At 34.7% G+C, this 72,089-nt stretch overlaps 4 protein-coding genes, 1 long non-coding RNA gene and 1 pseudogene across 5 annotated transcripts; 2 read left to right on the top strand and 4 right to left on the bottom strand.

The window, feature by feature from the left end:
* The first annotated feature begins 6,806 nt into the window (after positions 1-6,806).
* Positions 6,807-9,359, top strand: LOC145587918 (protein FAR1-RELATED SEQUENCE 5-like; annotated as a pseudogene).
* Positions 9,360-19,661: 10,302 nt separating this feature from the next.
* On the bottom strand, positions 19,662-21,440 carry LOC145587780 (uncharacterized). Its single transcript, XM_081644455.1, has 3 exons — positions 21,168-21,440; positions 20,517-20,558; positions 19,662-20,431 (listed from the first exon to the last, which is right to left on the bottom strand). Exons 1-3 carry the CDS (start codon positions 21,336-21,338, stop codon positions 19,886-19,888), a joined length of 759 nt encoding a protein of 252 aa, XP_081500581.1. The 5' UTR covers positions 21,339-21,440; the 3' UTR covers positions 19,662-19,885.
* Positions 21,441-23,406: 1,966 nt separating this feature from the next.
* On the bottom strand, positions 23,407-28,466 carry LOC145589565 (ketol-acid reductoisomerase, chloroplastic). The gene is made up of 10 exons (XM_081646185.1): positions 27,956-28,466; positions 27,769-27,861; positions 26,713-26,778; positions 26,458-26,598; positions 26,049-26,276; positions 25,822-25,939; positions 25,599-25,738; positions 25,350-25,517; positions 24,953-25,108; positions 23,407-24,049 (listed from the first exon to the last, which is right to left on the bottom strand). Exons 1-10 carry the CDS (start codon positions 28,430-28,432, stop codon positions 23,687-23,689), a joined length of 1,950 nt encoding a protein of 649 aa, XP_081502311.1. The 5' UTR covers positions 28,433-28,466; the 3' UTR covers positions 23,407-23,686.
* A 4,818-nt stretch (positions 28,467-33,284) lies between these two features.
* On the top strand, positions 33,285-39,363 carry LOC145587779 (uncharacterized). Its single transcript, XM_081644454.1, has 3 exons — positions 33,285-33,484; positions 35,156-35,398; positions 38,818-39,363. The coding sequence occupies exons 2-3, from the start codon at positions 35,216-35,218 to the stop codon at positions 39,076-39,078; spliced, it is 444 nt and encodes a 147-aa protein (XP_081500580.1). The 5' UTR covers positions 33,285-33,484; positions 35,156-35,215; the 3' UTR covers positions 39,079-39,363.
* Positions 39,364-40,222: 859 nt separating this feature from the next.
* On the bottom strand, positions 40,223-44,335 carry LOC145589563 (G-type lectin S-receptor-like serine/threonine-protein kinase At1g11330). The gene is made up of 7 exons (XM_081646184.1): positions 42,991-44,335; positions 42,803-42,913; positions 42,567-42,721; positions 42,276-42,486; positions 41,858-42,095; positions 41,629-41,776; positions 40,223-41,512 (listed from the first exon to the last, which is right to left on the bottom strand). The coding sequence occupies exons 1-7, from the start codon at positions 44,264-44,266 to the stop codon at positions 41,207-41,209; spliced, it is 2,445 nt and encodes an 814-aa protein (XP_081502310.1). The 5' UTR covers positions 44,267-44,335; the 3' UTR covers positions 40,223-41,206.
* A 2,090-nt stretch (positions 44,336-46,425) lies between these two features.
* Positions 46,426-47,540, bottom strand: LOC145589564 (uncharacterized). The gene is made up of 2 exons (XR_014101754.1): positions 47,128-47,540; positions 46,426-46,813 (listed from the first exon to the last, which is right to left on the bottom strand). It is a non-coding gene; the product is annotated as an uncharacterized LOC145589564 (long non-coding RNA).
* Positions 47,541-72,089: the final 24,549 nt, after the last annotated feature.

Genomic DNA, 72,089 nt, shown 5'->3' with positions numbered 1-72,089 from the left:
TAAGTAAACCCTATAGTGCAATAAGTAACCCTATTACACTGTGAAGGTAACCCCTATAACGCAATAAGTAACCCTATTAGACTGTGAAGGTAACCCCTATAATGCAATAAGTAACCCTATTACACTGTGAAGGTGTAGGGAATATTTCAAGCATTACCCCAAACTTGAACCCCACTGTGATCATACACTTAAGCATGGTGGCGTCCAAATGGGAAGGAAGCTAGAGCAAAAGAGTCGCCAACAAGTTTTAGGAACTTGTAAACCGTTCACGAGGTGAAGGTTACAACCCTTAACGATCCATGAGATCGTCAACTCCAATAGGTCTGGAATCATGACTGGTGTTCGGGGATGAAGGTACAAATCCAACCTAAAAGAGATTGAACCTGCCCTAAAAATAGGCCTCTACTTTATTCTTCTCGTATTCATGTGCGCATTCTGACTAACATGCAATCAATAGATTAACCCTAAACCTGTTTATCTACGTTGGTTGAATTAAATGCACAAACAAAACTATTATTGGCGATCACTTGAATTATAATCATATTAACAAGATTATTAATTATCTTATTAAGCGTGATTACAAATAGAAATTCCCTTTAGGCATGCATAAAAGGCGTGATCAAGCAATAACAATAACAATATATATCAAGCAACATAATAACAATCATCATAATTATAATCATAATAATAATCATAATTAAAATAATCATGTTAAAGCAGAATAATAGCGAGATCCTAGGCATGATACTAACAAGATTAATAACAAACCCTAGTGTAAACTCCCAAATGTGTCTCCCCAAAACCAAACCCAGTGATGAAAACCTTTTACATCGAATGATTATCGAACGAGGTGAAAGTGTGAAAGGTCAAGTGTTGCGGTTGGTTTTTATTAAAATTCTTTCTTTCTGTTTTCGAAAACAATTTTATTTTATGAAAACAGCCAAGCCAGTTTAGTTTGGTCCACGAAAAGGGTCCAATAATAGTGTAGTTGGATGGGGCTTGCAAAGAGTTTTCCAACGATATATTATAAGCCCAATTTTGATGAATAATGAGGAAGTTATGGCCAAAATACTAAACTGGGCCCGGTTTGGTCTTTACATGCGGCCCGATGATCTAGGGGAGGGCCCAATGTTAATTATTATTCCTAAAGTTATTAGGATTGATTATAGTCTTCTAGAATTCTCTAGAAGGTTCTCTTTAATCCTAATAAGATTAGAATTAATAATTATATTTTTTGATAAGTTTTATTTGGAATAAAATATTATTTTATGAAAAATACGATTTCAGTTTTCATACGGACTTTACAAATCGATTTTGGTTCATATGTGGACTCCGTGTTGAAAGCGTGTAGAAATCCAGGTTGTCGCCACGCGACAGAGTGGAGTTTTATTCCTTATCAAATTCTACCTATTTCCGGACTGTTTTCTTATAAATAGGGTCCTAAACCTCCGTTTTTAATCATCTACAATCAACAATCAACAATCTGGAATCAACAATCATCTTTCTCTCTCTAAAGCTAGAAGCTTTCTCTCTCTCTTTTTCTAACCTTCCCTCTTACAAAATTCCGCATTCACGAGATCTAGAAACACCTAGCCAAGTTCGAAGTTGCCTTCGCCCTAGACGTGAAAGGTTATAATTTCTGAGGGTTTGGTCCCTAATCTTTCTTTCAATTATTTAATTTGATTGTTTGATTTTATATTTTCCTTGAAGTTACTAACGCGTGTATTTTGTTATTAGAAAGAGATACGAGGCATCAAAGTATGTAATCTTATTGCTCTATTCTTGTGGAAAGCATGTTCAAATTTGTTTAATTCCTAGTATCATGTTAGGATGTCTTTATTGCTTTCTAGTATCATGTTTAGGGTGCTTCCTATGCTTTCTAATATCATGTTAGTATCATGTTAGGGCTAAAGTTTTGATCTTTATTGTTTAGTGACATGCTAGGATTTGTTATTATCTTGTTAGTATCATGCCTAGGATCTTGCTAATATTATGCTTTAAAATGATTATGATAATTATGATGATTATAATTATGATGATTGTTATTATGTTGCTTGATGATTATTATTGTTATTGCTTATCACGCCTTTTATGCATGCCTAAAGGGAATTTGTACTTGTAATCACGCTTAATAAGATAATTAATAATCTTGTTTAGGGTTAATATGATTATAATTCAAGTGATCGCCAATAATAGTTTTATTTGTGCATTAAGTTCAACCAACATAGATAAGCAGGTTTAGGGTTAATCTGTTGATTGCATGTTAGTCAGAAAGCGCACATGAATACGAGAAGAATGAAGTAGAGGCCTATTTAGGGCAGGTTCAATCTCTTTTAGGTTGGATTTGTACCCTCATCCCCGAACCCTATTTGGTTCAAGACCTTTTGGAGTTGACGATCTCCTGGATCGTTAAGGGGTGTGCAGACACCCAAATGTGTCTCCCCAAAACCAAACCCAGTGATGAATACCTTTTGCGTCGAATGATTATCGAATAAGGTGAAAGTGTGAAAAGTCCAGTGTTGCGGTTGGTTTTTATTAAATTCTTTCTTTCTGTTTTCGAAAACAACTCTATTTTATGAAAACAGCCAATCCAGTTTAGTTTGGTCCACGACAAGGGTCCAATAATAATGTAGTTGGATGGGGCTTGCAAAGAGTTTTCCAACGATATATTATAAGCCCAATTCCGATGAATAATGAGGAAGTTATGGCCAAAATACTAAACTGGGCCCGGTTTGATCTTTACATGCGGCCCAATGATCTAGGGGAGGGCCTAATGTTAATTATTATTCCTAAAGTTATTAGAATTGATTATAGTCTTCTAGAATTCTTTAGAAGGTTCTCTTTAATCCTAATGGAATTAGAATTAATAATTATATTTTGATAAAGTTTTATTTGGAATAAAATATTATTTTATGAAAGATACGATTTCAGTTTCATACGGACTTTACAAATCGATTTTGATCCATGTGTGGACTTCGTGTTGAAAGCGCGTAGAAATCCAGGCTGTCGCCACGCGACAGACCCTGTCGCCTAGCGACAAAGTCGGTTTTGCAGCGACAGAGTGGAGTTTTATTCCTTATCAAATTCTACCTATTTCCGGACTGTTTTCTTATAAATAGGGTCCTGAACCTCCGTTTTTATTCACCAATTCTCATCATCTACAATCATCAACTCTCATCAATCATCTATTCTCTGTAAACTCTCTCTAGCTCTTACAAAATTCCGCATTCACGAGATCTAGAAACACCTAGCCAAGTTCGAAGTTGCCTTCGCCCTAGACGTGAAAGGTTATAATTTCTGAGGGTTTGGTCCCTAATCTCTATTTCAATTATTTAATTTGATTGTTTGATTTTATATTTTCCTTGAAGTTACTAACGTGTGTATTTTGTTATTAGAAAGAGGCACGAGGTATCAAAGTATGTAATCTTATTGCTCTATTCTTGTGGAAAGCATGTTTAAATTTGTTTAATTCCTAATATCATGTTAGGATGTTATTATTGCTTTCTATTATCATGTTTAGGGTGCCTTTTACTCTTTTCTAATATCATGTTAGTATCATGTTAGGGCTAAAGCTTTGATCTTTATTGCTTAGTGACATGCTAGGGTTTGTTATTAATCTTGTTAGTATCATGCCTAGGATCTTGCTATTATAGCTTTATTATTAACATGATTATAATTGTTATGATTATGATGGTTATTATGTTGCTTGATATATATTATTGTTGCTTGATCACGCCCTCTCTTGCAGGTTTAAAGGGAATTTGTACTTGTAATCACGCTTAATAAGATAATTAATAATCTTGTTTAGTCTAATTTGATTATAATTCAAGTGATCGCCAATAATAGTTTTGCTTGTGCTTTAATATTCAACCAACATAGATAAACGGGTTTAGGGTTAATCTGTTGATTGCATGTTAGTCAGAAAGCGCACATGAATACGAGAAGAATAAAGTAGAGGCCTATTATTAGGGCAGGTTCAATCTCTTTTAGGTTGGATTTGTACCTTCATCCCCGAACCCTATTTGGTTCAAGACCTTTTGGAGTTGACGATCTCCTGGATCGTTAAGGGGTGTAATCTTCACCTTGTGAACGGTTTACAAGTTCCTAAAACTTGTTGGCGACTCTTTTGCTCTAGCTTCCTTCCCTTTGGACGACACCATGCTTAAGTGTACGATCACAGTGGGGTTCAAGCTTGGGGTTAATGGCTTGAAATATTCCCTACAGGGTGTAATCTTCACCTTGTGAACGGTTTACAAGTTCCTAAAACTTGTTGGCGACTCTTTTGCTCTAGCTTCATTCCCTTTGGACGCCACCATGCTTAAGTGTATGATCACAGTGGGGTTCAAGTTTGGGATAAGGCTTGAAATATTCCCTACACCTAACATGTCACTAAACAATAAAAATCAAAGCTTTAGCCCTAGCATGATACTAACATGATATTGATATGATATTAGAAAGCATCAGAAGCATCCTAGAAATCATAATTGATATAAGCAAATCACCCTAAATATCATACTAAGGAAAGCATCCTAACATGATACTAGGAACCAAAATAACAATCTTAACATGATTTATATATCATAAGATCAATTAAACAATTAAAGTACTTACTTGGATGCCTCATATCTCTTTCTAATAACAAAATACACACGTTAGTAACTTCAAGGAAAATAATAAATCAAACAATTAAATTAAATAATTGAAATAGGAATTTGGGACCAAACCCTCAGAAATTATAACCTTTCACGTTTAGGGCGAAGGCAACTTCGAACTTGGCTAGGTGTGTCTAGTGCTAATGAATGTGGAATTTTGTTTGTGAAAAGTTGGTTTAGAAAGAGAGAGAGTATCAAGAAATTCTTGATGAGAGTTGGTTGTAGATGATAATTATTGATTCAAAAAGGGAGGTTTAAGGACGTTATTTATAATGAAAAAGTCCGGATATGATAAAAAAGGAATCGGAGTTCGAAAAGGAATAAATCACGACGCTGTCGCTGCAATAACCTCTGTCACCGCGCGACAGAGTGCAACGCCGGGCGACAGAGTGCAGCGCCGCGCGACAAGCCTGTCGTCCGGCGTTGCAAGACAGTTTTTGCGGATTTTGTTTTTATCATATTTTTTTATCCAGAAGTCTAAATAAGTCATATAATATGTCGTTGGAAAGATCTTGAAGTCTACTTTCCAACCAAATTAGAATCACATTAAAATCTTTTGTAGATAAAAATATACGGCCGAAATAGTGGAACGGTGTCAGTTTTGGATAGAGTTTCGTATTCCATTCATATCTTTTTCGTTATAGCTCGGATTTAATATTATAATATATCATTGGAAAGATAATTTCAAGATCTATCCAACCATATAATATTTAGATAAAAATTATGGGGCACGAAAATAATATCTGACTGTTTTTAAACATCTTTAAATTCGAATAGAATTAGGACTTAAAAAAGGAAAGTTTTACTCAATTTCAAACTCTTTGATTTTATCTTTTCAAAAAGGATAATTAAAATCTTTTAGAATCTTATAGAAGCTTCTAATAAATCCTAATTAGTTTAAGAATGGGATTAAACCTTTGGACCCTCCACATGATCATTGGGTCGTAGGTAAAATCCGGTTTGGGCTCAGTTTAGTATTTTGGCCATAACTTCCTCATTATTCATCGGAATTGGGCTTATAATATATCGTTGGAAAGGTCTTTTCAAGGCCCATCCAAGTACACTATTATTAGACCCATATCATGGACCAAACTTAAATGGAATGCACGTTTCATAAAATAGGGTAAGAAAAGAAATATTTTCAAAAACAGAAAGAAAAGATATTTTAATAAAAACTTCCTCATCACTAGACTTTTCACACTTTCACTTCGTTCGATAATAAAATGACGTGAAAGGTACTCATCACTGGGTTTGGTTTTTGGGGAGACACAATTGGGTGTCTACAGAAGGTAACCCCTATAATGCAATAAGTAACCTACAGTGGAAAAGTAATCACTATAATGCAATAAGTAAACCTAGTTAAACAATAAGTAAACCCTATAGTACAATAAGTAATCCCTATTATGCAATAAGTGACCCTATTACACTGCGAAGGAAATTACTATAATGCAATAAGGAAACCCAGTTAAACAATAAGTAATCCCTATTAAGCAATAAGTAACCCTATTACATTGTAAAGGTAATCACTATAATGCAATAAGTAACCCTATTACAGTGGAAAAGTAATCAGTATAGTGCAATAAGTAATCCCTATTAACTCCAATAATGCTAGACATTTAACTCTTAAAAAACTCTGTATAATCTGAGTCACTAATTCAAAATTAAAATATTTTTACAGATTTAAGTGGTAGCACCTTAACAGATGATGCCAGATATGGAGAACAGCATGAAGTAGATTATACAGGAGCCTTATTGGGTTTACTGCTGCAACTTTAGAAGAAATATTTGAAGAATATAAAAAACATGCTTTTGTGATTGGATTTGGTGTAAGACAATCAAAAACAACATACACTCAAACAGAACCTAAACAAGTAAGAGGAAAAGATTTTATTTGTTCAAAAGAAGGTTTTAAAGTAAAACCAAAAAACTCCTCCTCCTCCTATTCCTGGACAAAAACAGAAGAAGAAAAAACAAGTTTTAATCACCAGAATAGAATGCAAAGCATTCATTAGAGCAAAAAAGAATAAAGAAGGTATGTTTGAAATAGAAGAACATGTAATGCAACATAATCATGAAATGACAAGAAGAGAATTGCAGCATTTACAAAGATTAGAGAGAAAAATAACAGAAGATAAAGCAAAAGTAATAGACATAATGGCTGAAAGTGGACTAAGACCAGCAGAATCTTATCGTCTAATGTCTTATGAAGCTGGTGGTGAAAATGTATTAGCACACACAATGAAAGACCATTTCAATTACATAATAAGAAAGAAAATGAAGGAGATTGAAGGAGGAGATGCACAAACTGGCATAGACATGTTGACTCAAAGACAATCAGAGGAACCAGATTTCTTCTTCAGATTCAAGTTAGGAGAAAAAACAAATAAACTTACTGCCATTTTCTGGAGGGACTCGGAAATGAAAGAAGATTTTGATATCTATGGAGATGTTACTATTTTTGACACCACATACAGGACAAACAAATATAATCTTATTTGTGCGTCAATTGTGGGTGTCAACAATCATTGGCAGAATGTAATGTTTGGTTGTGCTTTTATTGCTGATGAAAAAATAGAAACTTTTGAGTGGGTACTATCCACTTTTAAGAAATCAGTTGGTGGAAGTGAGCCAGCTTCAATTTTTACCGACCAAGACTTGGCCATGTCAGTTGCAATTCAAAAGGTAAATTTACATTTTCCCTCTTTTTTAATGCTATGATTTTACCACTATTATGCCACACAAACAACTTCTATTATAAAATATCTGCTCTGCAAAATAAGTAAACCATATCACACAATTAAGTAATGCTTCTAATTCTATAAAGTAACCCTTTTCACATTATTAAGTAATCGCTATTAGGCATTAAGTAATTGCTATTATAATGCTATTAATTAAAACCTGTTATACTATTAAGTAATTAATAATATACCATTAAGTAATCCATATAATACTACTAAGTAACCCCCCTCAAACTATTAATTAGTTGATAATATACCATTAAGTAATTGATAATATATCTGTTTTGCAAAATAAGTAACTCTATTAAAGTACAAAAGTAACCCCTTTTATACAACATAAGTAACACCTATTTCAGAATAATTAACACCAAAGTATTTAGAATTAAAATCTTATTAAATTACCCCTATAACTCTATACACTTTAATTTGTAACCCTTATAAGTAACCCCTATAATCATAGTAATTTATACCTATAACCCTCAATAAGTAACCCCTGTAAACCTTAAGATATAACAAGTATATACCTTAAAAATAACCCCCAAAATGTACAAAAGACTATAAGTAACACTACTACAAAATATAAGTAACCACATATTGTGCTATCTAGTAACCACATAAATTCACACAAAAATAAATAAATAAATAAATAAATAAATAAATTCAATGCAGGTTTTCCCACACTCAAGACACAGACTTTGCATATGGCATCTAATTAAGAATGCAGTGTCAATATTTTGAGCATTAAAAAGAGACACAACTTTCAAAGATGCTTTTAATAAGTGTCTAACAGGTTGTGTAAAGAAGAAGAGTTTGAGAATTGTTGGACAAACATGATAAAAACTTACTTGCTAGAAAATAACAGATGGTTCAAAAGACTATACAGCTTGAAGGAAAAATGGTGCATAGCTCTCAGTAAAGACTTTTTTTCAGCAGGAATACTCTCTTCTCAAAGAAGTGAAAGTGCAAATAATGCTGTAGGTTTCAAGGCAAACAAGAACACAAGCTTGACTGATTTTTTCAAGATATTCAAACAAACAGTGGCTAGGTGGAGGAACAATGAATCTGATGCAGATTTCAAATGTTCCAATTCTAAACCAACTTCAAATTTACCATTCTATGGAATGCTAAAGCATGCAGCAGAGGTCTATACACAGACCATATTCAGAGACTTTGAAACAGAATTTGAATTTTCAATTGGATGCATAACTAATCTTCATTATCAAACTCAAAGTTACTTCTTTTATGAAGTAAAATTAGAGAATGATGAAGCTTCAAAGCAAAAAGTTACATTCAACATGGCAGACAAAAGTATAGCATGTTCATGCAAAAATTTTGAAGTAGGGTGGTTATGCTATCACTGTATCCGGGTGTTACAACAGCATTCAGTCACCAAAATACCAGACAGATATATCATAATGAGGTGGACAAAATATGCAAAGGCACATGTATGGAGAAAAAGGGATGAAGAATCAGCAAATAAAAGAATTCCAATAAAGTACATTCCGTGGAGACAAATTATGGCAAGGAAATGCTATAATCTGATTTTGAAATGCCAACAGCACATAGAGACCAAAAACTTAATAGAGTCAGAGTTTAAAAAACATGATATACTAGCAGATGAAATAAGAAACAGATTGGAAAAGGTAAGCCAAAACTGTTAATTAAACATACCAATGTATCCAACATAACTTTAACCTTTTATTTAATGCAGGAAGAAGAAGATGCAACAAGTCAAGAAGCAGAATCAATGCAGCAAAACAAGACTACTGCAACAACAGAAACAGAAGAACAAATTCCTACTGTTATGGATCCAGAAAGAGCAAACACCAAGGGAAGAAGCAAGAGAATAAAAGGACATTTTGAGAAAGGAAAGCAAGGAAACAAGAAAAAAACAAAAGTAATGACAGCAAAGGGAGATACAAGAGAATTTGGAACAATCACACCAATACAAAATCCAAAGTTATTTTAAGTTCTTTATGATAGGATATTTATGTCTTATAAACAATGTTTCTACATTTAAATTTCAGACCTTATTTTATTATGATATGATATTAAGTAACCCATGTTATTAAGTATACACTCAAATGCTTTTAAGTAAACCATATCAGAATATAAAGTAATGCTTCTAATGCTAAAAAGTAAACCTTATCATACTATTAAGTAATTGCTATTATAATGCTATTAATTAAAAACTATCATACTATTAAGTAGTTGATAATATACCATTAAGTAATCCATTGAACACTATTAAGTAATCCCTCTCCAACAATTAAGTAACTGGTATTTTGATATTAAGTAACACATATAAAACTTAATAAGTAACACCTACAACACTTATAAGTAATCTTTATAACACTTAAGAAGTAACACCAACAACCTTTAAGAAGTAACCCCTCTCAAACTATAAAGTAATTGGTATTTTGATATTAAGTAACACCTATAAACCTTAATAAGTACCAACTATAACACTTATAAATAATATGTATGACATTTAAGAAATAGCACCTACAACCTTTAATAAGTAATCCCTATAAACTTTATAAGTTATCCCTAAAACTTATAATAAGCAATACTTATAACCCTTAATCCAATAAAAATAGAATAAGTAACCAATATGTTTACATGAGTAACCCCTATAATATGATTAAGTAATGTTAAATAAGTAACCCCTATTATTTTTAACAATATGACTCAAAAATAACAAAAGAAAACAATCTACTATATATATCAATGTAATTACAACTTTAATATAAACCTTAATAATTAACACCTACAACACTTATAAGTAACACCTATAACACTAATAAGTAATCTGTATAACACTTAAGAGTAACACCTACATCGTTTAATAAGTAACCCCTTTAAACTTTATAAGTAACCCCTTTAAACTTTAATAGGTAACCCCTTTAAACTTTATAAGTAATCCCTTAAACTTTATAAGTAATCCCTATAACCCTTAATACGTAAAAAATAGAACAAGTAACCAATAGGCTTACATGAGTAACCACTATCATATGAATAAGTAATCATTGTAATGCTAAATAAGTAACCCCTATTATTTTTTAACAATATGACTCAAAAATTATAAAAAGAAAACAATCTACTATATATATTAAATAAAATAATATATATATATATACATATAATTACAACTGTAAGATAAAAAAAAAACATAAACTTTGTTCAAACAAGCATATAAAAACTTTTTTCTTAAATAAAAAAACATAAACTATGTTCAATCTAGCAATATTGACATAATATAAAACTCATTCTTACTTTCTGCTAGTGCCAACTTTTTTAGAAGCTTGGGACTTGTTTTGCTTCTTCTGTTCACCCTCTTTTAATTCTTCTTCTTCTGCCTTCAGTTCTGCACTTTTCTTAGCTTCTTTTTCTGCAATAGCAACTTGTTCTTGACGATCAATCTCATCGTTTATCATAACTTCTTCATAAAATTCCTTGTTATTATCAGCAAACTTCTGAACCTTGTTAACAATCTCATCCCGTACTTGGTTCAAGTTGCACAAAACCAGGAAGCACATATTTCAGCACGATATCGACGTCGTTCAACTGCCTACAAATACAAAACAAATCAAAGTCATAAATTAGTTATAAATAAAAATATAAATAAACAAAAAAATAGGATAATAAAACATTACCTTAGTTAAGTTTTTACAATAAAAATCTTGACCTTCATATGACAAACAATGATACAGACAGAAAACCCCACAATCTATATTCTTTGGACAATCTTGAGAATCAAGTTGTAGCATTCAAATATCAAATTCACTAACTTGTTGACCTTGATCATGGTTCTTCCTAACCATGTATTTTGACATTAGAAGTATCTGTGAATTATAGAAAAAATTAAAATCAGAACAACAAAATAAAAGTATAGATTAAATTTAACTAACTATTCAATAACAATACATACCAAGTACCAAGTGAATGTATAATAATATGTATGATGAGCATCAAAAGTCTTAGTGCAATTCCTTCCAACACCCATATAATACCTTCTGTTGTCCAAATAATCAACAGTGTTGGTATAAAAATTTATCACAACAACAGAATAGTGATTGCCATAGTAAATTGGAATGAAAATATGTATAAAAAAAAATCAATTTCCATAGCTATTAAAAATTGTATTGAAAATCTACATAAACTAAAATCAAGCCAATGATAACTACCAGCATAGCATCTAGAAACTCCATTGTTTGAACAGATTCAAGCCAATGATCCCAAGCTCCAAAAACTTCTAATTCATCAGAACTTCCTTCTCCAGTATATATAAAACGCAATAAAGGATACTACACAAAATAAAACAATTCAAATGAGAAAAACAAATATAAAAAAAAAAAAAAAAAAAAAAAAAAAAAAAAAAACAGAGATCATAAGTCAATTACCAAAAATTCTCCACCAAAATAAACCTTGATACCATCATCATTTCTTTGCACCTCCAAGTAATTCAGCAAAATAAAAAAACAGTCCATAACACGGCTTGAAATAAACTCTTCACCAACCAATGTCATCAGTTCTTCACGAGGCAGATTATAAATTTCAGAAAAAAAAAAACTAAAGTTTCCCTGTTTCACAAAATAAAGTAATCAAATGAATAAGTATAAACAAATGAATTAATATAAACTAATTACTTACAATGGTAATAGGGGTGACTTATAAATAACTTATAAGTAACCCCTATTTCCATTGTAAGTAATCCTTGTAACACTAGTAAGTAAACTTTAAAAAATTAATTAGTAACCTTTATTGTTTAAGCAATCTATATGACATTTAAGAAATAACAACTACAACCTTTAATAAGTAATCCCTATAAACTTTATAAGTAATTCCTTAAACTTATAATAAGTAACCCCTATAACCCTAAATCTAAAAATAAAAAAAAAAAAAAAAAAAAAAATTAATCAATTTGCTTACATCAGTAACCCCTATCATATGATTAAGTAATAACTGTTATGCTAAATAAGTAACAACTACTATTTAATTAAGTAATCAATGTTATTCTAAATAAGTAATCCCTATAGCCCTTAACAAATAACTCCTATAAACTTTAATAAGTAATCCCTATTATTCTTATAAGTAACCAATTTTCTTACATCAGTAACTCGTATCATATGATTAAGTAATAACTGTTATGCTAAATAAGTAACCCTTATTATTTGATTAAGTAATCACTGTTATTCTAAATAAGTAATCCCTATAACCCTTAACAAATAACTCCTATAAACTTTAATAAGTAATCCCTATTATTCTTATAAGTAATCTGTATAACCCTTAAGAAGTAACAGTTTAAACTTTAATAAATAACCAATATAATCTGTATAAGTAATCCTAAAACTAATTATAAGTAAACCATATAAACTTTAATAAGTAACACCTATAACTCTTATTAGTAACTTATAATACATAAAAAGTAAAAGTAAACCAAAAAAATAAAATAAAATAAAATAAAAGAGCAATAAAGCACTTACATATTGTCAATACCATCGTAGTTTTCAGCAAAACAATAATCAGCAACTGCAAGTCTAATACTCTTCATCTTCTTAAATTTTGGGTTCTTAACCCTTAAAAACCTTGATAATAACTGTAATTTATAACCACCAGCAGCACCAGAGTAAATATTACATATTAAATGCTCTGCAGAACTACTAGAAGATCCACTATTATCAAAAGACTACTCACCATCATCACCAGCATGAATCTTTTTCAATATCTCTAAATGATTCCTCTGGAGTGTGACCAGCAATACTAGCAGTAATCACTTCCTTCCTTGGTTTTCTTGGCTTCTTCCTAGCACCTTCCTCAAGAGCCTTGGTTGTCAGTTCCTTCTGAGTAGGACCTTTCCTCAGCCTCCCCTTCTGTTTTCCAGAAGAACTTACTTCTTGGTTTTCAGGTTTATCTTTATTATGAAGTTTCTTTGAAGCAACAGCTACAGGCACAGCAGAAGCAGGTGCCGAGGAAGGCAGAGAAACAGTACGTGCAACTACAGGAACACCAGCAGCAGAAACAGAAGGTACAGGTGCCAAGGAAGGCTGAGAAACACCAGGTGCAATTAGAGGAACATCAGCACCAGATACAGAGGAAGGCATACTAACAGCAGGAGCACGTGCCGAGGAAGGCAGAGAAACACTAGGTGCAACAAAAGGACCACTAGCAGCAGAAACAACAGGTACAGGTTTAGAAACATTGTCATGTTGATTTTCAACTTGAATAACTTCATTAACATTATCATCATTGTCTTGTTGATTTCAACACTTCTCGAAAAATAAAATCAGGATCAACACCCAAACCCTCATTAATATTAGGTATATCTTGAGGAGAAAGTTCAGTAAAAATTTCCTTATTTACACGCAATGGTGATATAGGTGTTTCCAAATCAAGATTTGTGTAAGAAAAAAGATCTAATGAAGGCATTTCTTCTTGCAATTTCTTCATTGCAAGTGCATGTTCAGTGATCCTATCAATTTGATTCCAAAACTTCGAATCATTGAAGATTGGATCCAACTGTGACAACACAGGAGATCGTTCTTTTTTTGGAAGTTTTGAATCCAACTTCACAGCTTCTGATTGATTCTTTATGAAATTCACATATTTCTCAAATTGATGTGTTAGAAGCTTCATGTCTCTATTCATCAATAGATAATTCTCCTCAACATCCTGGAAAAAAAAAAAAAAAAAAAAAAAAAAAAAAAAAAAAAAAAAAAAAACTGAAAAAACTAAGGAAAAACCTATATAAAAACAAGTATTTTCATTTTATGCTATAAAGTAATTCCAACCTATAACAACAAGTAACCAGAAATAAACTACAAAGTAACTTACAATAAAGATATAAAGTAACTCCAGGAAAATAGACAAGTAACACCACTTTTTAATATTATGTAATCCCTACATAAAACAACAAGTAACACCAACATAAAACAACAAGTAATCATAGGAAAAACTGACAAGTAATCCAACTTTTTAATATAAAGTAATCCCTACATAAAACAACAAGTAACCCCAAAATATAACAACAAGGTAATAAAAAAAACAATATCAAACTATTAAGTAATGCTTTTAAGTAAACCATATCACACTATTAAGTAAACCTTATCAGACTATTAAGTAATTCTTTTAATGCTATAAAGTAAACCATATCAAACTATTAAGTAATTACTATTATACCATTAAGAAATTACTATTATAATACTATTATTTAAAAACTATCATACTATTAAGTAATTGATAATATACCATTAAGTAATTCATTGAATACTATTAAGTAAACCCTCTCACACTATTAAGTAATTGGTATTTTAATATCAAGTAACACCTATAGACTTAATAAGTAACACCTGTAACACTAATAAGTAATCTGTATAACACTTAAGAAGTAACACCTACAACCTTTAATAAGTAACCCCTCTCAGACTATAAAGTAATTTCTATAAAGTAAACAGAACATAAAGAAAATTGTACTCACATTCTTAGATGTATGATGAATTTCTTCATTTGACTTAAGTCCTTCAGGAAGTTCAAAAGTCACAACCCGAGGAAAACCAGTTATAGAAATATTTACAGCTGCAGCAGAAGTGGAAGTTGCTTGAACAATAGAGGGCTGGACATCAGAAGTAGAAGGCTGGACACCAGAAGTAGAAGGGTGCACAGCAATTAATTTTTCAGAAACATCCTTTTCTTTTTCTTCCAAACTAGAACCCTACTTCAACAACTTAGTAACAGGATATGTTACTTTGTCAACATGTGCATTACCATACACTCCAGCTTCCTGAGTCAACCTATTCTTGACATCTTCGTCTGACCAATGCATAATCAAAGGCAAAGTAGAAGGCATAATGTTTCCCCTAAATTGCAACCAATAAAAGTAACATATTTGTAGAAACAACACACACCCAGCTACATATTTCTGTGTTGGGGAATAACCAGCCAATTTATCAGCCAAATCATCCAAAACAAATTGGCACCAGTTATACTGTCGAATCTTACTAACATCATTCAAAGCCAAAACCAACTTCAAATCAACAGTCCTATTGGTCGTTGGCGTAAAAAGAGTCACCATTGCATACATGACAAAACATTTCTTGAATTCATCATTCCCCTCTAGCATACCCTCATCACTTTTCATAACAGCATGCAACAAAGGAACAGTAACTTCACGCTTTTGACCACCATACAAACCCTTCCAAGAATTCTTCAACTCATTATCACAATTTTTCTTTGAAACTGGAACACGTAATGGTCTAATTGGAATCTCAAACACAGCATGTACATCACAGGCAGTTAACTGAAACATCTCACCCGACGGCATAACAAACATACGACTGCTAGGAACAAAACACCTACACAGCCACCTAATCATATCTTTTGGAAATTTCACTCATCCGAATCTGTGATAAACTTCCAAAACCAATATCCTCAACAGCTTGCAATTGCTTAGTTGTCAACTCACTCATTAAATCAACAAGACCCTTAGGTAAACACCTAACATGTACTTCAAGTTCATCCTACAAAACACAATAAAAATATAAATATTCCAGTAAAAAAAAGAAAAAGAAAAAAAGAAACAGAAATAAAACATATAAAAGAAATAACAAATACAGAAATAAAAATGAAAAGTACCAACATCATCTTAGAAAACAAGAAATATTACTCAACAACTGTAAAAGTAACCAATATGTAACATATAAGTAACCTCTAAATGACTTATAAAGTAAACAATCAAGATAAACTTAAAAAGTAACCACGGGTTATAGTATAAAGTAACCACAATATATAACAACAAGTAACCACAAGATATGGAAACAAGTAATACACATTATATTAAAAGTAACACCTATAACACTAATAAGTAATCTATATAACACTTAAGAGTAATGCCTACATCGTTTAATAAGTAACCCCTCTCAAAATAATAAGTAACCCCTTTAAACTTTAATAGGTAACCCCTTTAAACTTTATAAGAAATCCCTTAAACTTTACAAGTAATCCCTTTAAACTTTGTAAGTAATCCCTTAAACTCTTATAAGTGACCCCTATAACCCTTAATACATAAAAAATAGAACAAGTAACCAATAGGCTTACATGAGTAACCACTAACATATGAATAAGTAATCATTGTAATGCTAAATAAGTAACCCCTATTATTTTTTAACAATATGACTCAAAAATTATAAAAAGAAAATAATCTACTATATATATTAAAAAAAAATATATATTTGTGTGTGTGTGTGTGTGTGTGTGTGTGTGTGTGTGTGTATATATATATATATATATATATATATATATACATACATATACCCTAAACTTTAATAAGTAATCACTATAACCTTTATAAGAAATAACCAATATCAAAAGTAAAAACCTCATCTTTAAAAACAAATAATATTACTCAGTAACTATAAAAGTAAGCAATATATATCATATAAGTAACCCCTAGATAACTTATAAAGTAAACACTCTTAATAACAATTTCAAGTACATAAATGATACAAAAAAAATGGAAAAGAAACTTATAACACATAATGATTATTAAAATTATAAGAAATATCAGTTTAGAAAATAAGAAAAAGTACCCATCATCTTCAACATTCACAACTTCAACAGGTTCAGAACGAGCTTTTGAAGATCTTACAGGCCTTCTTGAAGGAACCGGCTTGACATCCCCTTCATCATCATGCATAACCATCTTCCTTCTCTTTTTAGTTGGTTTCACATCTTCTTCATCATCAGACTGAACTACAGAAGGCCCACCTCCAACAGTATTCAATTGAACTAACTCATGTTTACTGGGATGAATTTTAGAAGCTTCTGGAAAAACAGAAGATATAGGGTCTGTCCAAACATCTTTGTTTTGCCCTTGGTCTCCATTATTAGTACTATTTTTATCACCTTCATCATGAATGTCTTTATTTGAGGCTTCCTTTTCTGAATGACCACCAACAGAAGGATCTTCTGTAACAGGAACAAAAGGATCTTTTACAGCAGGAGTAGAAGGAAGCTCTGAAGCATGTGTTCCTTCTACAAGAGCAAAAGAACTATCCATAAGGGTCCTTTCCTCAGATTGATCAACTCCTTCACTTGCATTACCTATTAAATATATAGACATTACTTATAAGTAATATTATAAATGAAACACAAAAATTTAATAACTACAAACTAATATAAAACAATAGAAACCCTATTAAACATATAAGTAACCTCTATGAAACTTATAAGTAACCACTATGAAACATATAAGTAATCCCTATGAAACTTATAAGTAACCCCTATGAAACATATAAGTAACCTTTTAATTTTCAACTACAAAACAAAAGAAACACAGTAACGTTACTCAGCAACTAAAAAAGTAATCCCCATGAAATTTATAAGTAACTATTATGTGATTAATAAGTAACCACAAAATAATAAACTATAAAACACATGAAAAAGACCGATACATGTAAAAATTCTCAACAACTTAAAAGGTAACCCATATAAAACACAACAGTAACACCTAGGAAACTAATAAATAACCACTTTAAATTTAAAGAAGTTTAAACATATAAGTAACCCCTATGAAACATATAAGTAATCCCTATGAAACTTATAAGTAACCTTTTAATTTTCAACTATAAAACAAAAAGAAACACAGTAACATTACTCAGCAACTCAAAAAGTAATCCCTATGTAAATTATAAGTAACTATTATATAATTAATAAGTAACCACAAAATAATAAACTATAAAACATATGAATTAGACTGATAAATGGAAAATTTCTCAACAACTTAAAAGGTAACCAATATGTAACACGACGGTAACACCTAGAAAATTAATAAATAACCACTTTAAATTTCAAGTATAAGACAACTAGAATAAAGAAAAAGGTAAGTATTCATAAGGAAAAAAGCAGAATAACACATGCAAAGAAAAAAACAGAATTATAAAAAAAAAGACAACAATAATAACATAAAAAATGAAGAAAAAAAAATCATCATGAAGAACTTAATTCAGCAAGAAAAAGGGAAAAAAGTAAGGGTTAAAAAAATCAAAAAGATGATGAAATTAAACACTAATAACACATGCAATGTTCAAAGTACACAATTATAGTACAAATTACAACAATAAGAACATAAAAATGACAATAAACAGCAATGAACATCATCAAGCACATAATTAAATAAGTAGAAGAGGAAAAATAAAAGTTAGGGTTTGATCATCAAATTGAACAATAAAATTACTCAACGAAAAGTAAAAATTAGGGTTAATAATCAAATTAAAGTATAAAACTACTTAAACAAACATAATCGCAACAAATTTGAAACAAATATAACAAAAAAAATGGAAAACAAGAAAATATTAACAACAAAAAGAAGCTGAAAAAATAGAATTACAAAAATAAAGGAACGATCAAGACCTTCGCAAGTAGTCGATCCTTTTTTGCCACCACGATGTACGAGCTTAATCTTCACCATAATGCAACAATGGAGAAGAGAGAAATTGCAGAGCAAATTTGAAGACAGAGAAAGAGAGTAATAAATTGCAGAGCAAATTTGAATTGCAGATGAAATTTGATGAGAGAAAAAAGAGAGTAATGAAAGAAGGAGCAAAGGAGGGAAGTTAAGGCGGTTTCCGCTTTTTTTTTTTTTAAAACAATAACGGGATTATTAGAAAACGGGATTAAAATAACGGCCTCCGTTATAATAAGTAAACTGGGCCGCGCAAATTGGGCTTATAGTGGCTGGCCATATATAAGACTTTGCGATTAATCTTATGGATGAGAATTAGTTAATTTTCTTTTATATCTTAGCAAAATTAGAAGTTTGATTTTGAGAAATTTTGTCTCTCTTGCTTAGAATCCGTGACTAACTAACTATTGTACTCAAGTACTCCGTATTAGGTATCCATTCCATCCTATTTTATTTAGTTCATATTTCATTGTTTGACGTGACGTCTCATCGAATTTGCTCCACACCATAAATGATACAAGAGACTACTACTTTGCTATCACGTGCTTCGCCGTTCTCTTTTTAATCTATATGCTAATGTATGATCGTATAATGGATGGGATACATAACAATCCTCGTATGGGGCAATTTCAATAGAGCGGAGCGAGTAATGACAAATAAGTTGCATGGTTATTATCTTACAAATCAGTGCTAATCCATATGCATGATCGTATGAATCATACACATTGCATTAAAAACAAGTTTCGTGTTTCAATGTTTCATATGAAATTAATTGACAAAATTAGGCATGATTTCAACAAGTAGACCTTACGCCTTCCAATCTCTTCATTTAGCATAGAAAAATCCAAAAATTACAGTGTCTGATAAAGTATTTCCAGTGGAACTAAACAAAATCAAATGCGCATACTCCACCATTGAGAAACAAATTGTAGTTAACAGCACCAAAACCGCCACGAAAACGTGATTAGGAATATTAAAATTTTAAAACAGCCAAATTAATCCTGGTGAGGCTCAGTTTGAACTATCTTTCAGTACTGCTAATTAGCCCCTAGGCAGACTATTGCATGGAGCATTTTCTTCCCACCACCTCTCTTCCCTCCTCCTGCTGAAAGTGAAGACGACGAACAACCACCAGAAGCACTGCCACTGTCAATGCTAGGACCACTGCAGGAGCTCTCTGTCAGTGATGCTAACTTCTGCCTCTTTACAGTTTTCCGCATTTTGGTAGCTGTTGCAGAAGGAAATACAGGAACCAAACTTTGACTAGTATCAGAACCACCACTGTCATTCAGAACACTGCCTGAGCTAATCATCGACGATGCTAACTTAGGCTTCTTTTTCGCCTTCAGAGATCCTGATTTGGTGGTTGTTGCAGTTGAAGGAGAGACGAGGACAAGTTTGTCGTTCTCTGGTTTGATTGATTTGAAGGAAGTGATTGAGCACTCTTGCCAATTGAGAGCTTTGAGATCCTTGATTGCTTCGTTGAAGTCCATATTTGCTTTGATTGATGATGAAATGTCTTCGGTCAGAGTTGATCGCGCTGCATCGATTGGCTCGAGTTGCTTCAGTGCTTCTTCAGCTTTCTGCAATCATTTTGTCAGTCAAATGAGAGAGTAGGAGATGAAGAGAAAATTGAAAGAGAGAAGATGAAGATGAAGAGTCCAGAACCTTCCGTTGACTGGCCTTCTTGAAACCATGGATTGAAATTATCTGCAAATTGTGGAGAAAAACAATCAAAATCTCAACTATTTCACATGAATTTTATTTGAAAATTTCATTCGTAGCCTCTCAGATGAACCAGTAAATCAATGGAGAGAAATGATTTCACAAAAATATGAGATAACATTGAAATTTCTCGTCGAAATTTAACGAAAACAAATTTGAAATCAAAATTCTCAGTGACATTCAGTTCAACTAGTAATTAGGGGAAAAAATTCATTTAGATACACAGACTAAAATCAAATTTACAACTGACATGAAAAATTGAGAGAAATTATAGTTCAACCACTAATTAACAGAGCGAATTCATTCACAAAAAAATGAAATAAAATCGAAATTCTCATCGGAACTTTCAACTTAAAAGAAATTTCTGAGAAATTCCTTCGTAAATTAGGTTTAATTCACACATATTTCCAGTTTAACTAGCAATAAAACCAAACACATTCGATTCAAATTGTTGTAAACCTCAAAAAACACTTAAAAACAGAGAGAAAATATGTTTTAATAAAGAATTCAAACAAATTAGCAAAAATTCAACAAAATCGCAACATGAAAACCTAGAAATCAAACGAAATTTGAAGAAAAAATTATAGAAATTACCATATTGAGTTGATCGGCGGTGAAGTTGGCAGAATCGGCAGATTGGAGGAAGGAAAGGTAGTTTTCGAGAGAGAGCTGCTTCCTTTCCTTGAGCTTGAAATTGATCATTTGCTCTGCCATGTGCATATGATGATTGTGGTTATGGAGCTGCTCTGCAACTGGACTCACCATCGCCACTCTTTCTCTCTCTAACTCTTTCTCTCTCTAGAATTTTTTCTCTCTAACTGCTGCTGAGAGTTGGCTATGAGTTTTGAGATGAAAGCGTTTTAAGTTGGGTATTTATAAGAAGAGTTGATTAGAATTTAGTGATGATCACATTTTAGCGGGTATTCTTACTCTTAAAATTTTTGAAAATGGTTTATTTTTGTGCTATTTTTTGAGAGGTGGAAAATGCAAAGAATTTAGACGATACTTGAATAAATTATTAACCACTTTATTAGGGCTTGTTTGGCATTATTTTTTGTTTTCGGTTTCCTATTTTAAAAACCAAAAACAGGAAACAAGAAAAAGGTGTTTCCACTATTCTGTTGTCAGTTTTCAAAATTATTAAGATTTTAATAAGTTTAAATAATTTTTGATCCATTATGAAATATAGATTACTTTTAAAAACCAAAAAAAAAAAAAAAAAAAAAAAAACACATCAATGCCAAACGAACCCTTAACTATTTATTTTTATTATTAATGTCAAGATAATTAAGGTTGTACTCTCTTCACCAGAAAAACAAAAATAATAGAGTATATTGTGAAAATGACAAAGTTAAATAATAAGTATTTCCTTCGTCCCCAGTTGTTTGCCCCATAGAAATATTTCATTTTATTAAGTTTTACGAGTACGGAATTGATGAGAAAGAAAAGTGATGGGAGCTAAAGTGCTTTTGTGAGAGCAAAATAGTGATCCCTATGTAAATTAATACTGTAATATGGAGCAATTTTTAAGAGATGAATTTGAAGAAAATTGGAGCAAACAAAAAAAAAAGACTGAAGAAGTATGATATTGAATCAACAAAAGTAAGTTTTAAGAAGCTTAATAAACCTCATGCGAAAATAATATGGTCTAACATATTAAAGATTAAAGAGTAATATCTAATAAATTGATATTAAAAAAATTAAAAAAAAAAAAAAAAAAAAAAGTAATAGGACAACATTAAATAGTTAACGTTACAAGTATTTCGGATAGAAAATAGAATTAAGGTAAGTCTTCTTTATTGGGAAAAACTTGTATGGACCTAGAATCTATACACGACAACTGATATTATGTTGAATATAGTGACCCTAAATTTATCATAGTGACCTTATTTAAAACTTTGCGAGCCTGATTTGAAGTCCACATGTGTACTTAACGTTAATTTGAGTATAATAACTTTAATTTTAACATAATGACCTTTAATATTCATATTGACCATATTAAAATTTTCATTATAATATACATTAATCTCTTATGACTTTTATTATAACACAATAACTTTCATTCAACATAACAACCTTTGTTTTAACATAGTAACCTTTTTATTAGTAATATAATAACCTATAGTTTTTTTTTTTTTTTTTTGGTGCGCACTATAAAAACCTTTAAATTTAAATAAAGCATTTAAATATGGTGATCTAATATTAGTGGTCCACAATAAATTAGTGTGAACCATGTCTATTTAAGAAGATCTCCCTCTCGCTTCTAGCCTATTGTCTTCCTGCTTCCTTCGGGGCAGGATTAGATTAGTAATGAAATAGATTCTTATTAGCACACGTAACAAAAAGCTTATTCTAAGATTGTTGAGAGGGTTGCTCCATGTCATTGCTGAACGAGAAAATTCTACTCCTGATACCATTGCTGAATATCAAGATTTAGTTCGTAGTATCTTTAGTGCTAATTGGTAAGCACTCCTTTTTCCGAGTTTACAGATTAAGTTTTTGTTTGCATTTATTAACAATATTGGTGAAAAAAAAAAAAAAAAAAAAAAAAACCCTTCACAAGAGGAATCTTGTACAGTATACCAGCAACAAAGATGACATTGACTGGGAAGGGGGGTTCGATGGTCTGTTGAGTTGAGTTCGAGGAACAGGCAGAGACCGCGTAGCCATGCGAGTGACTGGCAAGCTTATAAAGGTTGTGACCATGATTAAAAGTAGGGGCAGGAAGGCATGTAGAAACAATAATACCTCTCAACAAGTAACTTTTTGCTTTAATAAAGCAAGCATTTATCTTTTAGGACCAAGACAATGAAGTTTATGACAAACATGCAAATGTAGAACGATGTACGGAAAGATCTTTATTTCCTACAGCATCACACGAACCAAGCATAAATGATAAGATAGCCCCGGGGACATTGCAGCCACATACTACAACATTATTGCAGCCACATACTACAACATTACAACACAAGTTAGACAGGCACTCTCTAAAGTCCCAAATTAAACATAAAACTCTAGCCAAAACTCGGAGAATATAGAGGGTCTTGTTTCACGAGACAGAAAAGATTAAAGTACAATACGCTCGGACCTTACAACTCAATACCTAATAATACTTATGCCTGGCGCAACTCAGGGCGCACAAAATCAGCATCAGCAGTCACAGAGATATCAACGGATGGTCTGAGCTCTGCGCAAACTCCAATAGCTTCATGAACAGGATCCGACAAGAAGTTGCTGATCAAATCTTGGTTGATTGGAGCACCTTTGTCAACAGCTACAAAGGCTTGTTGGTTTAAAATGTAATCAAAACGAGGGGCCCATTTTCTTGATCCAAGTCTTGCTGTGGTTGAGCAGTTGTCAACCATAAATGAGACACCCCGGGCATGCATGAAGGGGTTCAAGGAATCCACTGCTTCAATCACACTCTCATTGATGATCTCAGAGTAAGAGTGACCCTTCTTCCTCAAGATCTCAATCTGGTAACATTATATCAAGGTGTTAGAGAATGCAGTCTCCAACATATATACTAAAAAACAGCACGAAGTATTATAAAACACTCCATATGAGATTAAACTGATTGCAGGCAATTGAAATAATATATCTAGGACTAAAGTGTGAAGAGTTATACTAGGTCAGCTGATGACTGATTTCCTACACAAATCCTCGCTAAGCTATTTATTTAAGTAGGTTCAATCAGTTCATATCACTTTACTTCACATATTAGTACATAAAAAAACACTTTGCTGCTACCCAAGTAAGTTCAATTGAACCCGAAAAGTAGCGTTAGCTCTTCACCACCAACACATCCCCCCCCCCCCCCCCCCCAACCCCAAAAAAAAAGCCCATAACTAACTAGATATTCATTTACTTGCACAAGAAACAATTTCATTTAATTTTTCCCAGTAATATGAAAGCAAATCTTAAAAATCACACGCACATATGCCATGATTGCCATCTAAGAAAATTAGCAAGGCATCAACAACAGCTAGGGAATTAAATCTATCACAAATTTATAATTCAGGACATCCAAATAAAGAAAATTTTAACTGTTGCATGCAAGAAGTGATATTTAATTAATCTTAACCATCAAATGTGACAAGATCTACATAAAAAAAGAAGCAAAAGCTACAATTAAACAAGGGAAAAAAGACAGGTTGCATAGGTAGAAAAACATCCACCTAGGCACCCTTGAGGAGGCAAGGCACGCTTACAACCCAAAGTCTCTTCTCATGCATGTTTAGGGGATTACATAGAACATCATGTGATTTTAGTATGCAGAAATTATAGTTAGTAGTATCTCACTATCTTGAGCTCTTTTTAGACTTTGGAAGCAGTCATATAAACTTATGAACCATGAGCAAAGTAGCAAATAGTCTTACCTGGGCCATCATAAGAGCGACATAGACACCTGCAGTAAAAGGATATAATGGGCCCAAGTCACCTGCAGGTCTGGTTTCTCTGACCTTCTGACCAACCTTCCACATTCTGGTTTGATCAATATTACCCATTGGAAAAGCTGGGAGGCCTTCCTTTTCCTGGAATGAAAAACACAGAGGGTTAAGATAAACTTCAAATGGACTAAAATATAACAGCTCCAGCAAAACCTTGACACCTAGAAAAAAAAAAACATTTTTACTATAACATGATTCAACACTGATTCCTTATACCAAACATGAATTGGTGTCGTTTGAATTTTAAAGTAAAATATCTCAATCTTAAGGGACACTCCAAACAGAGGTGATGACAATTTTTTTTTTAACGATAAGAATGACATACATAGAATCGTCGTCCAGCTAAAACAACACTTCGGATCTCACTACCACTAGCAACATCTTCATAGCACTCATACAGAATGTCCATGGACGGGTAGTACGAGGCACTGTAAGCTGTTTGGAAATCCTTTTTGCCTTCTTCTGACAAAGAATTGTACAAGGCCAGCATTCCCTGACAGAATCAATGCATATCAGCAGCCATCCACAAACAACTTCTAGCAAAAACTAAAAATTAATTACTAAAAAATTCAACCTTAGTTGAGATGGTCTTTGATATGACCCCGGTAATGCACTCAACAGTGTTCTTGTATGCTAGATCTTCACTCATTCCATTTTCTGTGTACCTTCTGAACAAGCACTCAACAATTCCATGAACAGCACCAAGCAAGATACCTACAAAGGAAAGAAGCAAAGTGATTCATTGCCTCAAAAATCCATAAGGAGGTAACACAAGAGATAAAGGAGGTTATATCTACCTCGCTCCCCAAAGATGTCACTCTTGTACTCCTGCTCAAGAGTAGTGGCAAATGTGAAAGGGGATCCAAGAGCAACTGACCAGCCAAGTGCTACATCTGTAGCCCTACCATCAACATCCTACAAGCAAAAAAATGGTAAATTCTAATTATATCGAGTGCAAATTCAAGCGTAAGAAAAGGCACACCGCCAACAATGCATTAGCAAGAATCAATGAAAAGAGCCAAACCTGGTGAACGGCAAAGCTAGAGTTGATTCCAGCACCATTGACCTCTTTACCCTGGACATACAACCTCCTTACAGAAGGCCCCATTCCCTTTGGGCATACAGCAATCACACTGAAATTCTTGGGAAAGTCCTTTCCCAAAGACTGCAGATGCCCCAAAAGAAATCCATGAGACAACCCAAGAATGCTGTTTGGTTTCATGTGGGAGAAAATCTTTTCATAATTGTCAGCCTGAAATGTAGACAAAGGAAAGGGTAAAGTTAATTTAACCATCATAAAACATTCAGCTGAAACCAGGGATAAGATTTCACTACAAGTTCATAACTAACAGAACTAATTTAAATATGCAATTGAGAAATGTGAAAAATAAAGCTTCCACGCTAGAGGAGCAAGATTGCAGAGAGATAAAAACCTGAGCAGAGTCAGAAATCAGCAGCATCACAAGATCACTTTCGGAAATGGTCTCCCACATCTCACCTAAAGTGTCATTCTCTTCACTGAACCCAGCAGCACGTGCCTCAGCAAAAGAGCTAGATCCTTTGCGGAGTCCAATCTGCATCACAGAGGCAAAAAAGCCGTGAAAAGATATAACTTGAAATCACACATTTTCGTCACGTAGTGACAGAAGCTTGATGAAGGGATGATAGAAATTTAGTATTCAATTAACCTTGACAACAATATCAGACTTTGCCTCTGTCAGAGAATCCCTCAAGTTCTGAGCTTGAGCAGGGCCCTACAAAAAAACCAAGCATGATTAATATGGACTCCAAAAGGAAAATTTAAGCTACTAAAACTCATTACTTTCAACAAAACCACTTCAACATAAATTTCTACACATTGTTAACAATATCGTTGACTTGTATTAACACTAAACAGGAGAGGAAGACTGTTCATTAGTAACACTAACGATATCTTATTTACTTTGTCATTTATCTCTCCTTCTATTAGTGTTCCTCTCCGCTCGTCATGAAAAAATAAGAAAGAACTCGATCAAATTAATCTCATATATAACACTTGTTAATTTTAAGTAGCTTTTATAACATTTCTTATTAAGAATTACTGCTACAATAAAATTTAAATATGACTAAAACTGACCTTCCATGATTACCGTTCCGGAAACTAATGGCGAAAAAGTGATCACTAATACCCTTATTTGTCACTCTATAGCAGCATATTGATGCATTAAGAGTCAAGGTAATTCATTTGTCAGCTTAAAAGTGGTTCTTTATAAGACAAAACAAAACAAAAAAAAAAAAACCATTAATTCATCAAACCCCCATTAGCTTAAAAAGGGCATCCGGTAACATATCAATTCTATACAAAGAATAAAATGCAGTATTTTTGGTAATTTCGCTGAATATTTAAGGGCATGTTGGGAAATTCATTTAAATTCATCAAGGGAAAATAGAACAATTAAGAGTAGATGTATTGAAAGTTTGAAACCATATGATATACACTTATGAAACCAAATGATGTACTTTTACACATAAAAATTGAACAAAAGATTCACACTAATTCACAAACATGCCATTGATATACACAAATATGAGTACATATCAATTTTACTTTATGAATTTCCCAGCTTAAAAAATTCACTGATTTAATCAATCAATTTATCCTATTACAAAAATAACCATCAAATAAACAACAATTAAAAACCCTAAAAATGAACATCAATCCGTACAATTCATTAAATCAAAATTTCACAAACAAAATACAATACCTGAGAACCCCATCCAATAACACCAATTTTCTTCACACCCTTAAATGCTTCCGGCAACAACGGAAACAAATTCCTTCCTCCCCTCACAATGTACTGCAAATTTACCATTTCACAACAAAAAAAATAGTCGATCATTTCACAAGAGGAAAAAAAAAAAAAAAAAAAAAGGAGAAAAAAGATGAGAAACCTCGTCATGACCGGAAAGAGTGACCTTCTCCTTCTTAAACACAGAGCTCTCAAAGTCAAAGGTGGTGGCAGGCGGCGAGTTAATCGAAGGCGCAGAAACCATTTGAGCAGAAAGCGCAGAAGATCCAGCACCGTTAGGAAGAGCGCGAGCTGATGATTTGAGAGACCGACACGCTTTGGTAGAAGAAGAAGAGCCGATAAACCCTAGGTTGAAAGCCGAGGGTTTAGGGGTTTGCTTCAAGGCTCTAGCTGAGGATGATGTTGAAGATGTAGAAGAGGAGAGAGAAAAGGTGGTTGCAGGGGTAGCCGCCATTGAAGGATGGATGGTAGGTGGAGGAGACAAAGGAAGAGAGTGTGTGTGAAGAGATGAAAGAGATGATGGAAAAGTGGCGGAGGGTTTACTGAGTGAGTTTTTATAGCGAGTCAGGGATGAAATGAAGAGATGAAGATATGCCCTTTGTTGAGTACCAAAACGCATACTTGTTGATTTATTATTTGTTGTTTATTGTACTACGGAGTATTATTTGTTTATGAAATTATGAATCATATTAATTGAGCTGGTATTCATTTAGGCTATGTTCACGAATTGATCTGAACTGATTGGAGCTGAATTGAACTGAGCTGAAATGAATATTTTATGAGAGAGGGAAATTAGGAGCTGCACAGAACTGAACTGAACTAAAATTAAGTAAATGTGAACAGACCCTTAATGAGGATTTTTTGTGTATCAATTTTTGAAATTTTTTATTACTCCATATTATGAATTCTTAAATTAAATTTAAAAAAAAAAAGAAAGAAAAAGAAAAAAAAAGCCTAGTGTACTTCGTATTTAGGTATTGTTTAGTTCATCTTTAAATATAAGTTCGGATTACATTTAGAGTTTAATTTTTTCACAACAAATTGTTTATTACCCTTTTCTTTTCACAATAAAAATAATTTTTTATTTTTGAGATAATTATGAAGTATGTTATGGGATTACGGCTTTGAGTGATCACAAACTATTGGGTCAGTCTTGGTGGTGCGATTGCAGGTGTGGAGTTCGCAATTTACGAGATTCGGCAAATTTCCATTTGAATCCACCAACGTTAACCCTAATTGAGGTCGCAAGGGAGTTTGCTGGTTCAATAACTGCTTCAATTGCTGGAGTTTGTTGCTTCAATTACTGGAGTTCGCTGCTTCAATTGCTAGAGTTCTCTTGTTGCTGCGATCTCCATCCTTTGTTGTGTTCATTCTCTTTCGCAAACTTATCTTGTTCTCCTCCCGTCCACGTGGCAACTGCGGTGGAGGTGAGATGAGGTTTGATTTAATGGTAGAGATGAGATTTAATTTGCAGCCAAGTGATATCTTTTCATGTATGGAGGTAAAAATGCAAATGGTACTATGATTAATTGGATATATGATATGGTTAATTGTATAGATGATATCATTTATTTCTTGGCTGATATCATTTATAAGTTAGATGACATCATATATTGGCTGGATGGTATCCTCTATTGGCTATATGATATCATGGCTGGATGATATCCTCTATTGGATATATGATATCATTGTGTCTATGATATCCTCTATTAGCTATATGATATCATTTATGATTGTGTCTGTAATATCCTTTATTGGCTGGATGATATCCTCTATTGGCTATATGATATCATCCAGCCAATAAAGGATATCATCCATCCAGTAAAGGATATCATCCAAACATTTCGTTAGTTCGAACTGACGCAATACCTTCTCTTGATTGATTGATTGAATTACGAAGTATGTTAAAAATTTGATTCCTGATCCACTCGTACCATCCATGGATAACATATGGGTGAAATGCGAGTATGCTTGAATGGGTGACGTGGAGTGGATAGAAATATGGGTGAATGTCGGTGAAGCTCTACCAAATCCAAATATGATCCATTAACTTCCCTATTTTCACATCACATACCGCTTTATCGTTTATAGTATTTTCTTTAATAATATGAAAAATAATCAATAAGAAAGAATCCTCATGAGGAGAATTCATAATGTATTACCGTAAGGAAATACTAAACATACTAGAGTTATTACAAACAATCAATATACATACAATTAAAAACTAAATGACCAGCATTAGCAATCCACCCTACTAAGTGATTTATTTGTTTCTCATTAGATGTTATGTATATCCAATTGTGAAACTAAGTGAGGAGAGAACGACTCTATTTTCAATAATATGCTCAACCTACCAAGGAACTGTCTAAGGGCCTGTTCTCTTCAGCTTATTTTCAGTTCAGTTCAGTTCCTAATTTCCTTCTCTCATAAAATATTCAGTTCAGTTCAATTCAGTTCAGTTCAGCAAATGAGAACATGCCCTAAATGTCTTTTATTGTGTTATTGAGTATTGACTAATACTCCCTCCTTTGTTAAATACTTGCTCCACTTTTTATTTCTGGCCGTTTTAAATACTTGTTTAATTTCCTTATTTGGAAAATTTTTACAATATTTAATTCATTTCTCTCAACTAATGGGGCCTAATAGAGTTATATTTTATTACTTTAGATTCTCTCTCCTTCAATTTATCTTCCACCAACCCCACTACCTTTCAATTTTTATTAAAACCCCGCACATGGAGAAATGGAACACGTATTTAAATGGAGGGAGTATATTATCACCTTTAATTTGAATGGTCTAAATGTCGCATTGGTCGGACTCCTTTATGAAGAACTATACCTTTTGCTATAAATGTTTTGTGTTTAAAGCCTACTCCAACTTTGTTTCAAGACTCTCAATCCCTACCTTATAAAAAGTTCAAAAGAACTCTTATGAATAGTGTGATGCCTTTTTTACCCCTAAAAATGTTTATTTACTAATATACCCATTTATGTCATATTAACTTATTAAGTGTGTTTATGGCCTTTATGATTCCCATACTTGTATCTCCTCTTTAGTCTTCCTTCCCTTCCAACTTCCAACCTTTTCCTCTCTTTTAAACCCCCTTTTTCTCTCTCCTTCCTCCTTTACTTCCCTACTCTCGTTCTCTCCTCCATTGAAGCGAATGAGTCCTCCATTAAAGCGCCTGCTGATGGATAAAATCCACTTTGTTACTATTTTCTTAAATTAAAAAAAAAAAACAAAAAACATTCACGCACACGAACCCATCGAAATCACTCCCTCTGTAATTTACTTACCTCATCACCTAATTAGACATTTTTCTTTTGAAACTTTCTCCATTAACTTTTAGTTACATAATTTTGATCTTCCGTATCTCTGATTATAGACGTGTAAAAAATCTAAAGATTAAATATTTAAAATATATATGTAGAGATGAATCTAATAAGATCCCACATGACTATTTTGCCCAACAAAAAAAAGCCAATAAAAATAAAGATTAGTCATAAAAATGTGAATAGTGTATAGATATTTTCAAGTGTTGCAACTAAAAGTGACGGAGGATATATATTATATCTCGCAACAAAACCCATATTACAACACAAAAAAGCTTACAACTAAAATATGAATAGTGTATATATATTTTTAAGTGTTACATTTCCGTATCTATGTAAGGCTATGATTGTCAACGATTTATTTCTTAGTATATGCGTTCATAAGCCTAGCCAATAAGTTTTGGGTGTCATGACAAGCTATTACAACTCGATCATTTAAACTAATTATGTCGCGCGCAACGCGCACATAGGCTCCCCTATTATAGTTAAGTTAAAGAATTTCAATAGAAGGTTTCTAAAAAAGTAAGGAGATAAAGGTTCCTTTCATACAGACCTCTTTAACAATTTAAGCCATGAAGTGGAAGGGCCATTAATCTTTAACAAATAAGAGACTCTAACAAATAAGAGACTCTGGTTACACACTCACTAATCCCTATCTAGTGTTGAGATAAACCAAAACCTTTAAAACATACCCTTAAAAAATCTCATTCTATCATATACTTCCTCCGTTTTTTTTATAGTTACAATAGTTTGACTTTTACACTATTCACTTGTTTCACTTTGACTAGATTTAATGATTTATACTTAAGTAAAATATAGTCATGTGGGATCTTGTTAGATTCGTATCGATTTGTACAATATTAATATCAAATGTTTATAATATTTACATATTGGTAATTGAAGATATAAACGATTGAAAACATGCATTGACAAGCGTGAAAAGAGAAGTGTTGCAACTATAAAAAAAACAGAGGAAGTATGTCTGTTCCATATTTAACATAGGCCTTATTTAGTTCACCTTATCTTTACTTATTTCAAAAAAAAAAAATAAGTTCAGATAGATCAAATTAGAAAAAATAAGTTCAGATCAGATCATCGTTTTATGTGCAGTTTTTTATCGCTAAATATCTTTAATTTCGTAATGAAAAAAATTTATGAAAATCACATATTAATAAAATACACATTACTACGAATCTAACAATACCCCACTTGATATATTTTTTCCATATAGATTATCGTATATTTAAGGTCAAAGTTTGATCAAATTTGACATTCAGATCAGACCAGACCAGATCAAATCATACCAGATCAGATTAGATTAGATTAGATCAGATCAGATAAGTTCAGATAAGCAAAAATAAGGTGAACCAAACAAGCCCTTAAGGCACAACACCCAACTTTATAAGCAAAAATGTTCAGGAATTCTTGTACAAATCAAAATGTATGAATTAAGGATTCGTTTGGCATCGTTGTGGTTTTCTGTTTTTTGTTTTTTAAAAGTATATTATATATGTCACATAATGAATCAAAAATTATTTAGACTTATTAAAATCATGATAATTTTGAAAACTGACAACAGAAAAGCGGAAACACCTTTTTCTTGTTTCCTGTTTTTGGTTTTTAGTTTTAAAAAAAAAAGGAAACTGAAAACCAAAAATGATGCCAAACAAGCCCTAAACAATTGGAATAAAAGCGCCTAAAGCGGCTTTAAGGTGGTCTCACTACTCCTATTTTATTCGGAATAGAGCATGAGTGATTAAATAGAATGCTTAAAAGGAAAAATTGGTTTAAAATATAATCTCACCTTTGGGTGATTTTTTATTTTTTTAATAAGGAAATCACAACGTTGGTTTATTTCTGAATAATCCCAATTTTAGAGGCATGGACTTTTATCAGGCCTAATCAGTTACCAAACCTGTTGTAATAGGTCATTTGCCACGTGTCGACACTCTATTGGTCTAAATTAAAGTTGTTAAAAAAAAAAAAACCCAAGCCAGCTACCCGCCCATCACCGTCGACGATCAACCCCTTTCCCGGCCAATTCCCACCACAGAAATTGCCCTTGTCCCTAACCCCCACCTCGAAAACTGTCTTTGTCCCTAACCCCGCCCTTAAAATCGCCCCTCTCTATCTCCCACCCCAAACACAACCCCTCCCTTTCTCTCACCCCGAAACAACGCCCTCCCTTTCCCAACCCCAAACACCACCCTAAATCCTACCCTTGATACGTGTACTCTAAATTTTGCACTGCACTCTCTCTCCTCTATTGATACGTGTGCTCTAAATTTTCCATTGAAGTGCTTCTGAGCCTTTTCTTCTCCATTGAAACAGCTTCTGAGGTAAGAAGTTTTTTTTTAATTTATTTATCTATGACGAGTAACTCTTAAATTTTTTGTGTAGTCACCTGAATATCAATTTCACAATCTAGGGTTTATCAATATTAAAGTTAGGGTTCATCTAGAGTTGATTATTGAACAATTGGTTATATTTCTGAAGTTATGAAAGATTTTAACAATGGGGTTTTATGGTAGAATTTTTCTATGTGCTATTTACGTTGATATTCTAAACCGAGAAGGATTTAATGTGATTTTAGAGCCTAATTTGATAATTGAGTTGAATTTGGTAGCTAATGTGTTGGAGGCTGTTGTTTATAATCCTTAAATGTAGGACGGAACTATGAAAATGGACCTTTTCTTCCCGGGTGAGGGCAGCCGTCCCGTTTGCCCTGGCTCAGGGACGGACCTGGTACTCATTCAAAAGTAATTTGTGAAATGATGATAACTTGAAAGGTTTTTATGTGATATCGTTGTGTGTTTGATGCTTGTTAAGTTGATGCAGCTAGTTGAGCTAGACCTTCTATGCGACTATGCTCATTTGCCGCTGATAGCCAATGATGCCGTAGTATGCACATTGTGTATGTGTTAACATTCATAAACTGTTGTTGCTTGCGGGGGACTTTTAGAACTTTGTTTCTTTTCAAACATTTAATTTTTCAGCACATGAAAATTAGTACTCCGTAATGTTTTGTGGCTCCTTATAGCATACTTTTGTGTTCTTTTGTCCCTAGTACGATGAAGTCGAGGATGTGGCTTTCTATACTAGGAGGGTGCCTGCTTTAGATGGCTTTCTACACTAGGGGTGCCTGCAGAATTGATGTGGTGGCCCTTAGTTGAGCCTCAAATATTCATGCCTCTCATGAGCTGATACTGGGTGTGAGCTACTGAGCCCCTAGTGCAGTTGTGCCTATCTCGATCGAAAAAATAATTATTGAATCTCAAATGGCCTGAAAGAAAACATAGTCTGGAAGGGGTTTTGCTTTGCTAGAAGCCTCGATCCGAGTTACAACGACAATACCAAAGCTTTATTCCAAAAAGCCTAGGTCCCATGGAAATTTTATGCCAGTGTGCTGCATTGGCTGATTTTGTCATTGAAATTTTTGTAGGCTCCATGGTATTGGAGACTGGGAAATTTTGTTATTGAATATTTACTAAAGATCAATTAAGTGTTTTATAATTATATATAAGTAATGAGAATAATAATCTTAAAAATGGAGTATTGTTTAAGGCTCTGTTTTTTTTTTTTTTTTTTTTTTTTTTTTTTTTTTTTTTTTTTGTTGAACTTTACTCCTTATTATTGAAATTAAAACTTTTTCCCTGAATCTAAATTATATTTGCTAAACTTGAATTATTTTTACTAAATTTAATTAAAACTTAGTTTACTGGATTTAAATGATTTGATCTTTGAAATTACTGATTATTTATTTATTTATTTATTTTTGTTGAACTTAACTTAATTTTATAAAACTTTTATTAATTGAACTTATTTATCTTTATCGAATATTAATTTGTAAGGTGAGGAGGACATGCCTAAGAACTAATTTTTTTAAAGAAAGGCTCATGGTATACAAGGAGAGGGAAAGATGTCAAAGAATGATGATATTGTATTATATGTACAGTTAAAAGTTTGTTTTGATTACAATTGATCTAAAATGTTAATCTATACTTGTGCAGATTGGAACTATCTCAGTAGTGAGGGTAGGAGTGCAGGACAAGCTTATCAAGTAATTAAAGATGCCACTTTATGACTGTGTGCTATTACTGAAACCCCATGTGCAGCCGGATTCCTTGATGGATTTGGTTGCTAGGGTGGGGAAACATGTTTATGCCCGAAATGGTGTGCTTACAGAGATAAAGAAATTTGGAACTGTTCATCTGGGGTATGGTATAAAGAAGCTTGATGGAAAATACTATAAGGTAATAGCTTAGACCTTCCTTTATCTTTCTATTTTTTGTAGCAATCTGAAATATGTGATTATGATTTTAAGTATCAGTTTTTGCTGAAGTGGTCACATTGTCTCAAGCTTTGATCATGGCTATTTGCTATATCTACTGTTTAGGAACATGTACCCACTTCTCAGCTTTCAAATCACTGAATTATTGTTTACTTGTTGGGGCTAAGAAGATGATTCAATATGAGACAGTTTTATTCATAGAACTGAGGGTCAAAATGTTTTAATATCTACCAATTCTTGTTTGGACTTTTGGGGTGACCTAGAATTTATTTATATGGGCTGACCTAGAATTTATAATATAGGGTATGTCAATATCTGTATGCTGGGACCTAAATGAGCATACTTTTTGCAGTTTGTTATCTTTATCCCTGGAAATTGAATAGGAATGTCTTTTGTTGTTGGCAGAGCACATACCTCCTTTACTAGCAATGAGTTGTGCTGTGGAAGCAATTGACTGTTAGGTACAAAAATTCTTGTTAGGCATATCACTGGACAGTTCTGTGCTTGGTTTGCATTCCTCCGCGATGAAAATTTTCTGTTTAACTTCTCCAGATTTGCATTGATACTACTTTATAATAAGGTTATTTGGGAAGTCATATTTGTCGTTGAAGATTTTGACGTCTTTATAATCTTATTATTTAGTATTATCAATGCTTTCATCCCAACTAATCTTATTATTGAGTAGTATCAATGCAAATCCGGAGAGTAGTATTAGATCGATATCAATGCTTTCATTCCGCCATCCCGTAGGGGAGGGGGGTTGATAGTGATGACAATACATTAAAAACAAAAAGCTCTCGATTTCTTCATTCAAGTCACATCTTTTACAATTTAAAGCCTTTAGGCCCTTATATTAGACCCTACAACACCCTTTATTTTTCCTATTAGGAATTAGTTTTCATACTTCAGATATGAAGTTCACATAAAATTAATGTATCACAGCTCAGTCATTTATCAGCATTTTTCCATCGTAGGAAAGACATTAAATCTTGTCCTTGACGGTTTTATAGCTATATATAGCACGTAAGTGGCATCAATGGCCAAGGAGAAGGTTATTAGAAGGCTAGAAGCTATGGATTAGCTTTTATGGGTAGCAATGGCTAAAAAGGAGAAAAAGATAGAGGCTTGAGAGAAAAAATAAAAAATAAAAAATACAATTAATCTGAGCGTCAAGCTGATGTACAAGAAATGTAATTTGAAAGATTCCGATGGACATCAGTTCAGGAGTTCAATCAATCATAGTTTAAAGTCAATTTAGTTGAATTGGAGGCGTAGTGAATTGCAATTCATTATAGGACGATGCTCAGCACATTTTGCAGTTTGCTCTTCTAAAGTAAGGTCATGTGGCTGTTAGAAATTTAGAATAGCTTTAATATGGATTCTTGAACTGCCCATAAACTCCATATTATCATTAAGATGAGTTGATTAGGAATGTCACGATGTTTCTTGAAGCACATAGCAATAAAACAAGCCTTAGCCCCAAAATGATTTGGGGTCATCGATATTAATTTCTATCATTAATCAAATATTTTGCAAATTTAAGGCTCAATCGAGTAAGGATGTTAGGCAAGTGGGCTATTGTATTTGTGTTGCAAATGTTTTGCACAGTTAGTATATGTTTCCCGATGGCTAATTTCTCTAAGATGTAGTGGACTCTGAACAAAGTTAGTCTAGGTTTAATATAAGCAGTTTCCTAGTAAAATCTAGTCCTTATCTTCTTAAATTTACATCAGACCCAGAAACCTAATCAGATTGACTTATTGCACTATTCATACACCTCTGACAGAATTGCCCACTTGCCTATCATGCATACTTCATTGCTTAAGCTCATTAGGCCAACTAAGGTTAGAGGCCCTATTGCTTAAGCTCATTAGTCAACAAAGGTTTGAGGCCTCGAGGGCTGTTTCATACAATGCTTGCTTTATTTGACATAATTGTATCAACCAGAATACCTGCATTAAGTATTGAGCTGTATGAGTCAAATAGTTGTGTTAGTTTCATTAAAAGAAATTTATGAAGTCAAGTTGGAGAACCAATTTATAAAACTCAAGGCGCACCAAGGCGATTTGGAGTTCTTGTGCCTTAGGCGAGTATTGGTGTGTCTTGCACAGTCGCACCTATTAAACAGTAAAAGATTTTGAGAAAGAAAATGTTATGGGCCTCATGTGCCTAGGGTGTTCTTCATTGAATTCGCTTCGCTTAAACCTCAGCACCTATATTAAACTCTGAGAGGAATCTGTGATGAACTAGCGATCTGATTTGTGTATTTATATAAATAAGCAGAAATTTAAGATTGAAAGCTTGAAATTATATTAATCTTGCTAATGGTTTCTTACAAAAGGGTTGTAGGTATAGCCTACAAGGCTCATATTAGTGACTTGAGGTCACAACTCTCTAATTTTGACCTGAGGTCACAACTCTCAAAAGGATTCACTCCAAAATTCTGCCTACCTTCTCCTTTCTCCTCTCTCTCTATTTATACTAAGGCTAAAGACTATTAAGTATTAACCTAATATTACTAGACTTCCCAAAGTGCCGTTCCTAAAGTTAATTTTTTACAGAATCGATTGAGGTTTAGAAACAAGTATGGGGGATGTATGTTTTGGTTAGATGACAAAAAGGGAGAGATGTCAGACACTCAGACTTAAGGGTCATCTAGTCCCTTCATTTTCAGGTTATGGACTTTCTTTTATTATCATATGGGAGCATAAATCCATTCGGATACTGCAGTTCTAAGACCTTTTAATATTACTTAGTTGAGCAGAGTTGCAGACACTGACAGATAGCTGGTCAGTCGCATCCTGTGATTCAGTTAGAGGGTGGCTTTGTGAGGCTTTTGTGAGGAGTATGGGATAAATATCTAGGGACTAATTATAATAAGCATATAGAAGTTTGATCAAACTCAGAAACACTCGCTCCCACCAAGGTTGGAGGTGTTAGGTGGAATCTTTGTTTATGTACTAGTTTGATGGTTTATCAAGGTAAATTTCCCTTTTTTTTTTTTAAAAAAAAATTGTCTTTATAATAACACTAGTGGAGTTTTTGTTGAAGTAAATGTGATTTCTTAGTATATTGCTCTTCTTTCACAAGTGATTTACCATTACCTAGTTCAAGTTATATAAACCCTGCTGTTCTCAGAATTGAGGTTCTTTTCTCTGGTATGACTTCATTTGGACTGCTTGTTCATGCGCTGATTTTCTGTCCATGATCCAGCTTAGATTTATTTTATTTTATTGTGTTCCATTTTGTGAAATCATACTATATTTAGATGTGTTCTAGGCTTCTAGCTGTGCTATATGCTGGGAATTTGGCTTTCCCTGTTGACAAGAATAATAGCCTTGAAATTTACTGACATGTGAAATATCTGTTTTATTTGTGTAGGGAAATCTAATGCAGATGACCATGATGGCAACTCCCAATATAAACAAGGAGCTTCATTACTTGAACAAAGAAGACCGGCTACTACGATGGCTCCTTGTAAAACATCGAGTCACACAATTTGGCTTTCACTACCCGGATAATGAAGATTCAAGAAGTGAACTATACAAATTCACATCGCCTAGCATATATGATGATAGAGATGGGGATGAGGATGAAGATGATGATGAGGATGATGAAGAGCCAGAGAAGCAAGATGGTTAAGGATCATCGGATATTGCAATTCCCATGTAATTTCCTGTTCTTGCAGTTTGCGGTTAATAACTTTATTTTGCAGAGTGCATATGCAACTCACCAAGTCACTATTGATGGGTTTCTAGATTGATTTACTGTTATACGTATTTGTACTTTTTTATTCCCTTTTTAGCATTAAGATATTGTACATTTATCCTAAACTATAAGTAATAGCTTTACACCCGTAGTTTATAATCCTCTTTACTTCAATATTAAGAATTTTGTGGGGGGAATTTATTATAATTCCCTTAATTATGATTGCTGTGTATGGTTCCCATCCAATTGCAGTTCAGCATTGTTTTTTTGTTTATGTGCTTGTTGAAAGCTTCTATTCTCTGCAGCTAGGTGGCCTAGGGGCATCTCTTAATTATCACTAGTTAAATGGTTAAATAAAAGGTGCATTCACGGTTAGTACTATTGCCTACACGGTATGTATTTAATCATACACACTATGGCATTATTTTGTTGGTATATTTTTGCTACTGATCTCAATGTATGTGCAAGATACTACAAAGTTAATAAATATGGGGTAATACAATTAAATGGTCTAGAGATATACTTCCAAGTAAAGTCTTCCAATGATTTAGTTAAAGCGTTTCTGTGATATATAAGTACCTTTATTTTCCTATCTTCTCTTTTCTCTTTGGCTCGTGTGATGTCCTCTCCTCTGCTAGACTGTGGCTTGTTTTTGCCTTTCCTGTTCTCTGTTCTCTTTCTTTCTACTGCAGCCTCCTGTCTCTGATGGTTATGAACAGGCAATTTTTTCCCGTGTATTTGCTTAGAATGCCTTGCACATTTATATCATTCTTAAAACTTGAACCAATCTACACGTGATTTCCTTTGTTTAAATGACGTTCAGTATACTCTCTTTGCATTCTGTATTATTGCCTACCTGGTTTGTATTTCATACAACCATGGTCCATGGCATTTTGGTAAAAGATGCCTTTTCTTCTTTTTTTTTTTTTTTTTTTTTTTTTTTTTTTTTTTTGTACTTAATATTTGTTTACTATTGATTTCGATGTTTGTACTAGTAGCAAGTTAGAGTGACTTTCTAGTGGGAGAGGTTGGACTTAGTACATGTGTGAATAAGGGATTATTTACTGTGAGTTCCTTCTTCGTCAGATCTTGACAGTCTTACGCTCTTGTTATACGTACTTAAACTACACTTGTAATGTTCTCCAGCGGTTATACTTGTTAGCGAGAATTACATCTCTACATTGATTTCGAACAGTATCAGTGGCCTACTATCAATAGTTCAATCAAAATTACCAATTTATCTGCTCTATGTTGATTAAACTCACATACATGTCTGATGTTTGAGTAATAGATAAGAGTTTTTTTTTTTTTTTTTTTTTTTTTTTTTTTTTTCCGGATAAAAATAAATTAAAAAATGTCTATAGCATGTCCGAGTAGTCAAGTATAAGATAGTATCTACTAACTTTTTCTGTTGATGACGGAGTCAATCTCAATTTTCTGTAATCCTGAACTTGTGCATAGTTTTACGATTTAACCTTATTAGTCCATCCTATTAATTGTTGTTCAAAATTCTCAACCTCTTCTTGCTACTGTCTTTTTTTAGTTTTAGTAAATTGTATCTATCAGGAGCTTTTTGAAGTTTACTACCAAGTACAATTTTCGTGTTGACTATGTTGTAACTAGGGGCGAAAGTTCGGTTTGCGGTGTGGTTTACAGCCCAAATCGAAACAAATCATATTAATTCGGTTTGAAATTTCAAACCACACCGCATGATATTATTATTCGGTCCAAATCAACCTTTAATTTAAAAGGGTGCAAGAATTTGAAACATTACAGAATTTTTTTTATAGTCAAACCAACGAACTGCAGATATATATATGAACTGTGTAAGCATAAAATGTAGCAAACGCCAAACATCAACAATTCAACATCCAATCCAATTCATACTGTAAAGTTATTCAGGAGAAAATGCACATGTATAGCTTCATTTTTACTGCTGTTTTTTATACCGGAATCAATTCAATTCAATGCATCACACTTTTTAACTATCGTTGGACTTACAAATAGGTAGTTGATTAACTCTACCTCTGAGGCTCTGACTGCTATATGTTGAGAGCTCATATTATCGACCCTGTATAATTGTTGTGGAATAAGTGTTAGTAGAACTGCTGAGGAGAGACCTACTTTGCTGGTCCTCCGAAGAAATCTCCCATTCTGTGAATGGAGGTTTTTTGGGATGTGGTAGGTGTTCTGCATCAGTTTCAAGCATGGATATAACTGTTGAGATGTTTGGCCTATCTTTAGAAAGTTCTTGGACACACAATAGTCCAATCTGTATGCACTTAAGAATGCTTTTCTCAGAACATGGCTCAAAAATCGCAGGATCAATTAATGTAATCATATTCCCCTCATTCCACAATTTCCATGCCTGAAAACATTAAGCCAAGATTAAACAGTGACTGCAAATTCTGCCAAAAAAAAAAAAAAAAAAATTCATCTTATACGCAAGAAAGGTTTTAAGATTTCTAAAGTTTGATCACTTATGGATCCCATCAGCATCAGAGACTGCTCCTCGCGGTGGAAGGTGGAGTTTTTTCTTCCACTGACAATTTCTAATAGTATAACTCCTAAGCTGTAGATATCTGATTTTTCCGAGAAGTGCCCCATTGTGCATTCAGGAGACATGTAACCGCTGCCATAAGAAAAATGTCAGGCAAGCTCTGAGAATTTATTGGTCTTCAGTTTCTCAATAAAAAAACAAATGCTTACTTACAAGGTTCCAACCACTCTTTTGGTGTTTGCTTGATCTTGGTTACCCCCAAATATCCGTGCCATGCCAAAATCAGAAATTTTAGGGTTGAGATCTTCATCCAACAAAATGTTACTTGGTTTTAGATCCCTATGAACAATTCTTAATCTTGAATCCCTGTGAAGGTAGAGGAGACCACGACATATGCCCTCGATAATATTGAAGCGTTTCTTCCATGATAGATGTTCTTGATGCAGGGTATCTATTTACAAGAAAAACCAGCCAGATTAGTTATTTTTAACTCTCTTTTTATTCTTTAGGGGTTGGAAGATAGGATGCAATGTAAACTCTTTAAAGAGAGAAAAAGAGATTAGAGAGAAAAAAAATTGTAATGATATGTATAAACATTGCAAGAAATGAAGCAACATAACATAATACTTACGAAAGAGAAAACTATCCAAGCTTTTATTAGGCATGTATTCATAAACTAACATTTTCTCCTCTCCTTCTATGCAACATCCTAGAAGTCTGACAAGATTTCTGTGCTGAAGTTTTGAGATCACCTTCACCTCTGTCATGAACTCTTCGAGGCCTTGTCCAGAAGATTTTGAAAGTCTTTTCACTGCTATTTCCTGTCCATTTTCCAATATTCCCTGGAACATATAGAACATAAAGATTTATACAATTCTTTGTTGGTGTCAAATAACTCACATTCCAGATTAATCAAACATACCTTGTACACTGGACCAAAGCCACCTTCTCCTAGTTTGTTACTTTCATCAAAATTGTTTGTAGCATTTCTCAGCAAATCGTATGTATAAAGTGGTGGCTCATGTAGTTCAAGTTGCCGGACTTCAAAATTGTATCTGTTTGATTGCTGCCTCTTTCCTAATTTATTTGAGTCAATATGAGAAATTTTGGAATGCTTATAACCAATATGAGTACTATTAACAGCATATATATTATTACCTTTCTGCTTCATCCGCTTTCTCAGAAAGTATATGAATATTGCAGCTACTATTGCACTTATGATTGTTACTGATGTAATAATTGCAGTCTTTTTGTGACTTTTACTTCTATCTGAAAGTAAAGTATGCATCAATTATCATCATTTCATGTTTATGTACTATACTAAGGAGAAATGAGTGTTGTTTTACCTAGCTCTGATGCTGCTAGACGGATGTAAAGATCCACCCCACCAGCAGAAAATCCCTGAGTGTCGATTAAGGCTTCATTCCATATCATGCATCCAATATTCAAATGATATGCATAAGCTAAACACGAACAGTTGGTCACACACTGACTTCTACAACCATCCTGACTAAATGCTGATATTGGCACTGCTTTGTCTGGCACTTTCATTGTCCGTAGCCTTAAAAATTTATCTTCAGTGCCTCCTTGGATGCCACACTGAAGTTTTTTCCGTCTTACACATCCACTGCTTGTATTTCCCCTTTTCCATTCCTGATCAGATTTCGGTTTAAAACCTTGCAAGCATTTGCAAGTCGCAGAGTCATGAATGCAGGAGCCAAAAACCCCACACGTTCCATACACTTCACACACGGCTGATGGAGCTACCCACCCTGCTACCCAGCTTGCATCATTCCAATATTGTTCTATAATAGTACCATTAGGCTTTACCAGATAGTTGAACAATAGAGACGTATCCTCAGGCTCAAACGAAATGTCATATGTTCCATTCCCATCATTCTCCTCAAGAACAAATCCATCCTTCAAAGTATTATCAACGTTTGGGAGTCCAATTAAATTGTTACCATCAAATGGACCACTTCGCCAGAAGTTAGCACCGTCTTTCCACATAAAGATTTGGGCAAGGCCGTTTGGGGTACCAATACCAACTGAGATACTCCCCACAGAGGGATCCGAGGAGCTTTTCCATGATCGGAAAAGGATATTTTTCTTGTTAGAAGTACTTAAAATTGTGGGTCTCATACCAGGTAAAAAGGTATCTGTAGGATGATCAAAGCTTTTCCATACTGTTGCTGGTGTATCAGTAGAGTTAGACTGCTGTAAAACCAGGTTCCCTGAATCCAGAAGCTCTGCAGTAGAATTCTTAATGACTAAACCTCTTACATTAGTTAACCAAATGATCTTTTTCTGACCATCGATCAGCTGAAGATTTCCGTTGTCAGAAATCTGCAGTACACCGGATGAATCACTGATAGGGTTGTCGCGATTTGCCACCCAAACAACAGTCCTATCAGGAACTTGGTTGAACCATATACCAACATAACGATTGGCCGAATTTGAAGGGCTGAAAAAACCAAGCTTAAAAGTACCATTTCTTGATACTAAAGATTGAGAATCCTGCAGAAACTGAGTGGTGGTGATGCTGTGATTGTCAATGGCAGAGCAAAGTTGGCAGCAAAAATAGTGTAGAACAATGAAAAAAAGCCAACTAAGAGGAGCCATTGAAGATGCTTTTGGTAGCTAAGTTGTTCTTACCTAATTTATGGATTTATGGTCATTCAAGAATTTTTATTCCTTTAATTAGTCTAAGTCATTAAGTCTGATGTTGACTATAGGTACATTATTTATTATTATTCGAGTCAATAATGAAATTGACGAGCAGCCCTACTTCCTAGATTTCGCCCCTGTTTCTTTCTTTGATGGAAAACACTAAATATTGCTCTTAAAGTTATGGTTATGGTTATGGTTATGTTTAAATTTTACCTTTCTTGGATATGAAATCAAAACTAAAATGAAAATCTGAACGCATGCAATAAGTCATTACTACCAAAAAAAAAAAAAAAATTAATCGAAATTTGGATAATTTTTGTTAGAAGAAAGAAATTTACGACAATTGACTACAACAAAAACAATCCCGTAAGTAATCCCATTTACTTGTCAAAAAAATAAAAAAAAACCCTTAATAAAAAAGAAATACTACTTTCGTTAATTTTTAGTTGTAAAAAAGGGTATTATTTGTGAGACATAAAATATTTTTTTGTCCCAATTTAAAATTAACGGAGTTAATGAGGTAGTAGTAGTCCAATTCTAGAAAGTGGAAACATAAGTACTATAAAACCCAAAAACTTGTAAAAAGTCATAATCATCCTAAGTTATGATTTAAGACTAAATTCTTGTTGTTGATTAGTTCCTAGTGTTCCCACTTCCCACCCATTGCAAAATAAGTTAATTAAAGTTGACACAATTCTTTTGTTCTCACATAATTTTTTCATTATTTCATAACTAAGTGTGGACCTTACAAAGCATTCAATTCATGGTTTTTGTTTATCTAATTTAGAAGTTGATTGAAATTTGTTATGGGTTTCCTAGTACAACGGTTTCTTATATTGGCTTAGCCCAAGTAGCAAGCTCAGCAACCTTGTTTGAATGCAATTTAAGCGTGTAATTGCCTCATAAGTCCTACTTAGAGCAACCTTTTCCCCAATCAAATATCTAGTGGCATAGTGGGGGTTGTTAGTTGTAACTAGAGATTTTATTCTATTTTTGTATATTATTTAATTTTATTTTGTCACATACTTACAATTATGTTTTTGGTAGGGTGAAGCACATGCCCACCTAGGCTTCAATTTACAGAAAATAAAGTACTTAATCATTGTGGGCAGATTTTTTTTTTTTTTTTGACAAAGATTGTGGTCAGTTTGGTGATAATGATTTTCTATCAGAAGATAATTTTTTAAAAAAACGATGGATAGTACATATGACATGATATTTTTCGTAAATTTGTACTCCTTCTGTCCTTTATTTTTTGTCCCATTTGACTTATCATGGTGTTCAGGTTGCGGGTTAAAACGTATATATTTCTTTATACGTTTAAAAATTATAAAAACATGATATTTATTATAGGATGTAATGTGTAATGTTAGTAGAAATGTTGTATTATAATAACAATACACATTACAATCCTAAATTTCTAATAATACACATTACGATCCTAAATTTCAAAACAATACACATTACGATACTATAATAAGTCATTACTACCAAAAACAATTATTAGAAATTTAGGATCATAATCTTTGTCCAAAGCTGTACATATATCACTTTCTCATGAAAAAATTTCCTGTCCAAATGCTCTAATAGAATCATTTTAAATTTTATTTTTTTATTTTTTTAAAGCTGAGCTGCTCTATTTTTGTTGCTTTGAAAATTGGTTTATAAATTATGACTACAAAATCAAATAGATGCTTCTACAAACTAGTATACAACTTGTTAATTGTTAGAAGCTAAAATAATAATTTTGACAACGTTGGTACTAATTGTATATTGTATATTTTTTTCTTCAAATTTCATTCATATGCATCCTTAAATAATTTTCTTTCTACTATTTAAATTACTATTGTAAATAATGTGGTTCATCTATATCCTTAACTGTAAATTAAATTTATACCTAATTTTAATCTTTATATGCAATAGACCATTAATTACAAGAGATATTAATTCTAAGTGTCAAAGTTGTCAGGATCGGGATCCTACTTTGGATCGATAAGAGGGGGTAGGATCGGATCGGTAGGATCGTAGAATCGTAAGATCCTACAAATTTGAGGAAATAAGCAACCAAATTGGTTAACTGTGCCTAGTACATGTTTCTTAAGTAAAAATAATTGTTAGAAAACACACTTTTGCTCATATATGATCGTTGTTACATAATTAAGATGATTTTACAAATATTTTAAAGTGTACATAGTCCAAATAGTATAAGAAAAACATAGTTCAAACATCACAAAAGCTAAAAAACTGAATAATCAACAAACTAACAACAACTACTCTTCATTATAACCAAAATTCTTATCATTGGCATCATCGAAGCTCTCTGTTCCGGATGTTCCTGTTCCTGTTCCGTTCCCGTTCCCGTTCCCGTTCCCGTTACATACCCATCAAGATCACAAAAGTCTGTTTCTAAATTTCTAGAATCATCAACCTCATTTGAAGCAACACAAGCAGCTATGTCGTCGTCGTCATCACTAATTACAAGTTGCTCAACATTCACATCTACGGGAAAGAGATTAAAGAAAGTTACTAAAAAAGCAACAATAATATGTCACTAAATTAAGAATGTTAATAAAAAAAAAAGTCACGAAATTAATATGGAGTATGAAAAAAATGCAACTTCAGCAACATGTAATTGGGCATTTGAGCTGATCAACTTACCCACCAAATTTGCCTCAAAATTAATCGAACATACAAAAATTGAATAAGTAAAAAACTAAAGTACAACAAATTACTTCACCAAGTCTCATCAATCTCATGAATTTCTAATTTCTATTGAAAAAAAAATCGACAAGTAGTGAAGTAGTATTATTTACCTTGTATATAATTGATAATAGCATGCAATTTGACTACTAAAAGATAAGCTGAGAAGATCGAATAGCATATCAAATTTGACTACTTGAGCTTCAATTTTGAGCTTTGATTCGAGCAAAGATCTATCAAGAGCTGCATTTCAGTGAGTGTTAGGTCTTCAAACAGAGAAAGGAGAAACGTTTAATCTTTTGAGGTAATTATTTTGGGCCTTAAAATAAAGATTGTATGTTTTGGGCTCTATTTAAGAGTCTTTACTTAGGATCGGTAGGATCGTATTGGGATCGCGATCCCACCGATTCCACACGATCCCACGCGATCCTACTACGATCCTGGCTCATTTACGACTTTAACTTTGATCTGGATCGATTTGTAATATCCGGATCGTAGGATCGTACGATCCTACGATCCGGATTGCGATTCTAACAACTATGCTAAGTGTATGTGCATCGCACGGGAGATAACCTAGTTAATAAAATCTACAACGAGATAAATCCAACAAGACTCCACATGACTATATAATCTCTTATAGATTAACAATGATTTATGGTCAAAGTTTTTAAAGTTTGACCCAAAGATATTATCAATGGGGCAAAATAACCTCCATCTATTTCTCAAATTACCTCCATCTATTTCCTTTGAACTTCCTATAATACTTGTAATTTTGTCTAAACTTGAAAAAAAAAATTAAAATCATTCTTATATACAATATTTCATCATATTGAGAAAAAATGTTGTATCTTACAACCAATTGTTTGAAACATTGTTCTTTTGAATTTTCCAAACTGTTGTATTATTATAGGATCGTAATGTGTAATGTTATTTAACCTCATTATTGTCCCCGATCTGTCCCTAAAAGTTAAAGTAATAGGTTGTAAAAAGTCATAATAGTAAGAACTTTACAAGATGAAACGAGTACTTCTTAATTTCTTATAATAATGTATACAATTAATAAAACACAATAATTTTTGTAGAGAGATTTAATGAACTTTAATATGGCATTAAAGTTTAAACACTAGTTGCTAATTTCCTTAACCATTATTGATGATAATGCATGAAAACTTTGAGATCTCTTTCAAGATAACAACGTATAAGGCATCTTGAATGTCTAAGTCTAACCATCCATAAATTTGGAGGGATTTCCTATCCTAATTGCATACTGCCAAGCATTGAAGGCGATCTCTTAGACCATAAGAGGAGCATATGGTATGAATCTCACCTCTGCTTTGACTATACAGTTACATGGCCTCTAGTATTTTCAGCAAGGCTGGTCCCATTCTTCACTAACTTATCTGTATTCATGCATGTTAAATGAAACTTGCCACACCAATTAATTTAGAAATAGTTTTAAGTTCCATGTTTTCAATTATTAATATATATGAAGTACTTCCTCTGTTTTTAAATACTTGCAATATTTTTCTGTATGCGGAGTTTTAGGATAAATTGGAGAAAGTAATATAATATGGAGGTAGTGGGGTAGGTGGAAGAATAAAAAATTGTAAAAAGTAAAAGTAATGGAGAGAATTAGAGGCGAGAGAATATGAAATTGATATAATATGATCATGGTGGATCCACTAGGTAAGAGAAATTAATTTAATATTGTAAAAGCTTTCCAAATAAGAAAATGGAGCAAGTATTTAAAAACGACCGAAAAAAAAAATGGAGCAAGTATTTTAAAAAAGGAGGGAGTACTATACAACTATAGAAGTACAACTATTTTATATGTACGAATAACATGAAATATTGCAAAGCTTAATAGTTAAGAATTTGGTGTACTTCGTGTATTTTTGAGGTCATGATGAGATCAAAAGGATGTGGATGACATGAAAGGATAGTGACACATGTCACCTTGATTTAAACGATAATAGAGAACAACATTGACCTAACCTTAATTCTCAATGGGCATGGTCAGTGCACTAATGTGTAATACAAATAACTCACGATTAAAAGAACAAGACCATATTGAAAAGAACAAGTACGAACATACAATTCAAACCCAAATAGCACATTAATTGTAATTTTAATTGAGCGCACTATGAGCATTGTGCACTCGAATGCACCATTAGTTTTGCGATTTAGGAATATTTTAAAATTTATTGTGCACTTGACGACTTGGTCCAAAATGCACCATTTTTTTGGGAAAATCCCAGGTGCATGATCACCTCTAGGTATAATGATACCTAAATGCCGAGTAATACATACTAATGAATTAACACTTGCTTGAGTAGTATTTAGGTATCGTTATGTTAGTCAAAGTATGATGTTGGCAAATATTTTAGTCAAATTGGGACTTTATTTTAAAACAAATGGAGTATATTAATTGTCTATCTAAAGGTTAGACGCGAAGAACCTTGTGGAATACATAAATCTATAGCGTATATTTAGTTGTGCTACAACCAAATTGCCCATTTAGCTTAGCTAGAAAATTTTCACTTTTGCTACCAGCAAAACACATGTATTTCACTTTTGATACCGGAGAAAATTTTAATTTTATTTTGTTACCATACAAAAACAAGTTTGTTAAAAATTGCTACCACTTAACACTTCCATCAGTTAGTAATTCCGTTAGTGAGATCCAACCACCCTCACTATCACCTTCTGCCCACCACTCCCTCCTTAGCCACCCTAACTGTCTCCCCGTCAAACACCAAAAACTTAAAAAAATTTAAAAAAGAATCCAGCCACCCTTAAAAAAGCCCAGCTCCTCCTGTCAGCCACCCTCCCCCCTGCTGGCGGCCAGCGCCCAAACCTACGGCCAGCGGCGTCGACCCCATCCTGCTCCCTTTCCCCCACCAATGCAGCAACCCCCCTCCCTTTTCCCCTTCTTGTTGCTTCGACCAAGGGCTGGCCCTTACCATGTGCAGCCTGAGCGGCTGCACAGGGCCCAAAATCTAATGAGGCCCCAATTAGTTATAAATGCTTATACTTTTTATTGTACTCTAGTTTTGTAGGAGTTTATAGGTACTGTAATGCGGAAAAACATGAATCATATTCATAAAGCACCTAATCCCAAGATTGCATGCATAACACACAAACACATAATCATACCTTTGAAGCGTGAATTCCACGTAGCAATTCGATAGGCAAATCAGGGAGAGAATAGAGCCCCAAGCGTTGCTTCTCTACTTAGTCCAAGGGATTCGAACAAGTAGTCCACCAATACTAGATTGGTCGAGTGAAAGGGAAAACCACGATCACCACCTTTAATGGACTGAACCGACCACCATGAACCACCACCACCACACTGGTGCTAAGGGAGGAGGAGAGAGCCGTGAGAGAGAGAGGAGTTTGTGAGGGGTTGGGCTTGTGTTTGATAATTAAGGTTTAATCAAACTGATCACAGAATTACAATACTGAAAACCCTAGGCACTTAGTCTATTTATAATCCCATTATAATTAGACTAAGTCACGAGGCCCAAAACCCTCCTTATTCCTCCATATGGCCGACCATACTAGGGGATGAGGCCCATCATGGGCCTCGTCCTCTCGTGCTCGATCTAGGCCCTTTGTGTGACCTTATATGATCCGTCTAATTGGGTTTTGGCCTATTTTACTAGCCCAAAGATCGTTAGTACCTCTAGCTATGATATAACGATGACCCAAATGTACGAACTTAATTATCTCCATAATTTGATCCATTTATATATCTAGTAATTGCACATGACAAAGACATGAATCCTTCAATCTCCCACTTGTCTGAGACAAGCGTGCAATATTCAAATTCCTTAAGTCAATGTGTGTCGATTTGATAATATGATTGCATCACATGTCGAGATCATATTAATCCACAAATCGTTTCTTGAAATCTGAGTTCGAATTACAAAACCAAATGATTACTGAGTAATGCATTTGAACGCGACCACATATTTTCTGAATTCTCCCTCTTCAAGCAGCCATGACACATTCCCTAATTTAATAGGTAGACTCAATCCAATCTTGTAGCAACAAAGCTCCCACTCAACTTTTAAAGTAACCAGGAAACATCCTTTATAATTTCCAGTTACGGGTAGACGTTTGAATGTACCACAATTAAATCAATCATTGAATGGAATCAGTGTTCCACTCATGTCAAAGGAATCCACTAATATATCCGGAGGTTCTATACTTGAACTTCAAAATAGGTCAATAGTTCGATCATGCATCATTCATGCATATCCAAGTGATTGACAGAACATCACCATGCCCCTATAGCCCATGAAACTGCGCTATCCAATCAATCTTACATGTTAGTCCGTTTATTGAAATCATTTATGTCCACTTTAATGATTTCGAACTAGGAACTTAAATAATATATGAATTTTGTTTACCAGTGGGGTTTCATTCACCAGGTCATCATTCACTTGTTATTGTTACTAGAGGTTTCAGGTTTGATTCTAACAAGAGTTTTTTTTTTTTAATTTTTAATTTTTAATTTTTTGCAATCACTTTTCCAGTTTTCCTTTTACAACGACAATTTTTATATGCTCATTGTTGGTGTATATATTTGTTTTTTTGTATTCGACAAATATTCTGTATTAATCTAGTAATATGATAAATAAAAATTAGCAAAAAAACTTAATTGTGTAAATTCAACTAATATTAAAATTTTATTTTGGAAAGAAATTTGTACATTTAAATATTTTAAATTTGTGTGATAAAGTATATTTAGTTAAAGTATCAAGGGTAGAGATGCAGTACAATATATAAGACGTAGGATCAAATTGCATTTAGATACATAGTGTCATATTCTCTGGTGAATTTTTCCTACACCAATAATAAGCATTTTATTTTTGTTTAAAATTTTCATTTTGAAACAATGAATTAAAAGAAGGGCCTTGTCATATTTTAATTGCACAGGGCCTCCGTTATGATTGAGACGACCCTGCCCCGCTCAACACTAAGCCCGAACCGGTAACCACCTCCCACCCCATTCGCCCCACCAAAATCGGGCCCCTTCCCCTTACCCACCACCGAAATCGACCCACCTTAACCTTTTTGGCCACCCCTAACCCTAAACCACTACATGAAACCACCCTAAACGGGTTTTAGGGTTATGGTGGTTGGGGTCGGGGCAGCAAGAAGGGGAAAATGAAAGGGGGATGAGCTTCGTAGGTGGGGGAAGGGAGCGACGTGGGGTCGTTGGCGCCGGCGCAGCTTTGGGCGCCGGCCTTGGCAGGGGGAAGGGGGGAGGGTGGCTAACGGGAGGGGCTAGTTTTTTTCTTTTTTTCTTTTTTTATTTTATATTATTATATTCTGTTAAGTGGTAGCAATTTTTAACAAGCTCGTTTTTGTGGTAGCAAAATAAAATTAAAATTTTCTCCGGTACCAAAAGTGAAATGCATGTGTTTTGTTGGTAGCAAAAGTGAAAATTTCCTTTAGCTTATTACTTATTAGCACGAATGAACCAATTATTTTTGCTTATTTGCATGTGAATGATTTAGTTTTGCATTTATTACCTATATCTTGACCAATTGGCTCAGTTCGTGCAATTGAAAATCAAGCGAATGAATTTTCTCATTTTACATTAAGACTTACTCCCTCCGTTTTAGAATGATGTTCCTGTTGACGTAAATCAATCCAAGTTTTTACCCATCTTTGACAGCAAATATCTTTAAGCTCACACTAGCAAAAATTATATAAAAGTTAGATATTAAAAATGTACTCACCAAGACGAATCAAACTAGATCCCACATGACTATATTTGATCTTATATAATGAGAGAAATTTAGAAAATTCTCTCTTATTTTTTAAAAGTCAAAGATTTCAAAAAGGAACATCATTGTGGAACATAGGGTGTATTGTCTTACAGCTTACTATTTGAAAACATTGTGCATGATAATAATTATTTTTAACACGTTAGAAAAATCTATAGTTAATGTTACTCGTAGTACATGAATAATGTAAAAAGAAAAATTGTGTCAATTGTATATTTGTATAGAATAAGGTAGCATTTGCACATGGTTTCAGAAAATAATAAAGGTAGCATTTGCACATAAGCTAAATCAATTGGTCAATGGTTATATTGTGCGAGTAAAGGTATTGTACGAGTCCAAATTCACGGTGAGACAAATAAAGTCCAAGTAGATGTTTGAACATCTAGACTATTAAAACTTAGATATAAATTCATAAGCATATAAGTTTTTGGATATTTCATACGGAGTACAAGTTATTGGACATATATCAATTTTTAAGTGGATGGACTCATGCAGAAATGAACTCATCCGATACTTTAGTACTCGGATATTTTTTTTAATTATTTCATTATTATTATTATTAATATTTTTTTTTATAAATTTTGGAAAAAAACATAGATGGCACGGATGCCGTCTACTTTTTGAGGCCAAGTACTTACAAGTTTGAACACTATTATGGCTGTCTTGGGCTTATGGTTGTATTGAACAGGGCTTAATGGGCTTGGCAATTTCCAACATTAGCAATTCAAATATGTCGTGTCGATGACATATTGCTCATTGGAAATAGCATTTCGATGTTAGAGTATGTAAAGGCCTGGCTTGGAAAATATTTTTCAATGAAAGACTTGGGAGAGGCTCAGTACATATTGGCAATTAAGATCTATAGGGATATATTTAAGAGGATGATTGGATTGAGCCAGAGTACTTACATCGATAAGGTACTGGCACGATTCAGTATGTAGGAGGCCAAAAGAGGTCATCTACCCATGTCACATGGCATAACCTTAAGCAAGAAGCAGTGTCCAAAGAAACCTGATGAGCGAGAAAGGATGAATCAGATTCCATATGCTTCGCTTATTGGATCAATCATGTATGCCACGATATGTACTAGGCCAGATGTATCGTATGCCTTGAGTGCTATGAGCCGATACCAATCAGACCCAGGAGAGGCGCATTGGACTGCGGCCAACAATATCCTAAAGTACCTGAAAAGGAACAAGGATAAATTCCTGGTATATGGTGGCTCAGAAGAATTAGTTATTGAAGGTTATACCGACGTAAGCTTCCAAACAGACAAAGACGATTTCAAATCACAATCTGGATATGTGTTCTGTTTAAATGGAGGAGCGTTTAGTTGGAAGAGTGCCAAGCAGAGCACAAATGTAGATTCTACAACTGAAGCCGAATACTTGGCAGTTGCTGAAGCGGCTAAGGAGGCAGTTTGGATTCGTAAGTTCGTTAGTGAACTTGATGTTGTACCCTCCATCAAGGGTCCAATAGCCCTCTATTGTGACAACAATGGAGCTATTGCTCAGGCTAGAGAGCCAAGGGATCATCAGAAGATCAAACATGTCAAGTAGCGATTTCACATGATAAATGAATGGAAATTAGAGGGTGAAATCAGAATTTTTAAAGTTGGAACGGGCAACAATGTAACCGATCCACTTACTAAACCTCTGCCTCAAGTGAAGCATAACAAGCACGTTGAGGCAATGGGAATCAGGCACGTTGGAGATTGGCTTTGATTTCCCCGTTTAGTGTTTTAATTGATTTTGAACATTTTAACGTAAGACACTAAGATGAACCATTCAGGTTTTGGAGTAATTTAATTTCATACAATTTTATCACTCTGCTTCTATTTAATTGTGGTTTAGGATTAAATATTAAGTCCATTCGATTACGAGAATATTCAAAATAGGGTATCAAGACCAGTCTTGGATAAAGAAACACCTATTACGTGAACATTGAATATTATAATCGAAAATTATCCCTAATCGAGGTCATTTAAATGATGGACGATTAACGACCGCATGAGATTAGTGTGTAGTTTTATTTATAGTACTGTTTCTTGTGCTACAAGGACATGATTGTCTTAAATCATTTGCACAGGTATTGGTTTAGAACCATACTGGATCGACCTATGAGAATACTTTAAGAGATTTATAAATCGTCATAAGTATACTTCTCATTATAGCTATCAGAACCTCTTTCCTCGACCATGAGTATTGTGAGTTCTCTTGTTTGAGTACTAGTCCTTTCAAACGTCTATCGTGCATGGAGATTATGACGGCAACACTCGGGCGGCTAGGTCCTCTTAGTAAGAGAAGCTGACATTGCAAGACTGGGAATGTCCCCCCTACTAACAATAGGGAACATGTCTTTGTTGTTTACAAGGCCTCTCAAAGAGCGAGATTGTGAAAATGCATGGCCGTGCTCGGATGGATTTTAGAAATCATCTGTTTATTGACAGTCAAACTCGGATTTCGAGAAACACTTCTGGACGTAATAAGGATGGAGAATAATCTTACCTTATAGTTCATGAAGAGACATTAAGTGACATAGAAAAAGGCTATACACTAAAAGCACACTTGTCTGGAAGGACAAGTGGGAGATTGAAAGGAATGTTTTCCTTCGAACAAGTGTATTATTCCGATAGAGGGTTCGGAGCTATTAGAAAGCTAATTATTCAGTTAGGTCAAGTGATCGGAATGGCTAGGTGGAGGCCGCTTCCGATTAGTAATATTAATGAATAATTAATATTACAACTTAATCTTGCCAGAACCCTTCGGGTCACACCCAAGTAACTAACGATCCGACACGACGAATTAATTGGGAAGGAATTAATGAGTCGTTCGAGTAATATGAATTTAGACGTCGGAAATCGAGCTAGGAGCGTCGAGACCGAGCGTCGTAAGTCGAGTCGAATTAATAAAAGACGAGACGGTAAAATTAATAATTAATCAACAAGTTACCAAAATACCCCTAGCATTGGAATGCCCCGATCAAACCGAGTGGTAGGGGCCAATGGTGCTAGCATGCGCATCGCACCAAGGCAATGGTGCTAGGTGTGCATGGCTATTTGGCTGCTGGCGCATAGGTAGCCTAGCTAGCAGCACCGGCCCCACGCACGCAAGTAGCAGCCCGCATTGGTGAGGGGCGTGCTGCGCGTATGTGCGTGCTTGGTGCGCGCCATGCTAGCAGCTAGCGCTGTGCTAGCATGCAAGCAGCCAGGCGCGCATGCCTTGGCCAGCGCCCTGCAAGCATGCGTGGCTTGTTGGGCCAAGGGCAGTAGCAGCCTAGCCTAACACGCACGGGGCAGCAGCCCAGCCTAGCACAAGGCCTCTAGCTAGGCGTGCCTTGGTGCCCAAGGCTGGGGTGCCACGTGGCGGCATGGGAGGGCAGCCGGTTTGGGAGCCTTGGGGATCAAGTATTGGTCCCCCCCTTCCCTTGTGGTCCTTATCTAACCTCTCCTCTTAGAATGCCACTTGTTGATTAATTAGTTGTTTGCTATTTTCTTTTATTTTTTATTTAAAAATAAAAAGGGGAAAATTGATTTTACCAACTCTCCCACATTGATGAGAGAGTGGATTTCTCACTTGAGTTTCCCTATAAATATCTCACTTGGAAATTGGGAAAACTCACTTGAGTAAGAACTCAATTAGGCATCTCCACTTGAGAGAAAACCTATAAGTTCATTAATTACTCGAGTAGTGTTTTGGTCCGACTTGGCTAACCTCCAAGTACGAGACCGGTCAGGGTCGCGTTGTGGGTGGATATCGTTGGAGGGCGTTGCGCTTGTGAGGCTTAGCTTTCTCAAGTAAGAGCTCCGTTGGTCGAGCGGAGAACGCTACAAGGGTAATTTAGTCTTTTCTCTAATCTTGTTATTTATGCATTTTGGTTATATTAATTGTGAGTTTTTCCTTGGGCTCGGGTTTTATTTCCGCGGTGAGTTAGACTCATCATAACCCAACACTAGTTCGGGGATAGGTCAGACAATGAACGCCAAGAGTTATCGCTGTGTGCAGTGCTACCGGTTGGGTGTTCCATTGTTCTCTATCACGACGTCGTGCTCTGCTTGTTCAAGGGTTTTTGCTGGGGATGTTTTCGGTGATGATGTGGTGTCATGTGCTGGTATTATGGGCAATAAACATGGGCATAGTGTTGTTCGAGATACCCTTGTTGATGTTTGCTATTGGTCAGGGATTTCAGCTAGAAAGGAGGTGGACATTGGGTTATCTGGAGGGAACGACTGGGTCCTCAGACCTTCATATATGTGTTACTTTATTCTTGGGACCGTGATCGCGATGTCTTTGTTAACTTGACAGGGTCTTCTTCTTTGACACAGTCTGGGCTATCTGACTTTCTTCCTGGATGGGTAGTGATTGATGCGGCCAATCGAAAGTGGGTCAAGTACGAATCTAGTTGTCGAGCAATTAGATATGGCTTCCTTCCTTCCTTTCTCTTTCTCTTCTTTTGGGGAGTTAGAAAAGGAGGTTGTTGCATTGCTGAAGCGAATCCAGAAGTTCTCGAAAACTCAGGACATTAGGGCACGTGCTGTAGCTCATATCTTCACTAGGATAAGATTTACTATAGCTAGATGAGTGGGGGCCTAGATTGTATCTCGGTTTCCCACTAATTTTTTGTAGGTTGTATGACTTTGTCTATTTTTGAGATATAATAATAATAATAATAATAATAATAATAATAATAATAATAATAATAATAATAATAATAATAATACTCCGTATTCATTGTTCAAATGGTTATAACTTGAATAGAATTTCTAGATCATGTAAACGAATATAATTCTTCATTTTTTTTCTTTGTTTTTGTTTTATTTTTTAACAGCCAAACTATTACATTAGATTAATTTCACAGGCATTAATTAACACGAAAATAAAAAATTAAAAAAAAAACTATTAGTGGCAAAATTTTGAACTTCATTTTATTATTCATAATTACTAATCCATAGTTATAAATCATTAATCCATAGTCAAATATTTCAGTTTAGCTCCAATCAGTTCGGTTAAGATTAGTTCCAATAAGTTTAGTTTAGTTGTTTGTAGTAAATTGGAACAGACCCTTATACTTAAAATCCTAATCATGAAGAATATCTTTAGATTTGTTTTGATCGATAATTTTATAATATCAATTTTTTTATAATTTTATTCATTAAAAATAAAAAATATAATCAATTAAAAAAAATAAACTTTGACAAGCATGCAATGAGAATTGTTGCAATTATATATATATAAAAAAAATAATATTTCCTCCATTTTTTTAACCGTTTGACTTTTACACTATTCACACACTACACATTGACTTGCTTTTTTGATTTATAGATACGATAAAACATAGTCATGTGGGATTTTGTTCGAATCGTCTATATGTATATTTTAACAATATCCACTTTTAATAATTTTACAATGTTGATAATTAAAGTTATTAAGCGTTAAAAACATGCTTTGGCAAGCGTGATAATAGAAAGGTGTCAACTAAAAAAAAAAGAGGAAGTATATGAGTACACTTCTTATATTTGATAAGAATGAGGGATAACTCAAGTGGCTAGGGACCTTAGAGTTTCCCTCCGAATGGCAAGAGATCTTGGATTGATTTTCATCATTATCTTTTTTTTTTAAAAATTTTTTTTTTATTAATTGAAGAAATATTATTTATCTAAATTATTCTTATCTGTCAGCCCTTAAATGCTGTTTGGGAACATGCATAAAATCGTTTTATAGCAAAATAATTTGTTTAGAGGATCTTTATATAGTGATCAAAGTATTTTTTTTATCACCATAGGCAATTCCACGTGGCCCTCTCTAGGCACCAAAAAATAATGTGGTCCCTTTATTTTTTTTTTTTGCCAAAATTCATTTAATTGCTTTTCTAAATAGATAAAAATCATTTATATGGAAATTAGAAAATAATTTTAGAAAAAAAAAGAAAATTCCAGCCACCTTCTCCACCAGCCCAACCCTGCCGCGACCACTAGTCTGCCACTCACTGCTGGAGACCACTGACATTAACCTCTGACCGCCGGCGACACTAACCAAGCCTCCTAACCTGCTGGCGACCGAAGACACCCTTCCCCTTACTGCTAAATCATCGGTGACGCCCCAACCGAATTGAAACCCCATGAAATTAACCCCACCATTGTCCTTCCCTAGCCATGAAATCGGTCCCATCACTTTCCTCCACCACAAAAACTATGCCCCTCGCTGTTTTGGGGTGGGGGAAAGGGAGATTGACTGGTTTCGTGGCTGGGGAAAGACTGTGGCGAGTTTCGGGCTACCGATGCAGCCGGTGGGTGAGTGCGTCGGGGTAAGGGTGGAGAGAGGGGGGTGTCGGCCACCGAGGCAAGCTTATCGCTGGCTAGGGTGAGGTGAGGGGTTAGTTGGCTGGTGATGAAGGTGGCGATGGTTTTTGCTCTTTTATTTTTTCCTTTTTTAGGAACTTTAATTAATTTTTTTTCAATTTAGTTATTGTCGTGGTTATGGTTAATTTTTTTTAAGAGAGTGGTTATTGTTATTATTAGTATTATTAATTATTAATATTATTGTTGTTGTTGTTATTGTTATTGTTATGGTTATGGTTATTTTTTTAATTAATTATTGTTGTTGTTATTGGTATTTTTTTTATAGAAAGTTATTATTATTAGTGTTTGCTTTTTACATAAGTTCAATTATTATTATTAGATCTTTTTACTTTATTTACTTTACTAGTTAATGCCCGAGCTATGCTCGGATTTTTCATTTAATAAATGGTTGAATTATCTTTATGCATAATATGAAAAATTATTTTTTTTGATGATTTTTATTTTATATTTTTTGAAGGATCTATGATAATTAATCAATTGATCGACAATACAATTGAATTTTATCAAAATTAACAATTCTTTCGTCTTTTACTTGGTAAAAATTGAATATAATATTGTAAATATTAAGATAATAATTTTTATCATATCTTCTATTTTATAAAACTAACTTCATTTTTTTTATTAAATTACAACAACATTTAAAAAAAAAAACAAAGTTTTTGGGCGGGAAATTTTTTTATGACGTGCTTACATGTGTATTCTTCGGATATTTTTGGGGATTACTTTAGTATAGTATATATATTACTTGATTTGGGAGCTTCAATCAATTTCATTATTATTGTTGTTATGGTTGATTTTTTTAACAGAGTTGTTATTGTTATTGTTATTGTTGTGTCAAAAAAAAAAAAAATTGTTATTGTTATTATTATAATTATTATTATATCTTAAAAATAGACAAAGTTATACAACCTACAAAAAGTTAGTGGGAAGTCGAGATACAATTTGGGCCCCCACTCCTCTAGCTATAGCAAATCCTATCTTATTGAAGATATGAGCTGCAGCACGTGCCCCAATATCCCGAGTCTTCGAGAACCACCGGATCCTCTTTAGTAATTCAACTGCCTCCTTTTCTAATTCTCCAAGTGAAGAGAAAGAGAAAGAAAGGAAGCCATATCCAATTGCCTGACAACTAGATTCGTACTTTACCCGCTTCCGATGAGCCGCATCAGATCAACCACAACCCGTCCAGGCACAAAGTCAGACAACCTAGATTGTGTCAAAGGAGAAGACCCTGTCACGTCAACACAGGCATCATGACCACAATCCCAGGAATAAAGTAACACATCCGCAGGTTTGAGGGCCCCGTTGTTCCCTCTAGACAACCTAATGCCAACCTCCTTTCTAGATGAAATCCCAGATCGATAACAAACATCAACAAGCGTATCCCAAACAACATTATGCCGATGTTTAATACCCACCATACCAACACATGACACAACTTGTTCACCGAAAATATTCCCAGTGAAAACCCTTGAACAAGCAGAGCACGGCGTCGAGACAGAGAATAATTGAACACTCAAGTGGTAGCACAACCCACACTAGTAAGTCTTTGCGTTCATCGTCTAACCTAACCTTGAAATAGGAATTGCCCGCATCCAAGTAGAGGTGTGATCTTCCTGCTGCGATTTCCACAATGCTGATTGTCGAGGAGATAAAGAAAAGGTGGATTCTGTAGTAGCGGTAACCATTGTGAAATATATATCTGCCAATTTCTTCATGAGTTTAGGGCCAGCGACCTCACTAGGATTACACAAAATGTCAGACTCAACCGTTTTTTTGATGCACTGAGCCGCCTCAAATGTACTAGGTGGACAAGTACGCAAGGCAAAGTAGAGTTTAGAAATCAAACTTCGGTACATGCCCTAAGCAATAACAACTCACACTGAGGTTCATCAAGCTTAGCAACCTTATCCATAAGCGCAATGGTCTTGGTCACCCTATGCATCACAAGCTCACCACTAAAACCAGGATCGGAACTAGCGGGACCTCCATGATAGGAATGGTGTCCTTCAAACAAGTGTATTATTCCGATAGAGGGTTTGGAGCTATTAAAAAGCTATTTATTCAGTAAGTTCAAGTGATCGGAATGCCTAGGTGGAGGCCGCTTCCGAGCAGTAATATTAATGCATAATTAATATTACAGCTTAATCTTGACTGAACCCTTCAGGTCACACCCAAGCAACTAACGATCCGACATGACGAATTAATTTGGAAGGAATTAATGAGTAGCTCGATTAATAAATATTTAGACGTCGGAAATCGAGATAGGAGCGTCGAAACCGAGCGTCGCAAGTCGAGTCGAATTAATTAAAGACGAGTCGGTAAAATAATTAATTAAACAACTATTTACCGAAATACCCCTAGCATCGGAATACCCTGAGCAAACCGAGTGCTAGGGGCATTTGGTATAGCCAAGGTGGCTAGCATGCGCACCAAGCTGAGCCAAGGCTGGCTGGTGCGTGTTAGCGCACCATGGCTAGCAAGGCTGCCAGCACATGGCTAGCAAGCCATGCTAGCATGTGCGTGACAGCCTCAGCAAGCTAGCAGCGATGCGCGCATGGTGCGCCAGCCAGCAGCACATGCCGCAGCATGCTAGCAACAGACTAGCACGCATGGCGCCACGACCAGCCGCACACAACAACAGCGTAGCGCGCATGGTGCTGGCCTGGCGTGCTGCGCCCAGCCACGCATAGCAGCAGGCCAGCCACACACCAAGCGCCAACAAGGCTGCTTGGATGCCTAGGCTTGGCCTGCCACATGGCAGCAGCCTATTGGGGAAAGTGGGATTATATGGCTGGTTTATAGGGAAGCCTTGGGGATCAAGTTTTGGTCCCCCCCTTTCCTTGTGGCCCATACCTAACCCCTCCTCTTAGTATGCCACTTGTTGATTAATTAGTTGTTGGCTATTTTCTTTTGTTTTTGATTTAAAAATAAAAGGAGAAAATTGATTTTACCAACTCTCCCACATTGATGGGAAAATGGATTTCTTACTTGAGTTTCCCTATAAATATCCCACTTGGGAAATGGGAAAACTCACTTGAGTAAGAGCTCAATTAGGCATCTCCACTTGAGAGAAAACCTATAAGCTTATTAATTAATCGGGTAGTCTTTTTGGTCGGACTTGGCTAACCTCCAAGTAGTTGACCGGTCGGGTCGAGTTGTGGGTGGACTTTGTTGGAGGTCCTTCCCATTTGTGAGGCTCGACTTTTCTCAAGTAAGAGCTCCATTCGGTTAAGCGAAGCAGGCTACAAGGGTAATTTAGTCTTTTCTCTATTCTTGTTATTTATGCATTTTGTTATATTAATTGTGAGTTTGTTCTTGGGCTCGGGTTTTATTTCTGCGGTGAGTCGGACTTATCTAAACCCAACAGCGGTATCGGAGCCTTGATCATTTATTTTTTTAACAAATAATTTTCAAGGTGTTTTAATGATTTATTTTTCTTGTTTATGTTACTAATTTGATTAGCAGCTCGGATTTATTAATTTTAAACCCATTTTAAAGTTGATTCTTGGCCCCGAACCCAGATTTTCACCCAAAAATAGTGAATTTTGGGTGGAAACAGCGTTCTGGAAATGTTTCAACCCTTTACGACTGTGAAAAAGCCAAAATCTGACAAGAAATGCCTTTTTTCGATGGTTTTTCGTTTTTGACGAAAATTTTTAAATTTTTTAACCTTGAATCTTAATGGCATATATGGTGATTATGTATATGGTTCTTTCCTTAATGTTTCTGCAATTTTTGACCTCTTTAAGCATGGTTACTTTGTAGTAATTAGTGCTTGAAAGATTGGTTAAATTTTCACATAATTGCAAATCCATTGCATTAAGTGTGAAATGTTTATTCTTTGAGGCTTCTAAGTACTAAAGATCCAATCTTTAATTTGTTTAAGTGATTGGAACTTTGAGTTACTAAATTCCATGAATTTATTGTTGAACTTTTGATTTAATCATGTATTAAGTTGATTGGAATCATAAAGTTTTAATCTTGTGATGGAAATTTCATTTATCTTCATATTGGAAGATGTAATTTTTCAAGGATTCACAAGTTAAAGTTAGAATCTTTATTTGAATTTTTATGTTCATAATTCCAACCCCCCCTTTAATTTTGTCAAATCTCATGGTTAATTTAAATTAATTAAATTAATAGTGAGTATTGCCCTTATTTATTTTGTTGCATCAAATTGAACCAATTTTATTAAAGAATAGTTCTTGGGAATAATTTTTGTTTTGTGCACTTTGATGAATTTTATTTAAGTTGGACTTGTAATAATATTTCATTTTGCTCATTAAATTAATTCTAAAATCAATTTGGAATTAATTAATTTAAGTCACGTAAAATTCTGTTTTAAAATCCCGAGGCTTTGGCACGAAAACCGAGGCGAAACCACCCTTGGCTAGCCGGGCTACACATCAGCCCGCATGTGGCTGCCAGGTGTGCGCTGCCATGCGTGGCTGCTGCCTGCTTACCAGCAGCATGGTGTGCCATGGTCAGCCATTAAGCCGCAGCTCAGCACATCAGCAGCAGCTAGCAAAGCGCGCTGCTGTGCGCGTATGGCTGTGCGAGGCGTGGCTAGGCATGCGTGCTGCTGCCTTGGTGCGGGCAGTGAGTGTGTGTGCGTTTTGGTGCGTTGCGAAAGGGGCAAGCAGCCTTGTGCGTGCCGCCTTACACCTTGCAACCCGCAGCAAACGCTGCTAGGCTTGGCACCTAGCAGTGCTGCGTTGGGGTGGTGCGGGCGCACGCACCAAGCCGCATTGCTCGGGGCTGCTAAGCAGCCTGGGCTAGTAGTGGCGTGCGCCTAGCTTGTTTAGGTGCGCGGGCTACTTGCGTGCGGTTGGCTACGCGTTTGCAATTTTTGCCGTTTTAATTATTCTAATTATATTTGTTTTAATTATTTTAATTAAATTTTTGAGGCTAGGCCTCGGTTTTTTAACGGCATTTGCAAAATTAATTTTGGCAAAATTTTGGGTTTACCGGTTTAATTAACTGGATTAATTAAGATGGATGCGGAATTTAGTGGGAGCTTCAATTTTAATTGCGCTAAAGTTCATAATCGGTTAAACAACTTTGACTATTTTTAATTAGGTGCGTTAATCGGATTAACTACCTAAATTAGTTACTAGTTTACACGTGTTTGTGCATTGTTACTTGTTTATCGTTGTAAAATGCATGGGCCATTCACAAATAGTGAATGGATGAATGGAATGTTTATTCTCTCACAGGTTTTATAAAATGGCAACTAGTGGGGCCCGATTAGGATAGAAAATGCGGATTGCGTTCCGTCATGTATTTTTGTAAATCTAAATACGGTCTGCGAACTGTTGAGTATTTTTGTACCTTAATATTTGGATTAATCCTAATCGTAGATACTATTATTTGCATTATTTTAGTTATGTCTTGAAGACAGAGGTTCTTGGAAGACGAAGCCATGAAGTTGCAAAAGCCATCGTCCCTTGAAGACTTGAAGACTCAAGGGGTCATGCTAGTTGCCAAATGCATCATTTATTTATGTTTTCGATATATATTTATGATTATATATATGAATTATATGTCAGATGCATGTTTAGGATTTCGAATGTTACGATTAATTAAGTTCACTTAAATCAACCAACATAGAAACCCTAGGTCCCTAAAATATTGAGTAAAATTTTCCATTCCAAAACAACACTTACCGACCTATTGAGAGTAGTGATGGGCTACGCCAAAGAAAGGCATCACTATTTCTCCCTAGGATATGTAAGGCATACCGAGTATGCAAGTTGGTTTTGGTTATACTCAACGATATAAGTGATGGAGTCATAACATGTCGTGGCAATTTGGATAAGTTGTTGAGGGAGCATTAGATGCAATGATTTATCTAACCAAGAGTGGCTTGGAGCCATTAGCAAAGAGTTGCTTACCTTAGAATATTGAGTGTTAAGACAAGCCAAAGCATGCTTAACTATTCATTGTTTCTTTGGATCTTGGAATCGACTTATTCTCACAAAACGGGGACAATTTAATGTGTGAATAAGACTTCTAAATAAGTTTGATTAATATGCATGATTTCAATCTGATTTAAGTATTATGAATGGTTTTTCATTTCAAATTCTTTCAATTATAGAACAATGTCTGCAAATAACTCAAACAACCAATTCTCGTTGCGCTCAATTCTCGACAAGGAGAAGTTGAGTGGGCCAAATTTTCTTGATTGGCAAAAGAACTTGCGTATAGTTCTCATGCAAGAGCAAAAGGAATATGTCCTTAATGAGGAAATGCCCGAGGCTCCCAATGAGGAGGTGACTCAGGCTGCCCTAAACCGATGGAAAATTGCCAATCGGGATGTCAAATGCATCATGTTGGCCACAATGTCTCCCGACCTTCAAAAGACTTTCTTTGAGAAGGAGACAGCTTTTGAGATCATTTCTGAGGTGGAGAACATTTTCCAAGAACAGGCCCGAACTGGGAGGTTTGAAACCCACAGACAGATCCTTGAGAGCAAGCTCAAGAAAGGAGAGTCAGTCAGCCCACATGTAATCTAAATGATAGGATTATTTGAGAACGTAGGAAGGCTTGACGCAGGGTATTCAACCGAGATGGAAATTGACATCATTATCCACTCACTGCACAAAGGCTATGATTAGTTTAAGATGAACTATAACATGCACAACATGGAGAAAACCCTCACCGAGCTTCATGGTATGTTGAAGCAAGCCGAGCAAACGCTCAAGGATGAGGGGAAGCATGATATGCTCATGATCAAAAGGGCAAGCCATTCAAACACTCAGGCAAGAAGAAGAAAGGCTTTAAGGGGAAGGGTAAGAAGAAGACCTTTCCGCCTAAGTCAAAGGCTACCAAGGATAACAAGGAGAAGAAGGTAGCATCTTCTAAATCTGATTCCGAATGCTTCTATTGCAAGAAGAAGAGACATTGGAAGAGAGATTGCCTCAAATTCAAGGAAGATAAGAAGACTTAAACTTTTGGATCAGGGATATTCGTTATAGACTTAAACTTCACTAGCTCAACATCATGGGTATTAGATACCAGATGTGGCTCATACCTTTGTTCTAATTCTCAGGGACTAAGGGACACTAGGAAGCTAGCGAAGGGAGAGGTTGAACTGCGGGTCGACAATGGAGCCAGAATTGTAGCTGTATCCGTAGGAACTCTCATTTTGTCTTTGCCCTCGGGGCTAGTTTTGGAACTTGAAAACTGTTATTATGTTTCCAACATTACCAAAAACATTATTTCAATTTCGGCGTTGGACACCAAAGGTTTTGAGTTTCGAGTAAAAGACAATGAATGTTCGTTTTATCTCGATAATGTTTTATATGGTATTGCACATTCTAAAAATGTCTTTATGTGCTTTCATTAGGCAAACAAGTTTATAATGTTAATAATGCCGCTAAGAAAGCTAAGACCATTGAGTCAAATCAAACGTACTTGTGGCGTTGTCGTCTTGGCCACATTAACATCAAACGCATTAAGAAACTAGTACAAGAAAGTGTTCTTGACTCATTCGATTTACAATCGTTTGAGAATTGCGAAGGATTTTTATTAGGCAAGATGATTAAGCAGCCATTCTCCAAATTGGGAGAAAGGGCTGGTGAATTGTTGGGCCTAATACACACCGATGTATGTGGACCAATAAGCTCCACCACAAGAAACGGTCATCGATATTTTATAACCTTTACAAACGACTATAGTAGATGTGGCTATGTCTACCTTATGTCTCATAAATCTGAATCGTTTAAAAGTTCAAAGTATTTCAAAGTGAAGTTGAAAATCAGCTTGGCAAGAAAATCAAAGCCCTTCAATCGGATCGAGGTGGTAAATACTTGAACCAAGAATTCGATGACCATCTGAAAGAAAAGGGTATACTTTCGAAAAGGAGAAATCGAACCTTGTTGGACATGGTACGATCAACAATGGGTCTTAGTGATCTTCCTCTCTCTTTTTAGGGACACGCACTTCTAAATACGACACTAACACTAAACCGTGCTACATCAAAATCTGTAGAAAAGACTTCATACGAGCTATGGACGAAGAAACCTCCTAGGTTGTCTTTTCTAAAGATATGGGGATGCGAAGCATATGTTAAAAAATTAATTTCTTACAAACTTCACCCAAAATTTGACAAGGTTTTCTTTGTGGGCTACCCAAAAGAAACCAAAAGGTATTACTTCTACAATAAATTCGAGAACAAAGTTTTTGTTGCTCGAGATAGTGTCTTTTTGGAGAAGGAACACCTTTCCAAAATGACAAGTGGGAGGAAAATCGAACTCGATGAAGTTTGAGAGGACGAGCAACAAAATCAGATTGACAGTCAATGTGCTCAAACAACATCTGTTGACGCTGGTCACAATGTGCAAAGTCAAACCGACAATGCAAATGCTTAGTCCATTAACCTGCTTAGATCGGAGAGGCCGAGGTCTCAACCTGATAGGTATCTTGGTATTGTATTAACCGAGAATCAGGACATCCTGTTAATGGATGGAGACGAACCGGCAACATACAAGCAAGCGACGGGGAGCACCGACTTTGCTAAATGGCAAAAGGCCATGAGATCTGAAATGGATTCCATGTTTGAAAATCAAGTTTGGGACTTGGTTGACTTACCCGAGGGTTACACACCTATCAGATGTAAGTGGATTTTCAAATTGAAAATCGATAAAGATGGAAATGTATTCATTTACAAAGCTAGATTGGTAGCAAAAGGTTACAAGCAAATTCATGATTACAATTGTAGACACCCATTTGTGTCTCCCCAAAACCAAACCCAGTGATGAATGCCTTTCACGTCGAACCATAATCGAATGAGGTGAAAGTGTGAAAAGTCAAGTGTTGCGGTAAGTTTTTATTAAAATCCTTCTTTCTGTTTTCGAAAACCCACTCTATTTTATGAAAATGTCCAATTCAGTTTATTTTGGTCCATGATAAGGGACCAATAATAGTGTAGTTGCATGGGGCTTGAAAAGAAATTTCCAACGATATATTATAAGCCCAATTCCGATGAATAATGAGGAAGTTATGGCCAAAATACTAAACTGGGCCCAAACCGGATTTTACCCACGACCCAATGATCATGAGGAGGGTCCAAAGGTTTAATCCTATTCCTAAACTAATTAGGATTGATTAGAATCTTCTATAAGTTTCTAAAATATCTTAATTATCCTTTTTTGAAAAGATAAGATCATGGAATTTGATTTGAATATAAAACTTTCCTTTTTTAAATCTTTCCTAATTCTATTCGGATTTAAAGATATTTAAAGACAGTCAGATGTTATTTTCGTGCCTCATATTTTTTATCCAAATTTTATATGGTTGGATAGATCTTGAAATTATCTTTCCAATGATGTATTATAATATTAAATCCGAGCTATAACGAAAAAGATATGAAAGATATACGGAACTCTATCCAAAACTGACACCCTTTCACTATTTCGGCCATATCGTTTTATCTACAAAAGATTTTAATCTGATTCCAATTGCATTAGAAAGTAGACTTCAAGAGATTTCCAACGACATATTATATGACTTATTTGTACTTCTAGATCAAAAGATATGATAAAAACAAAATCCGCAAAAACTGTTTCTGTCGCCAAACGACAGGTTTGTCGCCTCGCGACAGACTCTGTCGCCTGGCGACAAGATAAATTTCTGGCGACAAGGTCGGTTTGTTAGCGACAGCGTGGAGTTTTATTCCTCTTCAAATTCTGACTATTTTCTTATAAATAGGGTCCTCGGATCCCCGTTTTCATTCATCAACTTTCATCAACTCTCATCATTAATTCTCTCTATGCTCTCTCTAGGCAATATAGCTTAATTCTTATTCTTTCTCTCTCTTTCTAAACCAACCTTTTTATATACAATATTCCGCATTCACAAGACTTAGAGTCTCTTAGCCAAGTTCGAAGTTGCCTTCGCCCTAGACGTGCAAGGTTTGATAATTTCTGAGGGTTTGGTCCAAAACTAGTCAAAACTTTATTTAATTTGATTTCAGTTTAATTCTTTAATTCTTGTTTATTATTTTCATTGAAGTTTACTAACTTGTGTATTTTGTTATTAGAAAGAGGTACGAGGCTTCAAAGTAAGTAGATTAGCTTACTCCCTATTTTATTAACAATGTAGATTGCATGCTTATTATTGTTTTATAATTCCTAGTATCATGTTAGGATGTTGTTTTATGCTTTCTAGTGTCATGTTTAGGGTGCCTTTACTTATTTCTAATGTCATGTTATCATGTTAGTACCATGTTAGGTTTAAAGCTTTGATCTTTATTGTTTAGTGACATGCTAAGATTTGTTATTAATCTTGTTAGTATCATGCTTAGGATCTTGCTATTATTATTAAGCTTTATTATGCCTTATCATGCTATTATCATCATTATTATTATCGTTTATTATTTTGTTGCTTGATATATTTTATATTGTTATTGCTTGATCACACCTTTTATGATTGTTAAAGGGAATTTGTACTTGAAGTCACGCTTAATAAGATAATTAATAATTTGGTTTAGGCTAATGTGATTTTAACTCAAGTGATCGCCAGTAATAGATTTTATTTGTGCATTAATATTCAATCAACATAGATTAAACAGGGTAGGTTTAATATGATGTTTTTATGTTATTCGAAAAGCGCACATGAATACGAGCAGAACAAAGTAGAGGCCTATTTTATAGGGCGGGTCCTTTCTTTTGTAGATTGGATTCGTACCCTCATCCCCGGACCCTGTTTGGTTCAAGACCTTATGGAGTTGATGGTCCTTTTGGATTGTCTTTTGGGTTTACAAGTTCCTAAAACTTGTTGGCGACTCTTTTGCTTTCTTTTATTTCCCTTTGGAACGCCACCGTACTTTAGTGTATGATCGCAGTGGGGTTCAAGTTTGGGGTTATCATAATGCTTGAAATATTCCCTACAACAATGAAACCTTTTCTCTGGTCGCAATGCTTAAATCCGTTCGGGACCTCCTAGCAATTGCTGTATTTTACAACTATGAAATGTGGCAGATGGATGTCAAAACCGCCTTCCTCAATGGAATTTCGGAAGAAACTATGTACATGACACAACCTGAAGGTTTTGTCGACCAAAACAATGCTGGAAAAGTGTGTAAGCTTAAAAAGTCCATTTACGGGCTAAAGCAAGCTAGCAGAAGTTGGAATCTGCGATACGATGAAGCCATCAGTAAGTTTGGTTTTATCAAGAATCAAGATGAATCTTGTGTTTACAAGAAGGTCAGTGGGAGTTACATTATCTTCCTAGTCTTATATGTCGATGACATATTGCTCATTGGAAACAGCATTCCGATGTTAGAGTCTATAAAGGCCTAGCTTGGAAAATGTTTTTCGATGAAGGACTTGGCAGAGGCTCAGTACATATTGGGCATAAAGATCTATAGGGATAGATCAAAAAGGATGATTGGATTGAGCCAGAGTACTTACATCGATAAGGTACTGGCACGATTCAGTATGTAGGAGGCCAAAAGAGGTCACCTACCCATGTCACACGGCATAACCTTTAGCAAGAAGCAGTGTCCAATAACACCTAATGAACGAGAAAGGATGCATGAGAATCCAGCCATATGCTTCACTATTTGGATCGATCATGTATGCCATGATATGTACCAGGCCAGATGTATCGTATGCCTTGAGTGCTATGAGCCGATACCAATCAGACCTAGGAGAGGCACATTGGACTGCGACCAAGAATATCCTAAAGTACCTGAAAAGGAACAAGGATAAATTCCTAGTTTATGGTGGCTCGGAAGAATTAGTTATTGAAGGTTATACCGATGCAAGCTTCCAAACAGACAGAGACGATTTAAAATCACAATTGTGTTCTGTCTAAATGGAGGAGCGTTTAGTTGGAAGAGTTGATAGGAATGGTGTCCTTCGAACAAGTTTATTATTTCGATAGAGGGTGAGTAATTAATATTACAGCTTAATCTTGACTGAATCCTTCGGGTCACACCCAAGCAATAAACGGACCGACACGACGAATTAATTCGGAAGGAATTAATGAGTCGCTCGAGTATTGTGAACAAAGACGTCGGATTCCGAGCTTAGAGCGTCGGAACCGAATCTTAAAAGTCGAGCTAAAATTTAGGAATTAGCGAGACGGAAAAATGCTTCAAGTAACAAGTAAAAACCCTAGCTGCGCGAATGGCTAGGGAAGCGTGCCAAATAGAAGTGCGCCACGTGGCAGCGCCATGTGGCAGCATACGTGGCAGCACACATGGCAGCCACATGGTGGCGGCGTGCCATGTTGGCAGCCACCAAGTGGCAACGCGCCACGTGTTGCGTGCCACGTTGGCAATGCCATGTGGCAATGGGCTGCGGACCTGGGTGGCGGGTCATGGACGCGGGCCAAAAGGTTGCAGCCCAACCGAACCCAACTTGGGGCTCAAGGTTGGGTGTCACATGGTTAGATCACAATGCATGTGAGTTGCCTTGGGGAGCAACTGAGGAAGTGGTCCTCACCTAACCATGTGACAATTGTTACTTTGTTATTCCTTGGTTTATTTAACTAAGGATTGAATTCAACATTCTTTCTATGTGGGATCTTTTTGTGAAAAAGTCTCACATTGAAAGATGAGTGTAATTCACAAGGAATCACTCCTTATAAATAGCCAAGGCATACCTTGGGATTGTTCACTTGAGTAAGGTGTTAGAAAAGGCATATGTATTGAGAAAACCTTTAAACACATATAATTACTTGAGTCTAGGTCGGGCTTAGCTAACCTCTAAGCATTGGACCTTATTAGGGTCATGTTGTGGGTGGACTTCCGTTGGAGGTTTTCTTGCGAGCGAAGCTAATAGCTTTCCGAAGTAAGAGCTCTTGTTGAGAGCGAAGCATGCGTCAAAGGTATTAATCTTTCCTTAATTCTTGTTTTTAAGTTTATTATGCTTTGTGATTATATTAATTGTGAGTGTGGTCTTGG

Source organism: Chenopodium album, chromosome 17 (assembly GCF_948465745.1).
Source record: "Chenopodium album chromosome 17, dcCheAlbu1.1, whole genome shotgun sequence".
Classification (NCBI taxonomy): domain Eukaryota; kingdom Viridiplantae; phylum Streptophyta; class Magnoliopsida; order Caryophyllales; family Amaranthaceae; genus Chenopodium; species Chenopodium album.
Note: the sequence above shows the minus strand (reverse complement) of the source record. Positions and strands in the feature narration are given on the sequence as shown.

Bases quoted from the DNA above. Each gene is read 5' to 3' on its own strand.
- LOC145587780 (XM_081644455.1), bottom strand. From the start codon at position 21,338: ATGGTGAGTCCAGTTGCAGAGCAGCTCCATAACCACAATCATCATATG. The intron at 20,559-21,167 runs GTAATTTCTATA...CACAATTTGCAG, and splicing joins CCGCCGATCAACTCAATATG to ATAATTTCAATCCATGGTTT. The intron at 20,432-20,516 runs GTTCTGGACTCT...AAATGATTGCAG, and splicing joins AGAAGGCCAGTCAACGGAAG to AAAGCTGAAGAAGCACTGAA.
- LOC145589565 (XM_081646185.1), bottom strand. From the start codon at position 28,432: ATGCGTTTTGGTACTCAACAAAGGGCATATCTTCATCTCTTCATTTCA. The intron at 25,940-26,048 runs GTTTGGCTCTTT...TTTTGCTTGTAG, and splicing joins CTAGCTTTGCCGTTCACCAG to GATGTTGATGGTAGGGCTAC. The intron at 25,109-25,349 runs GTATGTCATTCT...TTTTCATTCCAG, and splicing joins TAGCTGGACGACGATTCTAT to GAAAAGGAAGGCCTCCCAGC.
- LOC145587779 (XM_081644454.1), top strand. From the start codon at position 35,216: ATGCCACTTTATGACTGTGTGCTATTACTGAAACCCCATGTGCAGCCG. The intron at 35,399-38,817 runs GTAATAGCTTAG...TTATTTGTGTAG, and splicing joins TTGATGGAAAATACTATAAG to GGAAATCTAATGCAGATGAC.
- LOC145589563 (XM_081646184.1), bottom strand. From the start codon at position 44,266: ATGGCTCCTCTTAGTTGGCTTTTTTTCATTGTTCTACACTATTTTTGC. The intron at 42,096-42,275 runs GTAAGTATTATG...TCTTGTAAATAG, and splicing joins CTTGGATAGTTTTCTCTTTC to ATACCCTGCATCAAGAACAT. The intron at 41,513-41,628 runs ATAAGTGATCAA...TAATGTTTTCAG, and splicing joins CTCTGATGCTGATGGGATCC to GCATGGAAATTGTGGAATGA.